The 72089-nt window shown below is 44.4% G+C and overlaps 1 protein-coding gene across 2 annotated transcripts; it reads right to left on the minus strand.

Moving 5' to 3' along the window:
• Nucleotides 1–11920: 11920 nt before the first annotated feature.
• NABP1 (nucleic acid binding protein 1) lies at nucleotides 11921–47533 on the minus strand. 2 transcript variants are annotated; one of them, XM_077448745.1, is made up of 6 exons: nucleotides 47197–47533; nucleotides 46919–47057; nucleotides 37632–37703; nucleotides 14244–14337; nucleotides 13340–13379; nucleotides 11921–12782 (listed from the first exon to the last, which is right to left on the minus strand). In XM_077448745.1, exons 1-6 carry the CDS (start codon nucleotides 47285–47287, stop codon nucleotides 12604–12606), a joined length of 615 nt encoding a protein of 204 aa, XP_077304871.1. In that variant the 5' UTR covers nucleotides 47288–47533; the 3' UTR covers nucleotides 11921–12603. The 2 variants fall into 2 exon arrangements, with proteins under 2 accessions (XP_077304871.1, XP_077304872.1); XM_077448746.1 differs by having other exon boundaries at nucleotides 13364–13379; nucleotides 47197–47532.
• Between the last annotated feature and the right edge of the window lie 24556 nt (nucleotides 47534–72089).

Consider the following 72089-nt stretch of genomic DNA (forward strand, 5'->3'; position numbering starts at 1 on the left):
ATGTGCTAAATAAGACATTCACCAGGAACGGCAGAAACTATAAAAAAAAAAAAAATCATAAATGAAAAAGTAGGTCCACAGGAGGAAAACCTGCATTAGACTATTAGAATTAAAATGACTGCAAAATAAGGTCAATGCAAGCACACTAACTATACACTTGAGCACATTTGAGATCAACAGTAAGCATAGCCTGTACATAACTGGCAAAATTTTGCTAATACATATTTATTTTTAAGATTAGCTCAGTCACTGTCAGAGAGAAGGAAAAGGGCAATATAGGTGTCCAACCTGTAAAGAATACTGAATGTTTGGGTGCTTTATATAAAGCGGTTGGTTATCCTTTTTAGGGGAATCTGTGCCAAGGAGACACATAAGGCTGCCATTGCCAACCTCCGTCTGAAAATGCCAGTCATGTTTATTGTCCAGTTTCAGACCTTTGACCAGTCAGTGGAATGAAGTCAGAACTCTAGGTTTCATTTAAAGGAAACACACACTGAAAGATATGCACCCTTGGGCATGTCCAGAAAAGTTTTGCCAGTATCCAATCACCTGATGGTACCAGCCTATAACCCAGGTACTATGAATATCTAGCCAGTGCCCTGTACTGTACAACCTGGATATGACATTTTCCAGGACCAGTGACAAAACATTGTAGGAGTTCTGCATTCACACTAAACTTCAAATCTGCATGCTTGCTATAGGCTGGTGACGCTATTAAAGCCAGGCAACTAGCATTTTCAGAAGGAGTTTTCGTCAAAATGCTTGCATGACAGCCTGAAGCCACTCTCAATAAGATGACAAAGGACTAACAAAGTTACACAGACATTCTCAAAGTACTGCTACAGTACTTTGTAGCACTCATGGCCTAAGCTGCCCTAAGTCTCTAGCCAGGGGTTTGTGATTGAGCCCATCATAAGAGTAAATGATTGCATCCAGCTTGATTGAGATAGGTGGCTCAAAATGGAAGCCACATTATATCCATGTGCACTACCTTTATTTCTTCATGAACATGAAGCAAAGCTTCAATCTGAAACAGTTTATTTTCAGTTTTCACATTCCTTGGAATGCTCCACATTTTGTATTTACAATCTGGGCTTAAAGGGTAACTCCACTTTCATGGGGAAGTAATGAGAAAATAACATAGCATTTACAAACGTGACGCAAGTCATTGGAAAGGTTATTTTTTTAATAGCAATTAATTACAATCTGTAGTGCTGTAAGTGTCTGTAAAATACAATATGGCTACCTGGAGGTGTTTGGTACACAGATTGTGTACAGAACGCCCCTAGAAATGCAATTTTCTGCTTGTGCGATTGGCTTACTGATTTTCCCAGAAGTCAGCACTAAGATGCAAAACAGATTTTGAACATCTCCTGCAACAAAAATAAAATTTTTGGTGTGATGTGCTCAAAGGGAAATCAAGTCTAAAGGGATGCAGCCCCAATAGCTTTCCTCAGATGCAGCAGCTGATAATTCTAAAACCGCTCCCATACAGACTTACCTACCCAGCACATGTACAAACATCAATTTCTTCAGATTAAGAAAAGTAGGAATCTGCAACAAAGGTTGGTTAAAATTCCTGCAATGTACAGGGCCTTACAAAAAGTATTAATACCCCTTCAAATGTTCCACATTTTGTCATGTTGCAACCAAAACTTAAATGTATTCTATTGGGATTTTATGTGATGGACCAACACAAAAGTGGCACATAATTGGGAAGTAGAAGGAAAATGATAAAATGGTTAATTTTTTTTTACAATTAAATATCTAAAAAGTGGCATGCATTTGGATTTAGCCCCTTTACAGATACCCCTACAATCTAGTGGAACCAATTGCTTTCAGAAGTCACCTAATGTGTAAATGGATTTCAGTATAAATACAGCTTTTCTGTGAAGCCCTTAGAAGTTTGTCAGAGGACCTTCATGAACAAACAGCATCATGAAGGCCAAGGAACACACCAGACAGGTTAGAGATAAAGTTGGAGAAGTTTAAAGCAGGGTTAGGTTGTAAAAAAATGATCCCAAGCTTTGAACATCAATGCAAACCTACCAAGACATGGCCTTCTACCAAAACCATCATGCCGGGCAAGTAAAGCATTAATCAGAGAAGCTGCCAAAAGGGCTATGGTAACTCTGAAGGAGCTGCAGATATACACAGCTCAGGTGGGAGAGTCTGTCCACATGACAACTATTAGTCATGCACTCCACAAATCTGGACTTTATGGAAGAGAGGCACAAAGAAAGTTATTGTCGAAAGAAAGCCATAGGAAAGTCCCATTTGCAATAACTATATATATATATATACACACACACACACACACACACACACACACACAGTTTGTGTCACATTTAGTGCAACACTTATGTTATACTTTGATCGCACTACATCCTGACAGGTTATTGTATAACGCACCCCCTCCTTAGAACAAACCCCAGATGTTGTTCAGGCCTTTAGAAAACTTGGTCATGTTTTTGAGAAAAAGGTCAAAGCATGGTGGGATATTGTTCCCTTTCAGCAATATATTTCAGCCAGATTAATACCTCGCCGCTTGAGATGGGATGTTCCCCCCAACGATGGGCTTCTCGATAGAGACTCCATGTTGGAATGGGAAGGTTTTTTCTTGGAAAAAGGTCTGGAACTGATGGATTTTTTGCTGAAACGAAAGCAAAGGAAAATGACTATTTTAGAAACTCAGATTAATGATATCAGGAGCTCTATTGAACCATTTAAAGATACTCCTGACTTCACCAGACTCTCTGTTGAATTGAGGGATAAGGTCACTAAATGGGATGTTGAGGTCCAAAATAAGAAAAAGAAAAAATTCTTGAGGGATTCTGATGATTTTAATGGGGGGAATGTGTTCAAATGGCAGAAGATGAATCAGTCTGAGGGAGATTGTCCTAATAATGTTCCTATTGAGGTTGATGTGATAACCTCCTTACCCCCTCCAGGCTCCCAAGCCATTCCCGCACCACAATACCCTCAAACTGGATCAATTGGTAATGGAAGTAACTCCCCTAGAGGAGGTACGTATGGGAGGGGTGCCCGTAATAATTGTGGGAAAAATAGGGGGAGAGGCAACAGCAATTTTAATAGGAATTGGGGTCCTAGGGATGGTCCTGGGAATGATTCCCAATACTATTATAGTTATCACTCCCCAAATAGACAGGGAGGTTATCAGCATGAACACATTGCCCATCAGGGGGCTTCGTATGGGGGTCCTGTGAGGTACCCTATACCTGTGTCCAACAGATTTGCGCCACTACAATATGGCTCAGCAAGTGAGGGAGGGGATTTTTTGGGTGCGCGGGGTGGACCAGGGGGGGGGCCCCTATGTGCAACCACCTATTCATCAACCCATCAACCCACCCTATGTACAACCACCCACCCATCAGGAGTGGTGGAAACAGCAACCCCACGGAACCCCACGGTCAGGCAGTCAGGTTCGAAAAAGAAAAGAGAGAGAGGAAGGAGAGGGGGTAGGAGAATTCAAAAAACAAAAACCCCAGTAGGAGCTGGTATCTATAACCTTAGTGGATGCACATTAAGTGACAATGAATTGAAGGTTTTAGATAGGGGTTTAAAATTTGCTCCCGTTCGAAATTTAAATAAATTTCATACTTATGTTAATATTCAGAAGTTCATTAGGAATCTGAATATGAAAAAGTATTTTTTGTCTAATCCGACTAAACAGGTTAGAACTTTTGAAACTCAACATTCTAATCTCCGTAACAAATCTACGTTTAACCCTCTCAATACTGATAACAAGTTCCTGGAGGTTTTTAAAAATGTTGTAACAAAGGATTTAGATACATTAAAAATACGTAAAGTGAAAGATCCCCAGTATATTAAACTGGGTGTGGAGTCTTTAAAAAATAGGGATGACATCATTATACGCCCCGCCGACAAGGGTGGTGGGTTGGTCATCCTAAATAAAAATTATTATATGTCCGAAATGAATCGACTTGTGAGTGACATAGATACTTATCAAGTGCTAAATAAAGATCCTATGTTACAATACAAGGATGAATTACATTGGCTAATAGAGGAAGGAAAAAATAAGAATGTTTTAAATAAAAAAGAGGGACTCTATCTTGATCCGCTGTTTTGTAGAACCCCCATTATATATAGCCTGCCGAAGATACATAAGGATTGTGTTAATCCTCCCGGCAGGCCTATAGTTAATGGCATTGATTCTATTTCATCTAGAGTGGGCCAATATATCGATACCTTTTTGCAGCCTTTAGTGTTGAAAACAAAGGCATTTCTTAAAGACACCAAACATATCATACAAATCCTTGAATCATTGGAATGTTCAGCTTCCTGTTTCCTTGTGACTGCTGATGTTGGCTCCTTATATACAATTATTGGGCACAATGATGCGCAGGCTTCAGTCCAGTGGGCTATGTCCACATTTTCTGATCTTTCTGAGTGCCATAAAAAATTCCTCCTTAAATGTTTAAAGTTTTGTTTGACCAAAAATTATTTTTGGTTTAATCATCAGTTCTATCTACAGATCAGGGGTGTAGCCATGGGGGCTAAGTTCGCTCCCAGTGTGGCCAATTTATTTATGGCCCACTGGGAGGAGGACGTTGTCTTTCGCAATCGTCCCCATGAATTAATCTGCTACAAAAGATTTATTGACGACCTGATTATGATATGGGACGGTGACCGAGCTAGTCTGGATAATTTCATTGGGACCATGAACACGAATGATAAGAACATCCAGCTTTCTTGGAACATTAGTCAGGAACGTATGGTATTCCTTGATTTGGAGATCAGTAATGATGTGGATGGGTTGTCTTTGAAGAATTATTTTAAACCTACCGATCGTAATTCATACATTCCTCTGGGGAGCTGCCACCATAAGTCTTGGCTGTGCAACATCCCCAGAGGACAGTATGTAAGATTGAGACGTAAATGTTCCCAAGTGGACGATTTTGTCCTTCAGGCTCAAATTCTATCCTCTAAATTTCAGGAAAAAGGCTATGACAGATCTAGTCTAGATCATGAAGTAGCTCGAGTCCAACAGTTAGATAGATCTCTCTTATTAGGAGATAGAATAAAAGAACCAGTAGATGGAGGTGCTAACTTTAGAATGGTTCTGGACTATAATGTCCAGTACAAGAAATTCGAAAAATTTGTTGCCAAAAACTGGTTTATACTGAAACAGGATCGGGTATTAGGACCTCTGTTACCCGCACGTCCCTCTTTTATATATAAAAAGGCTCCCTCGTTACGTGATCAGATAGCCCCCAGTGTCATTGATCCTCCTGTACAAACCGAAAGCAGGCTTTTTTCTTTTTTGTCCGGTTTTTATGCATGTGGTAGGTGTACTGCTTGCAAACACTCCAGATGTAATATAAAAAAGAGGAAATCCTTTGTTGCTACTAGTAATAACAGGGAGTACATGATTGATCAATTGATCACTTGCTCCACGGTAGGGGTGGTATATATGTTACAATGTGGATGTGGCCTCCAATATATTGGCAGGACGTCTAGGCCTCTCCATGTGAGGCTTGGTGAGCATGTGAATAATATTAAGAAGGGACTGAGGACACACAATGTGTCTCGTCATTTTAAATTGGTACATGCTCAGAATCCCAAGAGTTTGAGTTTCTGGGGGATAGAGAAGGTTACGAAACATTGGCGTGGAGGTAACTTCATACGTCAACTGAGCAGACGTGAGTCGCATTGGATACATGAAACAAAGGTTCTTGCCCCAAGTGGCTTGAACGTTGACTTTGATTTAAATTGCTTCATTTCGGATAGATAGTTTTGCTAATTTCACTTATGTATGTGTTATTTATTTGTATTTTTATTATTTATATTTATTTTTATTATATTTTCTATTTATATCTCATCTTCAGTCATTTATTTTGGCATTTATTTCTATTATGTAATTTATTTGTATTAAATTGTTGTTTCCATGCATGGATCGGTATTGCTTGCTGATGGCGTCAGCGGCATTGTGGTTTTATTTTTCGTTTTATTTTATTTTATGTTTTGCAGTGGTACAATGATGGGTTGAGATACATTTATGTGTCCCCGCATTTGTGCTATAATACTGCTTTTTTAAAGGTAATTAGGAATTCTTTTGTTATCTAATAAGCCCCATTTGAGGGCACCGGGTTGGTGCGTATGTAAGTTGCCATTGATGTGGCTCAATCCATATGCACTCCTCTGTGTTATTAGTTTTTATAACTCTTCCTCTCTCTCTGGTAATTATCTAAGTGTTAATTTGGCTTCCGGAGTCACGCTTGATGTGTGTTATCTCTGTGAAATTGCCTTGCGCACTATCTTCTTTTTCATTGGCTCAGTATACCAGCTTAAAAGCGGCCGTTCGACGTCACGCCGTCGCCGCTGATGAAGTCCCGCCTACTTTCGGGGACGCAACGCGTACGGACCACGTGACCTAAGCCGTGACGTCATCCGCAAGCTGCTATACTGATCCATGCATGGACGCTGTGATACATTTGTTTTCATGCCCAGCACTCAGCACTGGAGATCAGTGCACCAGAATGTGAGTGTATCTCTTTTACTTCTGTTTTAAATAAATTTGTGGAAACAGAGAGCACTAGATTTTGTTTTTTATGGAATCATATTAAATTGAGGATACTGAAAAGGATTCAATCTTTGAGCACTACCGCTATATCTACTGAATGCTGTGAGTTACCCATGATGGGAACATGCGTTTTCTGACCTGTCTGTTAAATCAGGGGTCCATATTTTGAGGTGAGAGTCCATCTTGCTTATTGGTGAAGGAATCACATCATCACTTATTTTTGTCGATTGAAGGCACATTGCACCAGCGGATCTTTTTTCTGACATCTCTACTTATTGTTCTTTAAATCTATGGACTTTTGTGTTTTGATGCACTAATAGAGTGTCACTTTTTCATTCACTTAGATTATTTATTTATGCGCTGTACTGTTACTTTTTTACTTTATATTGTATAAAAGCTGTCTTTGTAATATGACAATATCACAGAAATTTTATATGAATATTTATCTCTTTAACCTCTTGAGATCCGCGTTATAGCCGAATGACGGCTACAGCGCAGACCTCCTTTGCCGGGGACTATGTCTATTAACGTCGTCCCATGCACGAGCGGCCTGCGCGCCCCGCGCTCTGCGATAGGTGAGTCAATGAGACTCGCCTGATCACCAATCCGAGCAAGGGGTCGATCCCGACCCCTTACCACGTGATCAGCTGTCAGCCAATGACAGCTGATCATGTGACAAAACAGAGCCGGTAATCGGCTATTTTTCCTTCTCGCGCTGACAGCGCGAGGAGAAAAAAAAAAACGATCACCGGGGCCCGTGATCGGGACATCAGTCCCGATCACGGCCAGTGTATCAGTGCCCACCTGCCCCCTGCCAGTAACCCCCAGGGAATTAACAAAGTGCCACCCAGCAGTGCCATACATCAGTACCCACAGTGCCACCTATCAGTGCCCACAATCTGCCTCAACAACATTGCTGCACCTCAGTGCCACATATCCGTGCCCATCAGTGTCATCTACCAGTGCCCATCAGTGCCACCCATCAGTCCCATCTATCAGTGGTACCCATCAGTGCCCCTTAGTGCCACCCATCAGTGCCACCTTATCTGTGCCCATCAGTACTGCCTTATCTGTGCCTATCAGTGCCGCCCATCAGTGCCCACCAGTGCCGCCTCATCAGCGCATTTCAATGAAGGAGAAAAATGACCTGTTTGCAAAATTTTATAACAAACTATTAACATGATTTTTTTTTGTTTTGTTTGTTTAGCAAAAAAAAAAAACTCCCAACTGTAATTAAATACCACCAAAAGAAAGCTCTATTTGTGGGGAAAAAAAATGATAAAAATTTCATTTGGGTACAGTGTTGTATGGCCGCGCAATTGTCATTCAAAGTGCATCAGCGCTGAAAGCTGAAAATTGGTCTGGGCAGGAGGGGGGTTTAAGTGCCAAGTAAGAAAGTGGTTAAAAACCATAAGAGACATTAATCCATTATAAGTACATTGGAATTGTGCAAATGACCAGCATATATGAATTATTGACCAAATGAATTGCGAAAGTCCAATGTGAACCAGCAAAGCATGCCATTTCCAAACCATGTTAAGGTAATTGCTGCCACTACTTTTATTAAAAGTTTCAACTTTTGATGGGCTTCACTGTGGGAGTTTTTCTTTAATGTTTCTTTGAGTCTAATTGGAAGCCACTGCTGACATACTGACTGCTGCTCTCTGCTGGATGATCAGTTATTTATGCTTTGTCTGAGTTTTTAACTGTTATAATCCATGGTCCTGCTTATCTGGTAAGAGGTGCATGTCAAGGGGGGCTTCTGGTGGCAGGTCCCCTTTGCTGTTGCACATTGCACTTCTGTGGATGGACCGATTTATTCACCTTTGGAATGTTCACAATTATGGACTTTCACAATTTAAATTTGGTAAACAATTCATATATGCTAGTCATCTGCACATTGGCACTTTACTGGATTTACAGTATCTTACAAAAGTGAGTACACCCCTCACATTTTTCTACATATATTATACCTTTTCATACAACACTGAAGAAATTACACTTAGCGAGTTGTACAGCTTGTATAACAGTGTAAATTTGTTGTCCCCTCAAAATAACTCAACGCAGCCATTAATGTCTAAATGGCTGGCAACAAAAGTGAGAATACTCCTAAGTGAAAATGTCCAAATGAGGCCCAATTAGCCATTTTCCCTTCCCGGTGGCATGTGACTCGTTAGTGTTAAAAGGTCTCGGATATGAATGGGGAGCAGGTGTGTTAAATTTGTGTTATCGCTCTCACTTTCTCATACTGGTCACTGAAAGTGCAACATTGCACCTCATGGCAAATAACTGAGGATCTGAAAAAAATGAATTGTTGCTCTACATAGGGTGGACCTCCGCTTTAAGACAGATTGCCAAGACCCTGAAACTGATTTGGAGAACAGTGGCCAAGACCAGACAGCGGTTTAACAGGACAGGTTACACCCAGCAGCTCCGTGAAGTCTTCATGAAGGAGTGGAAGAGGACTCCAGTGGCAACTTGTGAAGCTCTGGTGAACTTCATGCCCAAGAGGGTTAAAGCAGGAGTCTGCCGTTTTTTTTTTTTTAAAAGCCAGCAGCTACCATTACTGCAGCTGCTGACTTTTAAAATAATGGCACTTACCCACCCAGCGCGCCTGCGATGTCGGCACCCGAAGCCGATCTCTCGATCGTCTCTTGGGTGCTGCCGCCGCCATCTTGAGTATGGGAATCAGGAAGTGGAGCCTTGCGGCTTCATTTCCTGGTTCCCTGCTGCGCATGCGCGAGTCGCACTGCACAATAAGGATGGTCCCCGCTGTCTCTGGGATCCGTGTGTTTCCCAGCAGGCAGCGGGGGACCTTCGGAAAGGGGCGTAGATTCTGCGGAAAGGGGCGTACCTTCTGCAGAATCTACGCCGGAAGTGGGTGCAGATACCTGTACGCGCCGGAGGGGGGGAGGGTTCCAATGAGCGGAAGCTCCACTTTAGGGTGGACCTCCGCTTTAAGACAGTGCTGGAAGATAATGTAAACAAGCATCTCCCCGTTCCACCTAGCAACAGTGTCACTGATCTCTGCTCCCTGTGATTGGAGCAGAGATCAGTGATGTGTCACACAGCCACACCCCCCGTTGGAAATACGCCCCAGGACACACTTAACGCCTACACTGCCACATAGTGGTTAACCCCTTCACTGCCATTTACACAGAAATGGTGCATTTGTATAGCACAGATTGCTTTATGACAATGATCCCAAAAATGTATCAAAGATGTCCGATGTGTCCACCATAATGTCGCAGTCACGATATAGATATGATAAAATCGGAGCATTTAAAAAAAATGAATACAAATGCCATAAACTATCCCCCATCTTGTAAATACTACAGCTTTTGTGCAAACCAATCAATCGCTTATTGCAATTTTTTAAAAACATGTGGCGGGTTTGAATAAATGTATGCCACACTTCAGATTTGTAAAACATTTTGAAACCCACTTATTTTCATTTATGTGCCATTTTGTGTTAGTCTATCACATAAAAGCCCAACAAAATAAATTTAAGTTTTTGGTTTGTAACATGACAAAATATGGAAAATTTCAAGAGGTATGAACACTTTTTCAAGGTACTGTACATTGATCACCCAGAGGGGAATGTTTTTTTTAACATAAGTAGAGTTTGTTTACACATAAACATTTTTGTCATTTTCATTGCCACTACTATTGTTGACCTCCCTCTGAAATTGTTAGTTGCCTAGCTTGGTGGCCTGAATAGGTGTACTCACCAAGTCCAAAATAGCCAGTAAAGTCAAAATTCCCCTTACCTGTATACTTTTAAGGCCCGTGCTCCAAAAAGAATTCAAGCTACACAATAACCAGGCAATCAGCAAAATGACAGCCAACATTATTTCAGTATACTTTATTGGAGAAAAGGCAAGTTGGTGGCACAATTCAACCCCCCCCCCCCCCCAGCTTGTACGGCAATGCCCCATAATTTTCCTCCTCTTTTTGGTCTAGTTCTTTAGGGTGGAAAGGGAACCATTGGTAAGCAGCAATATTTAAGCCTCACTATAGATTCTCTAGAAGACTGTGGTCTTGGCTAGGTCATTTGGGTTCTTTGATTTAACCATGTCAGTACAGCTTTGACTATGTTTAGGGTAATTTGTATCCTGCTACAACGTGAAACTTCTCAAGTCTCTTGCACATTTAAACAGGGTTTTCTCCACAACTGTCCCATACTTTGCTTCATCTATTTTGCTTTAAGGCCTCATTCCCCAAGCAACTCAAAAAGTCACTTTTACAGGTGTTTGACTTTTTCCCTGTGTCTAATAGCCCTCTATATGAGCCTGTGTGTCCATGCACACACAGGAGTTTATAGGCCGGAATATAAAAGCACTTATCGGCACATTCAGGAGAAGAGCATTTGGGCAGAAAAAAAACCCACCACATTCATGCGTTAATGCATTCTAGTAGCCAGAATATTCTGGCCAATAGAATGAATTGATGTCAAATGTACATGAAAAATGCAGCATTATGCACATTTTTTCAGCTGTACCTTTGCTCCAGGCATGATGCCTAGAACTTGGATTGGTTTTCCAGCCATGGCTAATTAAAAGCAGATCTTTAATAGAATATTACACTTAGTGGGGTCTCAGGGTGATGAGAAGTGTTGGTTTCCCCAACACAGCACTTTGATTAAAAAAAATGTAAATAAAACTATGTGGCATCTTCAACATAACAGTTAAACTCTAAATTGGATTTGATTTTCTGCAAAGGGTTATTCATTACTCTTCCGAAAAGCTCAGATTTGTTAATCCGAGCCTCCGTTTTACTTACCTGACCCTGATCTTTCTCCAGCCAGGAACAAGCACACCAGCACTAGCTGGTGTCTCGTTTCCTGATTCGATAGATTGACAGCAGCAGGAGCCAATGGCTGCAATGCTATCAAATCTAATGATGCGGCACCAAGTCCTGCATTCCGTGTAAATGGAAAGATGACTCGGAAGCACGCCTGCATGGGTGTCCACCAAGGAGAGCGCTTCTCCAACGTGGACTCTCGATGCAGGGAGGGAGCCACCAGCGCCGCTGAGGGATCCCAAAACAGGTGGATAGGGCCACTCTGTGCAAAATAAACTGCACAGTGGAGGTAAGTATGCCATGTTTGTTTTTAAAACAAGTGTTTACAACCCCTTTAAGCATACAGATTATAGCTGCTTGAAGACTATCACCTCATCTAAGATGTGGAATGTTGAAGAGCTTTTAGTGTTTCCTTTGGCCTATTGGTTGCTTCCATTACTAATGCCCTCCTTATCCAATCAGTTTTGATGAGCAAACTTCTCTAGACAGAAGGGCAGCAGTTTTATTGTCCCTTAGTTTAAAAAAAAAAAGGGAGAGAAAATATTCAGCATCTGGGATTATTTGTGTCTTTAATCAAGCTACAACTTGCATGTTTTGATAGCACCAGGAAAAACAATGAGCGGTTTTAGCTACATTTTAAAAATCTGGGGCTTTAAGAAACCACTGTTTTTTGAGATTGTAGGACACAACTGGATAATCAACTATTATAGTCTATAGTATAGACCCGTTTTTAATCAAATACAAAAAGGTCAAAACATTGCAAAGTAAAAATCAAAGGGATTAATACTTGCATAAAAAAGTCAATTTATATGGGAGTGTACATAAAGCTAATGCAGAGCCCTAGTTTTTTTTTCAAGCAGAAATTTAATTTTCAAAATAACCTGGACAGCAATTAGCAGATCTCTCGTCTTACAAAAGGCAAGGTTCATATGGGCAGAAGAAACCCATCCTTTTCTGACAGGAAGGAGGCAGCCCAAAAACTGAATGTGTGTGTTGTGATAGGGACCACTTTATATGAACTATTTAAATTTCAGGGATCGAAAGAAATCAAACTATTATTTGGCCCACTAAAGTATTGCATATAAATCCACCCTCAAGCTTTATAACTCAAAATGTGTTTTCAAAATGTTTCAAGCATCTAGGAGACAACTTCACATTTAACCACAAATAAAAGTGCAGTAAGCATTCAAGTACAGTCTTGTATGGAGTTCAAGATTTTCAGGAACATGTGCATGTCATCTTTTGGCTCTTCTTGGGTCTCTTCCATTACTTATGGTGGCAACTGCTGGTTGTGTTGAAGCAGCTGATGGAGTCCCTGTGTGCGGATTTCCAGGCCCACGTTCATTTACACGGCCACCAGTGATATGATTGGGAAAAGAATTATTGCATCCTGGTAAAAACAGTGAGCCATTACCTGAAATGAAAGGAAAGTTTTTCCAGCATGAGACCCCATTCGTTATATACCCCCCCCCCACACTACTTTCAATTGACTGAGCTGTATGGCGGACCCCAAAAAAACAAAGTAGAATTACAGACAAAATGTATTTTTCTCATTTTGAATAGAGTAAGAGGGTTGCAATTCTAAATATTTTTTTCCAGCTTTGTCCGATTGGAGACATTTCCCTTCACTTCCTGTACCATAGCCAAATAACAAGTGAGGAAATTCCTGCAAATTAAAAGAATCTCTTCAGGACCCCCAGGTCACCAGAATTAGTGTCCCCAATTGGAAGATTCCCCTCTTACTTTTCTAGGAAGAACCCAAAATAATAAAAATTGTATTTTATTTTACTTTCATTGACAATAGTAAACAGAATAGCGAGGGTGAATCACTCAAATAGGGGCAGAGACAGCAATAAAAACTGACAGGTGTTTCAATCCATCTCCACTCTATCCAAAACTAAGGAAAAAAGTTTTGCCCTTAGTTGTACTTTAGCCACCACTGCCATTTTCAGCCAACATACTTTATCCTACCTGTGTTTTGTGGAATGTGATTACCTTGATCTCCATGCACCTGAAGAAAACAAAATTAGACCCATTAACATTCTGTATAAAATGAATGCCTTAAAAAATGTCAAGCCTAATTACATGGACATTTGCAGTAGCATAACGTGGATCCTAAAACAGTTTAGGTTCACATGCCCCTGCCACACTGCATGGCCAGGATGGTGACTGCAGAGAGAGTTCAGACAATTGCACTAGCAATATTTATAGATTTCTGGTCTTTCCAAGGGAACCTAATTCTCAACTATATAAAAGATGAAGTCATCAGAACTCCAAGATCTTGATTTCAACAACGAAAAAAAAAAATCAGTATGCATGCCTGCCTTAGTTCTACAAAGCACCATCAGTGTAATCACTGCAAGCACCTTGTTGAAACTGGACAAGCACTGTAAAATGTGCAGCTCAAAACAAGACTTAGTATGTTTTTAAACCATGTTGCAAGTTTACCTGGGTTAAGCCAATGAATGGTCCACTTTCAAGTCGCCATCATTTAGTAATATTGTATCTATTTTGCCTTGTGTACACGGTTGTAAATTCCAACAGAAAAAGTCTAATTGGATTATATTATCGGAAAATCCAATCGTGTATGGGCTCTGACTTTTTCCGTCGGAAATTCAGACGGAAAAAATTTGAGAGCAGGACCAAAAAAAAAAAAAAAAAAAATAGCGAGACCAAGGCTATTGGCTACTAGCCTCAATGTAGTCCCGTTGTAATGATCGAATGGATTTTCCGACAACTTTGTCCAACCGTGTGTATGCAACACCAGTTTAGGACAAAATCTGTAGGAAAAAATCCGTGTGTACAAGGCATTAAATGTTCACTGAACACAATATTTCCAACATAGGGAAAAAACAAAAGACAAAAAAACACTTACATTCTTGATTTGATTTGTCTTTGGTGGTGGCTGGCCACCAATGTCTGGATTTGGGTCACTGAAGTTTGGCAACTCTGAATATACCATACAAAATCTAAAAAGGAAAAAAAAAAAAAATAGATGGATTAAAAAAATTTAACAAAGATGATCTGCCACCTCAAAATGTAGTTTACAGCCACAGAGGCAAGAGGAAACCAAGCTTTAAGGCTATAAAGCCTAGCACATGCATGGCTTTTTAAATTTCTAAAAAAACACATTAAAAAATATGACTGGCAGAATTTCAATGCAGTAAACGGCCAAAATGAGAAACTCACCATTGTTCTTTAAACATTAGTCAAAAACATTATGCAATTTACAAAATGCAAAAGAGGCTGTTCAGTGTGCAAAGAATTGTCACTTTGGAGCCTAACTCCAGCTTTCTGTCCAAAATAGTTCAAACTACTACCTTCACTAACAGATGTGCCTGTTGTGCTGTCAGAGCTGTATAAGCTACATACAGTATACAGAGCAGTGTTCAGACAGCAGGATGGGTACTTCCTATATCGCTCGCAGAACAAAACCGAGTCAGTCTGAGCACTGCCCAGCCATTCAGAAAAAGTGCTTTATTTTCTGAACACAATGTTTCTTCTGATTGGCAGAGGTGGAGAGGCATGCAAGCTTAAGGCCCCTTTCACACTGACGTCCCGTTCAGGCCCGCCTGTCAGTTTTTCAGGCGGACCTGAACGGGTGCTCCATAGAGCTCTATGGAGCGTCGGATGTCAGTGGTGACAAGTCCGCTAACATCCGACCCGCTCCGATCCGAAAAAGTGTAACGGAGGAAAAAGCTATTTTTCCATCCGTCTGCGGATCGGATCGGGTGACGACGGGCACTGCGGTCCGTCGTCATCCGATCTCCCATAGGGGAGAGCGGCGCTGTGACAGGTCCGTCCCTGCACAGTGTGCAGAGACCGACCTGTCATCTCCCTGCTCAGCGGGGATCGGCGGAGTGATCCCCCGCTGAGCAAACGGATATCCACGGGGCGGATCAGAACTGATCCGCCCCATGTGAAAGAACCCCAAGTCACATTCTCTACTTCAGCCAATTAGAGAAAGCTTTATTCTCATTCAGAAAATACAAGGCTTCCTGTGAATGGCTGAGACTGACTGCTTTTGTTCCAGGAATGGAAAGAGAAGCCCCCACCCTGCTGCCAAAACATAGCACCATATACTGTTATGTTGCTGGTGCTACATACAGTTTATATCAGGTGACCCTCCAGCTGTTGTGAAACTACAAGTCCCATGAGGAATTGCAAGGCTGACAGTTACAAGCATGACGGGACTTGTAGTTTTACAACAGCTGGAGGGCCACCAGTTTGAGACCCCTGGTTTATATAGTGCGTACAGCAGGCATATTGTTTAGTAAAAAGGTAATATTCCAAAGTGAGCTTTCACTTTGCTGACTGAACAGTAAAAATGCACACCATGTATTCAGTTTTTTTTTTTTTAAAACAATGGAGTACAGATTTGACGACAATTGTAAAGTTTAAACTGTAAATGTAATATCTTCTATACATTGATAGTAGCCATCATTTTAATATCTAGCAAGACTTGCTATAGGAAGCATTTGCTTACAATCGAATTATCAAAAAATAAAAATGTAACTGAACTTGGGCTTTAAGGGCATGGAAGGGTTACCTATCAATTACCTGTTACCTAGAAAATCATGATGGGAAATCTCCCTCGTGGCAAAATAGGCATCAATATCTTAAAGCAGACCTTCAGTCATTTTTTCATCTTTCCATCTATTAAATCTTCTGCCCTTGTAGTTTTAACTTTGGATAGTGAAACTTTCTGCCAGTAATTATCTTTTACAGCCCACTTCCTGTTTCTTGTCTGGTAAAAAGCCTAGGACATCATGCACAGTTGTCTAACTCATGAGCGTTTGCCAGGAAGGGAGGGTGTGTGAGTCATAAAGTGGGCCAATGAGAGCTGCAGGGCTGGAGGTGTATGTAAATCCAGGAGGTGAACAGGCAGCAGCTTCAGCTGCCATTAAAATGGATGCAGCCAGACTCAGTGGAGCACGATTTCTGCAGCATATCTGGCAAGTACAGAATCACGGTGTATATATATATATATATATATATATATATATATATATAATACACACACAGGTCCTTCTCAAAAAATTAGCATATTGTGATAAAGTTCATTATTTTCTGTAATGTACTGATAAACATTAGACTTTCATATATTTTAGATTCATTACACACAACTGAAGTAGTTCAAGCCTTTTCTTGTTTTAATATTGATGATTTTGGCATACAGCTCATGAAAACCCCAAATTCCTATCTCAAAAAATTAGCATATCATGAAAAGTTTCTCTAAACAAGCTATTAACCTAATCATCTGAATCAACTAATTAACTCTAAACACCTGCAAAAGATTCCTGAGGCTTTTAAAAACTCCCAGCCTGGTTCATTACTCAAAACCGCAATCATGGGTAAGACTGCCGACCTGACTGCTGTCCAGAAGGCCATCATTGACACCCTCAAGCAAGAGGGTAAGACACAGAAAGAAATTTCTGAACGAATAGGCTGTTCCCAGAGTGCTGTATCAAGGCACCTCAGTGGGAAGTCTGTGGGAAGGAAAAAGTGTGGCAGAAAACGCTGCACAACGAGAAGAGGTGACCGGACCCTGAAGAAGATTGTGGAGAAGGACTGATTCCAGACCTTGGAGGACCTGCGGAAGCAGTGGACTGAGTCTGGAGTAGAAACATCCAGAGCCACCGTGAACAGGCGTGTGCAGGAAATGGGCTACAGGTGCCGCATTCCCCAGGTCAAGCCACTTTTGAACCAGAAACAGCGGCAGAAGCGCCTGACCTGGGCTACAGAGAAGCAGCACTGGACTGTTGCTCAGTGGTCCAAAGTACTTTTTTCGTATGAAAGCAAATTTTGCATGTCATTCGGAAATCAAGGTGCCAGAGTCTGGAGGAAGACTGGGGAGAGGGAAATGCCAAAATGCCTGAGGTCCAGTGTCAAGTACCCACAGTCAGTGATGGTCTGGGGTGCCATGTCAGCTGCTGGTGTTGGTCCTCTGTGTTTTATCAAGGGCAGGGTCAATGCAGCTAGCTATCAGGAGATTTTGGAGCACTTCATGCTTCCATCTGCTGAAAAGCTTTATGGAGATGAAGATTTAATTTTTCAGCACGACCTGGCACCTGCTCACAGTGCCAAAACCACTGGTAAATGGTTTACTGACCATGGTATTACTGTGCTCAATTGGCCTGCCAACTCTCCTGACCTGAACCCCATAGAGAATCTGTGGGATATTGGGAAGAGAAAGTTGAGAGACGCAAGACCCAACACTCTGGATGAGCTTAAGGCCGCTATCGAAGCATCCTGGGCCTCCATAACACCTCAGCAGTGCCACAGGCTGGTTGCCTCCATGCCACGCCGCATTGAAGCAGTCATTTCTGCAAAAGGATTCCCGACCAAGTATTGAGTGCATAACTGAACATAATTATTTGAAGGTTGACTTTTTTTGTATTAAAAACACTTTTCTTTTATTGGTCGGATGAAATATGCTAATTTTTTGAGATAGGATTTTTGGGTTTTCAGGAGCTGTATGCCAAAATCATCAATATTAAAACAAGAAAAGGCTTGAACTACTTCAGTTGTGTGTAATGAATCTAAAATATATGAAAGTCTAATGTTTATCAGTACATTACAGAAAATAATGAACTTTATCACAATATGCTAATTTTTTGAGAAGGACCTGTGTATATATATATATATATAAAATATGCAAAGTGGTTGGAGGGAAGCTTCAGAATGGCAAAGAGGTTTTGATTACAAATTATGTGAGCAGACTGCAGTCCCTCTGAAGCTTCAAAACACTACTCACTATTGTTTGCTGCCAGTGGGAATACATTTTTCCACGCTGGGCCCTATCCCTTCTACAACTTTATCAACAACTTAGGCTGTAATGTGCAAATACCTTTCCACTACTGTGAAAAATGCACAAAAATTCTAAACATAGGAGACTGAGTGGGGACTGTGCCAAAAACAGGACTGTTTCACTTTGTGCACATTTCAGAAACATGGCACAACTTCTAGGGCAAGAATTATCCTTAGAGGATGTAGGACCAATCTTGCCTTTTGAAGAATCTAATTTTTATATGCTGGTTGGGCTGTACTATGGTTTGAAAAACAGAAACCCAAGCTTAATTTAAAATCATTGGCAGGATACAGGTCACATGACTCAACCCTGAACACATGGTTTGGGATTTAAAAAATATGGCCACACCCCTATCCACAGGTATGTTACACGTCTGGTAGCCAGGCCATCCAAATCAAGACTGCAGGGACTACGTGTGTAGAAGCAGTCACTGTAAATCTAGTGTTTCCATCTCAGGTGTTCATTGAAAAGAACATGGGCTAGAAAAAGTATTCAATATGTATATGTGGAGATCAAAACTTAACTTGGCCCATTGTTTTCTGACTTGATAAATTGTGTTTTATTTGAATACGATCCTTCCTCAGTGTTTAAGAAAAAGCAACTATGTATACAAGACTGGAAATAAAAATGTACATACACACATTCTCCATAATATGAAAAACTTAGCATGCACATCACTTAGGTTTAGGTAAAGTATCTGAACTTTGCAAAGTGATTGAACAAGGACAGGCCTAGCATGACATTTGTTACCTTTTCACAGCCCTAGAGGGGGGTCCCTCCGATCAGGGTAGTGTGTGGAAGCTCGCATTGCGGCTGCCTGCACCGTACCTGGCCTGTGAATAAATAGAGGACTTCAATTTTTCAAAATGTCAGTCCTTTAACATTACGTCATAACAATACGGTGCATTATACAAACGTGTGCAAAACAAAAATTCACACACAAAAGAAAGTCTAGATGCCACCTAAAATAAATGTTTTGAATGCAGGGAAAAACGACATCTACTTCCTACTGAAAAAACTGCCATCCTTGACAAAGCACATGCATGCGAAATGCTGTGAATGTGTATGTTTTTTTTCTTGCGTTACCATTACTCCGGGGTTCTTATCCACAGTAGCCCAGAGCAATCCTCCATGTATTCCACCCACAGACCCACATGATATTTTAGATTTAGCGCTCAGTACTCAAATGTTTTTAATCTACTTCCCTTTTCAAGCACAATGACACTGTGGTATGCAAACTGGACACGCTAAATTCTATGGAAAAGAACTAGAAATCCAAAGACACTGTGTTCAAGCTGAATTAGGTTTCAAATTGAACTTCAGGCAGATATAAAAGACACAGATTAAAGTATGTGAAGGCATATCCCCAAAAGTACATTGAAATAAATATTCATGTTTTAACAAATGCATCTACTTATCCTGAAAACGTATTTCTCGTTCCTTCATCAGGGCTTCCTTTAGGTGTATTTCCATATAGTAGTGGATGTGTGTGACTATTCCATGGCTGGGTATGCAAGGACACCACAATTATTTAGGTACCATGCGTTCCAGAAATTATATTTCTGCGGTCTATGGTAGCACCGACTGGAACCACTTTTCTTTTGTCCAACAGATGCTAGAATAAAGACTGACTGTTCTCTAGCCAATCACAGCTGCAGCTAGAACCATGGTGGAACACAAAAGAAACCTCCGGCACAGATGATACACACAAGGATAGAACATTAGCTGGTCAGGGGGGCATGACAAACAGATTTTGGTAGATACACACTGTATGCTTCTTCCATTGAGAATTGCACACAGACACAAACTCGCAACAGACCTGCTTCTGTGCTTAGTGTGGTCAGAATGAAAGCTTAGAAAGGGAACTGGCCTGATCACCGGGTATTTCTATAAAAATGAAGCCATAAAAACATGAAGGCTACATTTTCATAACACTACAGTAAAGAATATATACCTATATATTTCATATTTTTGTAACACTTTAACGCAGCTATACAGTCAATAAATCATTAAGGGCTGCTTCACACCAGAGTCGTGCTACAATGCATGGCTGCTGATGTGTGTCGGGTTCTCTTTTTATTTAACTTTGACGTGTCAAAATTGCATTTTATTAATCTTTATGGCAAACCGCACATCGTGATGTGGTGTAGTGCATCATAAAACAAAAATAGTCCTACTATACCACCGCCACAGCAGGGTGTCATGAGTAAGACAAGTTTCATGGGCAAGGCTGTGCAGCTCCACACACCTGGTGTGAATAAGTTCTAGATGTATTTTCAAACATAAGCAATGTTAGTACATGAATGAACGCCATTAGCCTCTTGCAGTCTATTCTACAGCAGAGCTCTTAGGAGAGAGACGCAACACAAGAAGCCAATTAGGTGTGCAGCAGTGCAAGGAGCTTGCAGATAGAAAAAAAGCAGATTTGACAGCATGGCCATCTCATCGGTCTACTACTTTTCACTTCACGGTCCAGTCACAGAGTGGAAAGGAGACCTTAATGTGTTACTAAACCCACAACAGTAAAATCCGTCTGTATATGCAGTAAAGCACGATTGTTAAACTCGCTGCGGAACCCAAAAGGTTCTCTGCATTGTGTATAAAGACAAGGCAAAGTGAAGCGGCTCCTTGTGCAATAGTTTTATGAAGTGATTAAACGACAACTAAAAATAGGATGCACTCACAAAAGGAGTGTATAAATCAGAGCATTCCTGTGGATAACTGCGGCAAACATATGGAAAGTAATCCTCCGGACAGTGGGAGAGCAGGGACTGAAGAGAGAAGGGATCCAGCTTGTAGCAGCAGGCAAACTACACACAAACTGCTCCTTCCGGCCAGAGAGTCCTAATCCTCGGTGGGGCTGGTCCTGCCTTCACTATGACAACGCGTTTCAGAGAGTGTGACCTCCTTCAGGTTTGCCTACTGTTCTCCCAGAGGTCTTTGTGTATTTTGTTGGTATTATGTACAGATTTTATATGTAAGAAACCTTTGCGGAATATATCAAAAATATATACGATATATATATATATATATATATATTAGGGGTGCGCATCTTCACTGGTCTCACGATTAGATTACGATTGGCAATGCATCACGATTACTGACATGCTCCCACTTCAGCTTGGGCCTCCTAGGAGGCCCTTCCTCTCTGCAATCTTCTGGGACACATCACAGGTCCCAGAAGATTGCCCGGCTGTGGGACAGGTGAATGTGATTATTAAAAGTCAGCATCTACACTTTCTAGCTGCTGACTTTTAAAAAACAAAAAAAATGTGTGGAACTACGATTTACTGAGTGCACTAATCTGGTGCACTACAGGAATTCACACACACCCGGCTGCTGGGAGGTCAGGGGGGGGATTATAATCCAAATCCACAACTGACAAACAGCCCTGTGAAGTTCCCTGTACTGTCTCTGATGACATTTACCCGGCCCCCCTCGTTTGTACCTTCCAGCACACTAGGAGTTAACAGTGGAATGTGCAAACGAGGGGGGGGGGGGGGGGGTCGGGTAAATGTCATCACAGAGCACGTGTAGGAGCCGGTGTGTGTAGAGTACAAACATACTTGTACTCTACATACTTCTGCTAAAAATTACCTGTGTGGTGATATAAATGCAATTATAATCTATTAAGTGCCCACTGCTGTATGTGCATTCTAAAATATATGCAGCTTTTCATACCTTGTTTCTTATGCCGCGTACACACGATCAAACAATCGGGTGGAAAAGTCCGGCAAACTCAAGTCCGCCGGACAACCACCCCCCGTATGTAGCCTCCGGCATACTTTTTTGACCCGAAAGTACGGCGGACTTAGAAAGTAGTTTTGCACTCCAATCTTCCCGTCGGACTCGCATTTCGGCGGACAATCCGGCCGTGCGTATGCCAGTCCGCCGTACTTTTGAAATGAACGGACTTTCCCGGCGGGTCTCCAGGTAGGCGGGGCCCGCGAAAGGAGACGTCGCTGGCCCCGCCACCTTGTATGGACTTAAAGGGGAACCCCAACGCTGAAAATCAGACCCTTGTCCGAGCACGCTACCCAGCCGGCCAGGAAAGAGGGGGGGACGAGCGAGCGCCCCCCCTCCTGAGCCGTACGAGGCCGCGTGCCCTCAACATGCACCTTGTCCCCATGTTGAGGACAAGGGCCTCTTCCCGACAACCCTGGCCTTTGGTTGTCGGGGTCTGAGGGCGGGGGGCTTATCGGAATCCGGCCCCCCACCCTATGTGAATGAGTATGGGGTACAATGTACCCCTACCCATTCACCTGTGAAAAAAAGTAAAAAAAAAAAAAAACACAGGGTAAAAATAGTTTATTGCACAGCTCCGGGGGTCTTCCGTCTTCGGGGGTCTTCTCGCCGGATTCCTTCGCTATCTTCTGCTAGCTCTTTTGCTAGCGGAGGAGCCCGGCTTTCTTCTTCACCGCCGCCCTCTTCTTCCGACTTCGGGGGTCTTGTCCCCCTCTTCGGTTTGAAAACAGAAGGCGACGACAGAAGACCGGGCCACTGCCTGTAAAAGAGCTATAAGAAGGCGCGGTGGCCCGGCAGAAGAACCGAAGAGGGGGACAAGACCCCCGAAGTCGGAAGAAGAGGCCGGCGGCGAGGAAGAAAGCCGAGCTCCTCCGCTAGTAAAAGAGCTAGAAGAAGATAGCGGAGGAGTCTGGCAAGAAGACCCCCGAAGACGGAAGACCCCCGGAGCTGTGCAATAAACTATTTTTACCCTGTGTTTTTTTGTACTTTTTTTCACAGGTGAATGGGTAGGGGTACATTGTACCCCATACTCATTCACATAGGGTGGGGGGCCGGTATCCGGGGCCCCCTTATTAAAGGGGGCTCCCGGATTCTGATAAGCCCCCCGCAGACCCCGACAACCAACAGCCAGGGTTGTCGGGAAGAGGCCCTTGTCCTCAACATGGGGACAAGGTGCTTTGGGGTGGGGGGGTGCGCGGCCCCCCCTTCCCCAAGGCACCCCCCATGTTGAGGGCACGTGGCCTGGTACGGCTCAGGAGGGGGGGCACTCGCTCGTCCCACTTTCCTGGCCGGCCGGGTAGCGTGCTTGGACAAGGGTCTGATGTGGACCTGGGGAGAACCCCCACGCAGATTTTTTTCGCCGTTGGGGTTCCCTTTTAAATCCATACCAGGTGGCGGGGCCAGAGACGTCTCCTTCGCAGGCCCCGCCTACCTGGAGACCCGCTCGAAATGAGCGGACTTTCCTCCGCGTGTGTGGGTGAGTCCGTTCATTTCAAAAGTAGGGCGGATAGTACGCCGTATTAGTCCGCTAAAAAAGTGCCGTGTGTGGGCAAGTAGCCCGTTCAGAAAGACAGACAGTCTGGTGGGAAGTCCGCCAGACTAAGTCCGTCGGATAGTCCGCTACGTGTGTACGCGGCATTAGTGTGTGTGTGTGTAACTGTATAAGCCGCTCATGTGACTGCTCTCCTCGTTCTGGCCCGCCGCTCTCTTGTCTCTCAGGCTCACGTCTCTCGTCAGGTCAGTAGGAGTTCTCAGCCCCGCCCGACTGTAGCTATCAGATTAGAAGAGAGGCAGGCGGGGCTCACGTCAGGAGAGACATGAGAGGAGAGGGGCTGGCCGGACTGAGCAGTCGCATGAGCGGTGTTATACAGTTATATACACGCTATAGAAGCGAGGTTTAAAAGCTGCATATATTTAAAAAAAAACAAAAAAACAGAGGTGACCACTTAATTGATGATCATTGTATTTATAAGCAGGTATTTTGATAAAAACGCTCGGTTTGCTCATCCGGGAGGGGCAAGTCGGGATGACGTCAGACAGATTTTTCGGGTCACATGCATCGATGTTGCATCGGGGACGCCTGAATCGCGATGCATCGATTAAATTCCCCACCCCTAATATATATGGATATAATAAGCTTACAAAAAAAATTAAAAGATAAAACGTGGTTAGTAACATTTCAAATTAATCTTATGGACTCCATGTCTGAAAATAAGTTTACATACACGTGACCATCAAGGGATTTTTTTTTGTTATAATGTGCAAATAGTAAAAATCCTTGTAAAAGATGGCGAGCATATTATAGGATAAGTTTAATACAAATAGAGGGAAGGGACTTTGATGGTATATGTGTAGCCTATATTTGGAGCTATCCCCACTACACCATACACATAAGGGACAATTCTTGTCAAATACCACCCCTTTTCACCACATGATTGGTGCAACTGCAACATGTGAAAATAAACCATCAGTCCAATATAGTGAAACGAGGGGTGTTGAGAATGTATGGGTCAATACGAGACTGGAGGGGAACATATGCATCAGGGGTCAGATGGTACTAATCTCCAGTTCCTTTTTTAATCCTCCTGGACTCATGGAGTTTAAAGTGGGTATCCAGAAGGTTTCTGACATAATTGGGAGAATCTGACCTTCTAAAAGGCATATGGAAATGGCTTTAATACCAAACCGCTCTAGGCCGTTGGTAGACTCGTGATGGTGCATGCTAAAATGACAGCACACTGGTTATACCCTCAATGAACCTCCTGGGATAGCCCCACATACAGAATACACTTATACCATCAGAGTCCCTTCCCTCCATTTAAACCTGTCCTATAATGATATGCAAAACATATTTTACAAGGATTTTTAATATCTGCACAATATACTGTGAAGGTGAAATCTAATCTAACAAAAAAACTACGAAAAAAAATAAATAAAAAACTTTACAATCACATGTGTGTAAACATTTTCAAACATGGAGTCCATCTCTTTTTTGCAATGTTATTCTAGCCGTCCATATACATAGAACATCTTGTATATATTTTGATATTAAAAAAATAAGATTTTTTTAATATATTTTCATATAGCAAGCAAAAGTTTCTTACATATAAAATCTATACATAATACCAAGTAAATACACACGTGCATAGAATGATTTTTAAACCTATATTTTTTAGGTTTAATAATTACATTTAGGTTCCGATATCCTATATTAGGACCTACTGCGTAGGGATGGGCGAACGGTTCAACCTGAGCACAAGTTCAGCGAACAACGAACATTATGCTGTGTTCACTGAAAATCCAAAAGCTGCGGAACCCTGTTAAAGTCTATGGGACACTAACATGAAAAACCAAAAATGCTCATTTTAAAAAGGCGTATATGCAAGTTAGTCATAAAAAGTGTTTGGGGACCCGGGTCCTGCCCCAGGGGACATCAATGCAAAAAAAGTTTTAAAAACTTCCGTTTTGTCGAGAGCAGTGATTTTAAGAATGCTTAAAGTGAAACAAAAATGAAATATTCCTTTAACTATCATGCTTGAGGGGTGTCTATAGTATGCCTGTAAAGTGGCACAGTTTTCCCGCGTTTAGAACAGTACCACAGCAAAAAAAAAAAAATTTTAAATTGCGTAGGGGTCCCCCCAGAATCCAAACCAGGCCCTTTAGGGCTGGTATGGATTTTAAGGGGAACTTAAAGGGGGTTCACTGTCATGTGAATTGAAGCCCACCCCCCCCCCCATAGTTAGAATCACTCCCTAGGACACACGCAACCGCTTCCTTGCCCCCTAGTGGTTAAACCCTGCCCTGCCAGTGTAATTTACACAGTAATCAGTGCATTTCTATAGCACTGATCGCTGTATGGTTCCCAAAATAGTATCATAAAACTATTCCCCATTTTGTAGATGCTATCACTTTTGCGCAAACCAATATACACTTAGAGATTTTTTTTTACCAATACCATATAGAATACATATCGGCCTAAACTCAGGACTTTATATATTTTTGGGCGTTACAGCAAAAAGTAAAAAATATTGCTTTTCTTCTTCAAAATGTCACTTTGTAGCACAAAAAAAATAAAATAAAAAAGTTGATCAAATACCACCAAAAGAAAGCGTTGTGTGGAGGGGGTCAATTTTGTTTGGGCGCAACGTCGCACGACCGTGTAACTGTCAGTTAAAGTGACGCAGTGCCGAATCACAAAAAGTGCTCTGGTCAGGAAGGAGGTAAAATCTTTCGGGGCTGAAGCGGTTAAAAATCACTGCTCTCGAAAAAAAACTGACATTTTTAAAAATATTTTGCATTGATACATGTCCCCTGGGACAGGACCCGGGTACCCAAACACTTTATGGCAATAACTTGCATATAAGCCTTTAAAATTATCACTTGATTTTACATGTTAGTGTCCTATAGACTGTTTATTACTGTGTAGTCAGAAGTCAGCCACCCAATGGTTAAGGGGACTATGTAATGAAAATGGTTTTTGATATCTACTGCTTGTTGAATCATGCCTGTTAGTCCATTGATGGATGCCGTTGAGTTAATAATCCCAGGGCCACCCACACCATAATAAAAAGGACCTCTGGGAGAGCAGTGGGCAGACCTGAAGGAGGCCATGTTCTCTGAAACGCACTGTCATAGAAACCACCACAGCGTCTCTTGTCTGCTGGCACGTAGAGCAACACGATGTTGCTCTACGTGCCAGCTGACAAGAGATGGCCAAAATGAGAACCATGATTTTTTTTTGCTTAGATGATTATCATGATTCTCGCGGAGCAATATATTTTACAAAAAAAAAAATTTGGCTAACTTTACGGTTTTGTTTTTTTAAATTCATTAAAGTTTATTTTTCTTAAAAGACCACTGCACAAATGCAGTGTGACACAATATTGCAACAACCACCATTTTATTCTCTAGGGCAGGGGTCTCAAAGTACTGGCCCGTGGATCAGGTTACAAACAGCCCACAGGCAGGGACTACCCTAGGTGGGTGGCAGTGGCCAGGAGTTTTCACTGTCCTCTCCCCTGCGTGCTGCTGCAGCCCAGAGCAGAGTGGAGGGAGGATCCGCCCATCGACCCTGTCCACCTGTTTTGTCGAGAAATGCCCCCATCGAATATTTTCCGGGTTGAAGGGCGCATGCGCCGTAAGCATTACAACAGTTTATTTTACCAGCAGCTGTTGTGAGGCAAGACGGCGCAGGCACACAATAGCCGACAGGATTTTTCTTTTGTCAGATTGTGCCAAACGCCGCCCCTAAGTGCCCATAAATCCGCCCGCAAGAAATGTAGAAATCCACCCATCACAAAGTTTTATTTTGCAGCACTGGACATGCAATTACGCCCCAAAGTGCCCATAAATCCACCAATGTGTAGAAAACCACCCCTCATGGACATGAACTCGCCGGGGAGCGCAGGGCACAATCTGACAAAAAAAATAAAATTCTGTTGGCTATTGTGCGCCTGCGCCCTCTCAACAGCTGATGGTAAAATCAACTGTTATGATGTTATGTACAGGGCATGCGTTGCGCATGCGCCCTTCAGCCCATGCACTATTCAATGGGAGGCATTTCTTGGCAGAATACCTGGACAAATAGCGTATGCGTGCAAGTAATATCACAACAGCTGATTTTATGATCAGCTGTTGTGCACAGGCACCATCTCGCCGACACAATAGCCGAATGAAGACATTTTTCAGTCAGATTGTGCCAAGGCACGTTCATGTAGGTGAGGGGCGGAAATTAACATGAGGGCAGATGCATTTATTAAAGGCCGGTGCTGCCCTAACATGGAGGCGGATGTTTTCAAGGATGGCCACTGCTGCAAAGATGGGGCAGAATTTTACATGTTTAGCTAGCCAAACAGGCCCTCCAGGAAGAATAGCAGATAAAGATTTGTTTAGCAGATTTTTTTGGGCATCGTTAAAAGTTCCACCCCCATCTTTGCAGCACTGGCCATCATTGAAAACAAAGTAATTTTCTAGCAAAAAATAGGATTTTTCTTCATCATACTTGCCTGTAAAATCCTTTTGAGGACATCGTGGGACACAGTCAGGCTAATATTCCTTATCTGCTGGGTTATACTTAATCAGGTAAATGGACACTGGTAGACCAACGGTCTTCAGACAGGAAGTGATCCCCTATATAACCCTTCCCATACAGGAACTACTTTAGTTTTATAGCAAGCACCAAATCCTCAAGAGGGGAGGGATCTCTGTGTCCCATGATGTAATCAAAAGTATTTTACAGGCAAGTACGACAATAAAATCCTACTCTTACATAGTCAGGTTGAAAAAAAAAAAGACAAGTCCATCCAGTTCAACCATAAAAAAATAAAAACAAAAAAAATACATACACACATACTCTTGATATATCATGGGACACAGTCAGGCTAATATTCATTACCTGCTGGGATGTCCCAGAGCAATAGCCGTGAGAGAAGAGACACCCTGCCAAACAGCCATCAGAACTTAAACGGCAGTCCGCAGTACACTACTGTCGAAAGCCGAATCCTCGGTTGCTCAAACATCCACTTGATAACATTTTGTGAACATATGCACTGAAGACCAGGTAGCAGCCTTACAAATCTGAGCCACAGATACCTGATGGCCAAAAGCCCAGGGAGATCCAACATCCATGGTAGAAAAAGTTCTCACCCTAAAGGGAGGAGCTTTGTTTCAAGCCATAGGCCTGAATGACCAAATTATGGACCAAATTGGCAATGGAAGCTTTGGAAGCTGCCTGCCCCTTGGGTCCTTTTGGTAAAACAAGGGAGTCCAAGCCTCGGATCTCCACAGATCTAGACAAACCTTGACTGCCAGGACAACATCTCTTCCGCTGAACGAGGCTGAGAGAAAAGGCAAAATAATGTCCTGATTTAAATGAAAGACCGACACCACTTTTGGCAAAAAGGATGGAACAGGTCTTAAAACGACTCATGATGAAGGATCAAGTATGGTTCCCTGCATGAATGGGCCCCCAACTCAGACACCCTTTTAGCCGAGGTGATAGCCATCAGGAAGGCTAGCTTGCGTGACAGCAAGTCTAATGGAATTTCCTTAATAGGTTCAAATGGCTGGTTAACAAACAAGAAGAGTCATTGGCACACAAACGAATAATCCCTTTGTTAAGAACGGTTATCCATATAATAAGACACCCTTTGTGTCGCTTAGCACATTTGGACTGGAAGTGTTTGGGCATTAATGTATATCAATGTGAGAACATAAGTCCCCATGTTCCAGCTGATTGGTGGCAGTGCAGCTTCTCTATTACCTTAAAGTCACAAACAAAAGACTCCAGGGGTGATTCATCACAAAACATCTGTCAGTTTATATTCTTTATGATTGATGGATTTTATGCTTTTAAGATCCCAGGAGGATCAGATGTCTGTCGTATTTTTTATATGTAATGATCTTTATGTGTTTTTTCATACCATATCACAAGTTTCTTTGCTGCGCTGTTTCTTGATTGTATATCAAATGGTTGGTTCTATAACAGATAGCACCAAGTTCAAGCTCCAAGGACACATATGTGACCCAATTTGGGGGGGGGGGGGGTAAGCGAGTGGCCCCTTGCATAAAAGGTTCAGATCTGTGAATACAAGGCTAAAAGGCCTTTGAAATAATACTGATAGGGCCAAAATTTGACCTCTGTACTTAAAGCCAATTTGATTTCCACAGCTGACTGTAGAAAAGAATTCTACCAATCACAAATTTCCGAGGATGCCATTTTCTGGCTTCACACAAAGCAATACAAGTCTTCCAGACCTTATGGTAAATCTTCCTAGTGACAACTTTTCTAGCATTCACTTGAGTAGACACCACTGATCCCGAGATGCCATGGACCTTTAACACCCTGGCTTCAATAGCCAATGCCGTCAAATTTAGAGACTGTAAATTAGGGTGGAATATAGGACCTTGAGACAGTAGATCGGGGCGATGTGGAAGCATCCATGGCCTGTCTATTGTCAGTCTCACAATCTCCGAGAACCAGGGCCTTCTGGGCCAGGCTGCTGCCACCAGAATGACTGGAACCCCTCTCCGAATTCTACTAATGCGGAAATGGAGGGATCGGAGGGAAAGACTAAACCAGGCAGTACTGGCTCCATGGAACTATCAGCATCTGCTCCAATTGCCAGAGGATCTCTTGCTCAAGACAAACTGCTGAAGCTGGTTGAACATGAATGCCAGTAGGTTGACCTCTGGCCATCCCCAATGTTGGCAAATTTCCTGGAACACCTCTGGGTGTAGGGACCATTCCTGCGGAAAGATCTGCTGGCAGCTGAGATAAATTAGCTTCCAGTTCTCTACTCCCAGGATATAGACTGCCGATATAATTGCCACATGTCCCTCTGCTCAGACTAGTATGTGGTTCACCTCCTTCAGAGCTGAATGACTCCTGGTAACGCATTGGTAGTTTATATAGGCCACTGCCGTGGCATTGTCGGCCTGAACCCTGATGGGGCAGTCCTGAAGCTTCACCGCCCAGGACCATAGGACCAGACTTGCTGCCCATAATTCTAGGACATTGATGAGCAGGGTCTGCTCTGTCCCTGACCATTTCCCCTGAGCTGTGAGCCAGTCTAGGATCCCAGTCTGAGAGACTGGCATCTGTAGTCAGTACTCCAAGTTACCGGGAGAAAGGATTTTCCCCTTTTGCAGGTTCTGATCCTGCAACCACCAGTTTGGGCTTAAGCATGCCTGAGGAAAATAAGCACATTGAATAATCCAGGGCTTATCTTGTTGGCTTGGAGCAGACAAAAAGTAGTCTTGTTGTAAGGGCCTGGAATGCAACTGGGCATAGGGCACTGCCTCGGAGGATACCATCCTCTCTAGAAGACTCATACAGAGCCGAATGGAGGGTTGTCTGGTGCTCCTTCTCTGATGCACCTGATCCTTCCGGGTGGCAAGAATACTCTTGTTTGGATCAGACCTAAATATTTTAGACTAAGCTGGTCTCAAGGCTGACATTTATGATCAAGCCTAAGCTTTTCAAATACCGCACTGTGTATATTATGCTTTGTTCTACAGCCTGTACGGAGTGATCTTTGAGCAGGAGGTCCTCCAGATACCCGAGCACCAGGATCCCTTGGGCCCTTAACCTCCCTGGCGGTGAGCCAGTCTGTAGGATTACAGTACTGTGAGTTGTGTATTTTAACTTATTTGAATTTGGCGCCGATCTCCGCTCCCCTGCGCCGCAACGTCGCAGGGAACGGAGCTCGGCGGCACTCGGGCACTGTGTGAATCGCGCGGAGGACGGCTCGATCACACAGCGCGGAGGACATCGCTGGATCCAGGGGACAAGGTAAGTAACAGCTCCCTGTATCCAGCGATGCGATCCTGAGTCTGGTTCGGGGTTACCGCTTATGATGGTAAAATCCCAACCCGAGCCAGACTCAGGATCGCATCGCTGGATACAGGGAGCTGTTACTTACCTTGTCCCCTGGATCCAGCGATGTCCTGTGTGATCGAGCCGTCCTCAGCGCGATTCACACAGTGCCCGAGTGCCGCCGAGCTCCGTTCCTTGCGACGTTGCGGCACAGGGGAGCGGAGATCGGCGCCAAATTCAAATAAGTTAAAATACACAACTCACAGTACTGTAATCCTACAGTACTGTATAAAAAAGACACACCCCTTTGTCCCTAGTGGTCTGCAGTGCCCTGCATGCACTTTTAAATTATACGTTTTTTTTCTGCCTGGAATTTAGAGATTGTCCATAGCAACCAAAAACTGTCCCTTTATGTCAAAAGTGATTTTAGACCAACTAGAAAACAGCGATAAATTAGAATCACTTGCAGAATTGTGCGATAGCGATTTGTGGGGAAATTCGTCATCAAACACTAAATCTAATGACAGCGACAATTCTGCAAATGAGCAAATTTCAGTGTTTTTGGATTTGATTACATTATTGAATAAATATTTATTATATTATAAACGTCATCATACCCGGGATGTCTGCTAGACTCTTATTTGAACAGATTTAAAAGTTATTACTAAGAATTACAGGACTACAATATAAAACGCCAAATTTCCATGCAAAATTGTACCGCTTTCAGCACCTAAAACCAGAATGAATCATACCGCCAGGGAGGTTAAAAGACCCATACTGGTGCTAGGACCTTTGTGAACATCCAGGAAGCTGTAGCAAGCCCAAAGGGTATAGCCACAAACTGAAAATTATGTTCCTCTACTGCAAAACGTAGGGACCTTTGATGAGGCTGAAAGATAGGTATGTGTAAATACGCATCCTTTATATCCTTAGTGCTGGGTTTAGAAGAATTTTGGACCCAGGGCCTCTTGTGGCCCTGGCCTTGCCCCTGTTGGTGGGGAAACCGTCCTGACACCGAGACATTTGAGGAAGCAGTCTGGGTTTTTTAAACGAAGGACGTCTGGTGCTTTTCTTCACAGGAAGTAGAGAACTCTTCCTTCTGGAAATCTTTTGGATATATTTGTCCAAGTGACCACCGCATAAATGTTCCCCATGAAAAGGGAAACCTGCCAATAACTTCTTATAAGGAAGCTTGGCTGACCAGTTCTTAAGCCATAAAAGTCTGTGCATATGTACAGGTAAGAGAGCCTGACAAGAAACATGCTGTACTGAATTTTTTAAACCATCAACGGCAAAACAGCACTCGAATATGTCTTTCAGGCAGATCATCCTCCTGGTTAGGCTTATCAGGCCATTTGACCTGATCCTTTACAGACTGGCACATACCAATTGCTGCAAGACCTGGCTGAATAGCTGAACTGGCCAAAGAAAAAGGAAGCCTTTAATAATAACTCCAATTTATTGTCAACAGGGTCTTTCAAGCCCTGTGCGTTATCTACCTTGTTTAAGAGACTGATGCAGCTGACATGCTACTTTTTTTAACAAACTTTTCATCCATGGGATAAGCGTACGCCACCTGTTCCAACTCTGTGTGTAAAGGGAAAGTCTGACCTGAAGAGGCCTCCGAGATCCCAAAGAGGACATCTGCAAGAGGCAACTTAAAGGCAGAACAAACAATTTCTGTCAGTCAGGATCAAAAGCCTCTACGACAGAGGCAGACATTGACTGGATATCTTGTCCATATTGCTCGGAAGCACTCATCTGCTAGGCACTCCACCGAATCCTGAGCTTTAAGCTTACCCCCCAACCCATTCCTGCTCCAGTCTAAGACTCCGGGGAGGAGGATCTGTCACACTTTCTGCCACCCTGCAGGGTGGAGGCAATCATGCCAGCAATCCTGTGCTCTAACCCAGCTAGGTATAAGGACAGTTCATCCTTAGTGATAAATTGTGAAGCAGCAGCACTGACTGCAGGTGCAGCGGCTCAGATTGTCCTGAAGCCTCTGGTCCTTCAGGGGATACAACACTAGGGATACGACTAGGATCAGAAACTACTGACATAGGTGTGCCCTTCCCTACCAAGCAACACCTGGTGAATCACGTGACCCAGGTAATAAAAAATTAATCACTGCAAGTGTCTGTTCAGAGCCGGCTCTTTGTCCCACAGCTGCCTTCTGGAAGCACCTTATGGCTTGGCCTACACAGCCTAAAAATAAGCTGGGTGCGCGCCAGAGCATTCTATGCGTGCAGTCCCAGCAAATGGGTGTGACTGTATTCACATATGACAAATCTTCGTGTGCCCAGATAAAGACTACGGCACATGTGCGGCAAAGCTGCACCCGCCATGGCCGCCAAACTGCTCAGCCCAGCGGCACTCTTGCTAACACACGTACACCATGGCGAACCAAGGTGAAATGGCACACCATCGTGTGCCATAATACAGGTAAAAAAAACAGACGGACACAAGCAAAAAGATACTTTGCAAACACCCACAGCTAGCCCAAACATCCCCCATATGGTCACCGCACACAGGTGTCTAGCTTTTAGCTAGATTGACCGATTGTTACAATCACTGGGACATCCCGCAATAAGATAAAGGTGTTTCACTTACCTGTCCAGGCACAGGGCCACTTAGAAACTAAGGGCCCAATCTTCACCCTTCATGGCAGGTTCCTGTCACTTGGACCTTCAAGGACTGCGTAACCTCACGTTTAGGGTTGACTCCCTTGGACCTGTACAGCACCCTGCAGGAACTGCCTTAGCACTGTAGTATCCAGGATTTCCACTCTGCAGGGTCCAGTGCCCAAAGGCCACCTTACAGGCAAAACCTTGCAGGATCTCGAGTCCTCTTTGCAAGGCTCAGGTACCATCCAAGCATAAAAGCCTGTGTCAAATGGATCGCTCAATCCCTTGATTCATTTTGGAACCATTAGTGGGACTAGAGACCTGGAGCTCAGAGAGCTCAAACAAACCGTCCCATTCACCTTGCAGACGCCAGTAAAAAAATAAAGTACATCCTGTATGGAAACCTTTGGTCTACCAGTGTCCATTCACCTGATGATGAAGTATAACACAGCAGGTAATGAATTGCCTGTGTCCCATGATGTAGGAAAAAGAAATACTGATGTTAACTTGTAAGCTACAAAATGGGCAGCACAGTGGTGTAGCGGGTAGCACTCTCGCCTAGCAGTAAAAAGGGTCGCTGGTTCGAATCCCAACCACGACACTACCTGCCTGGAGTTTGCATGTTCTCCCTGTGCCTGCGTGGGTTTCCTCCGGGTACCCTGGTTTCCTCCCACACTCCAAAGACATGCTGGTAGGTTAATTGGCACTAGTATATGAATGTGACTTGAGGACCTGGGATTGCCGGTTTGAGAGTAGGGACCAATGTGAGTGTGTGATGTATGTATATTCCCCCAGAGTCCCTAATCTACTCAACCAGCACAGCCACTGAGCTTAAACTGATTTGATGTGATTGCAAGCCATACAATCTGCTGTCCGTGGCTTCAACTGTGTCCCAGTTTCAAGTGACCAAATTATCAAACTGAGCTGAACTAAATCAATACCCTCGGACAGCTTATAATTTCCACTGTCTAGTTTGAAGTGGTTCTAAAGTCTAAATTCCCCACATCACGGTAAAAAAGGTTTGGGTAGCAGAATTACCCTGTTGTGGTTGACAATGGAAGGCTTCAGAACTGCCCACAAGGCAGAAAAATACTGTATAAGGTCATAAATGTAATTATCTCAATAATAAACAGAGGGAATCCTAATAAAACCTATCCCAATAAAATTCAGGTTTTGTCACAGCTGATCTTTTCAGAAAAATGTCCTCAGTGGTATTCAGGCTGATATTTCAATACTTTTAAGTAGCATGATCGAACACAAGTACACAGATTTGAAGAATTGAAAAAGTCAGAAGTCATCACCTGCTGCATATGGTTAGTGACTCAAAATATAATCCAGAGGAACAGTATAACCACCTTACAAATAGCATTCTCCAAAGTCTGACAAATTTCCCTTCATTAACATGCATGTTTGGTTCCAACACCATAATGCAAGCTCTAATTCATTTAATTTAAATGTTACATTTCATTACCATTCATCAATAACTTTTGCAAAAGTAATCTAAAAACGTGGAGCCATTCTAAAACATGGCATTTACATTGCCTGCTACATTTGGCCATACACCAAGATTTTAAGGCGCAATTTAATCACATTTTGATTGGGAAAACAAAAAGCAAGACAACTGACCAATGGTTGGCAGTAGGTTACCACAACTGGTTAATTTGTGATTAAAAGCAGATTTGGGCCTCATTCACACTGGCACTGTCAAGCCTGCATATATGCATTTAGAGCTTACTGACAAAAGAGGGAAGCTTTTTGATAATAGTCATTAGGTAATTATAGTTTTGCATGTAGTCACCTACATACAGAGTCTTCCCTAGTGGTTGATATTCACATTGCTCATAGGTATGCATTTATATTTAGGATGTACTGATGCTTGCTTTAATGAAGATTTTGAAGTCTGGTTGACTGTTTCTAAGTTGGCCGTTTTTGTGGCTGAGAGGGGTCCATCGCTTCTAATCTCTAGGTTTTCATCTCGGTTCCAGTCTTGGGGACTAAAAACATGTAAGTGGAGTTGAAGGACCGTAATTGGTCCATAAATGTATTTAGTTTAAACTAAGGGTATAGTGATAAAGGAATTTACACACTTGTGTGGGGCATATTCCTAATGATTGTTCTTTCTCTCCCTTTTTAATTTAAGGTTCTCCAGATTTAGGTTCACAGACTTGTGGTTCTGAAGAAGCTGTCAGCGAAATGTGTTAACCACTTTGTCTTAGATCTATATTGTTACTGGAATTGATGCATTCTGCAAGAACATCCCTCGTTTGTTTTTTTAATGTTTATACTAGATATGTTTTCTAATAAATTTGTTAAAATTATATTGCATACGAGTTCCTCACTGGTATCGATATAATCCGTCATTCTGGTTTTTGTTTTACGTGATATCTGGGATGAGGTACCCCCATAGCCTTCTTTTATATATTTGATACATTTAGAGTCAGCAACCCAGTCCTCAGGGCCCACTAACAGGCCAGCTTTTATGTATTACATTGGGGAGATGCAGACTAGAATACTAAAATCACTGAGCAGCAAATGATATCACCTGTGATGTATTTCAGTTATCTTGCAAACCTGGCCTGTTAGTGGGTCCTGAGGACAGGGTTGATGACCACTGATTTAGAGGACATTTCTAAAGGCATATAAATGCATGCAACGATTTTTCAAAGTTACTAGCCACACTAAGCATTAACTGGCACTTTAGGTGCTGTCAGTTTAGCAGTGTTTAGAGAAAAATAGAATTCTGTGCATTCCCGGTCTGGGGCGTTTTTAGACACTCTAAATGCATTGTAAACACAGCTAAACTTTTCATCTAAATGCAGAAAAAGTGATCTGAGAAGCACAAAAGTTGCTTCTACTTCCCAGATCACTTCTCTATTTAGAAAAGCTAAGCACAGGAGTGCTGGTGTGAATGAGGTCTATATGTGGCTGAAAAACCAATGTTTAATGGCCATCATTACTGTTCATTAAGTCTTTTTTAGACCAGATTCTAAAATCACAACAATGTAAAGTACAACACACATAATCAGAATAAACTAAGATGCATTTTTTACCAGGTGCAAGTCGCAGATTCACTGTATTAAAGGGGCTGTAAAGTCAGGTGTTTTTGTGACCTTTCTAGTGACCTGTGTGCAGCAGCCCTCCTCATACTTACCCCAAGTCCCATCTGTCCACGAATGCCTCAGCCGTCTGGGCCATCTTTCTCCCCTGATTGGCTGAGACAACAGCGGTGTCATTGGCTGATTTTGACAGCAGCGGGAGCCAATCAGGAGAGAGGGCGCAAAGCAGAATGGAAGCTGTGTCTGAATGGATACACGGAGCTGTGGCTCGACTGCCCCTATAGCAAGCGGCTTGCTATGGGGGCACTCAAGAGGGAGGGGCCAGGAGCTACAGCCAGGGACATAAGAGAAGGATCTGGGCTGCCCTGTGCAAAACCACTGCACAGAGGCGGAAAGTATGTTTATTTTAATAGAACAGAAAAACAAGACTTTACAATCACTAAGTATTTTTTGTAACAATTATAGTATTTAATCTGTCAATGAAAAGTTAGAGCATAAACTTATGAAGCCATTTTTGCGACAAGTTTGTTACACAAGACATTTCCTTTGTATCATTAAAACACCACCTGCTTTAATAGGCCTCTTTACAAAGCTCAACTGAAGCTTCAATTTATAAACAAGTCAAAGCAGAGACTCATGCATGTTAGTTGCAAAGGTTTTCTTTAATCAGATGTAGTACCAATCTTGGCGTACAATAAAACAAAGTACTTACTCTCCTATCTTTTGAAGCTCGCCTCCTCTTCCGCTGTACAGTGTTAGACATCCTTTCCACAAAGAAGCATACCTTAAATGAGATGATTGCACTAGATTACATAAATATACAACTTTGAATTTGAAACCTAAATAGAACATGCTGGAAAATCTTAAGTTAAAAATCTGCCTTTGTAGTGCGTACACCCCTAGTAAAAGTGTCCAAACTGGGCCATGGAGGCCTGTTCTGAGTGAAACCTGTCCTGTTAAATGGCTGTATGGTCTTGGACACCTTGCTGCACCTGTTTCAGGATCTTGGAAAACATCTTATAGCAAAGGACATCTTTATATAGAGCAACAATTCTTTTTTTCAGATCCTCCGAGTTCTTTGCCACGAAGTGCCATGTTGAACGACCAGTAAGAGAGAGCGATACTAAATTTCACACACCTGCTCCCCATTCATACCTGAGACCTAGTAACACTAACGAGTCACATGACACCAGGGAGGGAAAATGACTAAATGGGCCCAATTTGGACGTTTTTACTTAGGGGTGTACTCACTTTTCTTGCCAGTGGTTTAGACATTAATGGCTGTGTGTTAAGTTAATTTGAGGGGACAGCAATTTTACACTATTATACAAGATGCACACTCACTACTTTACATTGTAGCAAAGTATAATGTCTTCAGTTTTTTTCACATGAAAAGAAAATATTTCCAAAAATGTGAGGGTGTACTCGCTTTTGTAGAATATATATATATATATATATGTATATATATATATATGTGTGTATGTATGTATGTATGTATGTATGTATGTATGTATGTATGTATGTATGTATGTATGTATGTATGTATGTATATATATATATATATATATATATATATATATATATAAATCATGCAAGCCTTTATCCAGTCATCTAGGACAGCACAGAAGAGTATAAGTGGGGAAATCTAAGAGGGACCACTGACTGACAAGCCTTCTCTGCAGAGATATTCCATTACTATTAACTAGAAATAATGGAACCACAGCGTACAAATGGGAGACAAGCAACTGACCAATTTTTAAGCATTTATCGCCGAGTGCAGCAATACAAGATAGTCAAAATGATCTTCGTCCTGGAAGGACAGGCAAGTATTATTCATTTTGCAGACAGAGTCAAATGAGGGCCATTTTGAACAAAAAACAAAATGTTATTGAAAAGAACACAAGAAAAAAACATTACATGGTATATGTTACACATGCATGACATTTAAGTGCATATAAAAGATAGTGTCAGGAGCCTTAATTCTCACAATATAAAAGTGTTGTCATTTTGAAAGACAATATTGACATGCAGCTATGTAGATGGAACATTTCAATGGCTTAGTGTTCATTCAACAAAACACAAAATTAAAGTAAAAATAGAAAATAAAACTTGAATTATTAAACCAACGACATATCGCCCGGTGTTCAGATCCGTCAAACGTGTAAATTAATCACAACATATTACACAGCTTGCTCAACCTTATAAGATGGCACTAGCTTCTTTATGTGTCCAATTATCCCAACAGCAGCCTAACCAGAGCCAGCTGTGGTGGTGACACTTCTGGGGAGTTTAACCAATTCTGCCATATACTGGAGAATTTCTTTGGTGATGTTCTGTGTTGTGTGTTTTTTTTTTCCCCACATGAGTGTAGCATTGACCATTTGGATCCATTGTGCCTCCCTTGGGATGCGTGACGATAGCCAGGAAGCTGATTGTCCGTTTGTGGCTAAGTATAAGAGTCTTGTGAGGGCAACGTATACCGAGGGAAGGTACAGGTCTTCAATCCATGCTACCTAGTAAACACACCAGTGGCTCCAGTTCAAGCTGAACTTGAAAAACACTATTCTAGTGACAACAAAATTCCTGAACCTCACCAGAGCATGTGAATGAGGTCACCTGAGTGGGCTAGACATTTGGGACATATGGCGGAGTCACTTCTGCCACATTTATGCAGTTGTACCAGGGTACGATTATACCCTGTGTAGTATGAACAGGTGGGATAAATGCCAACACCAAAACCACTGGGTGCACTCCCAGAATCTGGTTCCACTGCTCACCATCGATGGGGGCAAACATCTCACTCCCACCCCTCTCAACATGGTAGCAGGTCTGGGGCCTGCATATGTGATAGTAGGTGGACAGATTCTGGAAATGATTCCCTTATTTTCTGGGTCAGAGTATATAGATTCAAGGAACGTACAGTCTTCTAGTTGCATATTAGCGTGTCTACTCTGATGTAGAATGGAGTGTTACTGTAGTTGTAAATATTGGAAGTGGTGGCCTCTGAGTGCAGGGAATTCCATCAATTGATAAAATCGTTTTAAAACATGGCCGTTGAGTATTTGGGCAAGGTATCCAACCCCAGCCCTTTCCCAAATTGACCGGCTGGGTACCCTGGTCAGTTCAGTGTAAAAACTGTTCTGCCAGATAGGGGTCTGTCGGAGATAACCTGTCAGTCCCAATGTGGTTTTGACCCTTTTCCAGATTTTCATCAATGACCAAACTGTAGGGCAGGTGGAGGGAACTCTAGGGAAACCCAGGGCAGAGTAGTCCGCGTCAGGGCCCAGAAGAAGACCTCTGGAGGGGTCTGATCCTGTCCCGAGGTCCCAACCTGTGAAATGTTGCATCTGTGCCGCCAGGTAATACATTTGAGGATGCAGGACCGCCATCCCACCCTGATGTTTAGGTAGTTGTAGCATGGCTAGTTCAATTCTCGCCACTCCACCTCTGCAAATGAGAGCTCTAAATTGTGAATCAAAGCGCCAAAGCCACTATTGTGGTATCCATATCGGGGCATTGTGTAAAATATATGTAAAAGCTGTGGTGTCCAGATAATTTTTAGGAGATTAACGCGGTCAGTCACTGACAGCGGCAATCTACTCCAACTAGCCTGCTTTTGCTGACATTTTTGTAGTATAGGTTTTAGATTTAGGACTATGTAGTCTTGTGTGTCCCCAGTCACCACTATTCCTAAGTATTTAAAGGATGATACCACTTGTATGTGGGATACATCCTCCAGCAAGGGTGCCAGTAACAGATTTAGCAGCAACAGAGCCGACTTATGCCAGTTTATGTTAAAGCCCGATAATTGTACAAACTGATCAATTAAGTGCATTACTGCTCTCAGAGAGCATATAAGGAAACCTTTTCCTCCCCCCTAACCTCCGGAAGCCTGTAATGTCAGGGGAGGTCCGAACCATAGCCGCCAGAGGTTCCAGTGCAAGGGCAAATAGCAGGGGCGACAACAGACACCCCTGCCGTGTATAAAAGCTGCACCCATGAGATGATGTTATTTCTCAGACCAAATTGTCAGAAAACCTCCTACAGATACTTCCACTCCATGCTGTTAAAAGCTTTGGCAGCATCGAGAGAGAAGTTGGCTCTGTTGCCCGGGTTACCCACTTGAGTTTGTGCGTTAAGGAACAATCTTGGGATATTCAGTGTCATAGATCTAGCCAGAATGAGGCCAGACAGAATGGACCAGTCCTGCCACCACTCCCGAAAGTCTAGTGGCCAATACACGTGCCAATAGTTTTACATCTGCATTACGCAGAGATATAGGCCCATAGGAATTCGGTTGTTGTAGTGGTTTTGGTATCGCTATGATAGCCTCGTAATGAGGGCCAATTTAGCTCTGTGAGTTGGGTTAATGCATGTTATGCTGCAGATCCATTCAAAACTAAAAGATGGTATTTGTAGTGTATACATTCACAGGAAAATGAAAGACGCAGCCATGCGGATGGAGCCTCACATGGCCACAACCTTTTTGAATTTTGACAGCAGGTGCAGGGAGATCTCCGGCCCACTGTCACACTGAGTTTGGGGGAAAGACTACAGAAGCTGGAACATATTCCATCTTCTACCCTAAATACAGTTAGAACATGTAACATGTTCTGAAAGGTGATTGTCAGGATTAATTTTTTATTTTTTTTAAACATATACTTCCCTCCACTGTGCAGCTTGTTTTGCACAGATTGGCCCCATTCCTAGTCTTCTGGGGTCCCTCCAGCACTCCATATAAATGTGTTTCACATATTTATTGTGAAGAAAACGTCACACAAGTCATAATAAACTGACATTTTAAGACCTTGCATGGTTCCTTCCTCAAGGCAACAGTGAATTCACCATTTTCAAAACTTGTCCAAAGAACAATTTACAGAGATAATCTCAGACAAGTGCAATGTCAAAAATAGGACACAAATGGCATAAAAATTATAGGCGTTTAAAACCATTCTCTAATCATTTAAAATGGAAAAAAAATTACTTTAGACATGCCAGCTGTGCCGTGCATGGGTAATACATAGCTTTACTTTAAAATTCAAATAGGTGGTGTTCCTAAATTTACTGTAAGGGCTCATTCATACAGACACAAAGGGCTCTAAACTGCAAAAGGTGTATTTGTGCCCAGAAGTCACAGGTGTTGTGTACAGCAACCAGGGGAAAAAAAGAGAAAAAAAAAACTACAGCTGCACGCTGGTAACAGCACATCTAAGCATTTACTACTCGTGTGATTACCCGAAAACAGCAGCAGCCAGTCATTGATTTGTAAAGACGTCTATATGCAACTGACTCCCGGGAACAATACTACGTTTTGCAGTGTATGGCCCTCTGTACTCATGTGAATGAAATCCTAGTAGGACATTTAGGTCACTGAGCACCATCACAAAAATTGACTTTTCAAAGTATAAATTTCATATTTTTTATCTCTGTAGTATGCTTACATCAACTTCCTGCATTTGCTCCAGCAGTGGCTGCATTGCATTTAGTGCAGGATCTTGTTGATTACAAACAGACCATACCTACATGATCAGCATTACCAATCACATAGGGGTTGATTTACTAAGATCCCCTTTCACTGAAGGCATTTTGCTGATGCTATAGCGTTAAAAATAACACCTGCAATCCACCCCCCAAACAGCTTCTCCATTGTCTCCAGTGTGCAGTGAGCTGGCAGGGCATCAGGAAAAGTCCTGGCAGCAGCTTCTTTGGAGCGGTGTGTTTACTGCTCCTCCACCGCTGCTCCCCATTGAAATGAATGGGGCAGCACGGCTATATCGCCAGCAAAACGCCGCTATTGCGGGCGGTTATAACCCTTTCTCGGCCGCTAGCAGGCGTAAAAAGCACCCCGCTAGTGGTCGAAATGCGCCGGTAAAACGTTGCTAAAAATAGCTGCATTTTACCGCCAATGCTAGGGGTGGCACAGTGTGAAAGGGGTCTAAAACTGGAGAGCACAGAACCTGGTGCAGCTGCACGTGAAAGCCAGCTTCTAACCTCAGATTGTTCAATTAAGCTTTGGCAAGAAAACCTGGAAGCTGACCAGTTTCTATGCAGAAGTGAGGCTGATTTTGCACTCTCCAGCTTTAGTAAATAAACCCCTTAAAGTCTTCATTGAAAGCACAAGTGACAGGTCCACAAGACAAGAGAAAAACTTAGGCTATGAGGAAAGAGCATTGTTACCCTATAACATATGCCTGCACAAGGATAGTCATGGCAGGATGAACAGACATTTTAGAAAAGCTACAGAATTATGGGCTTTGAAAATTCAACTTGCAATTGGCTCCTGAAATGAAAACAACATGTTACAGGACAAGTTTTATTTTTAGTGAACTTGTCCTTTAGTAAATACCCCACCCCACTGAGTGCCAAGTTAATCCTTTACTGAGCAACCCTGCCCATTTGAAGATGTTCCTGTTGGTTCTTCCTCTTAGTGTACACATGGAACAAGTCCATATAGGTGAGCTGTTCTCTAGCCATCCTGTGAAATACAGCTCACTCACTGTGCCATGGCACCTGGTGGCACCCAATGATGTGCCACCAGGTTAACCCTCCTGCCACTTTCTGTAAGGTGATGCCTCCTGAGAGCTAGGACACTGGTAGCTCAGTAGGCTGCTGGACCATTTTACATGTCATTGCCAGCTTTTTAGACTGGAAAATAGGTAGGAGGGTCACAAAGTGCTTTTTGATGTGAAGATCCACTGTAAGTGTACTTCAGTCTAGTCGCAAAACAAGTCAGAAAAAAAAGTCTCCATCCATTTACATTTTTGGACCTAAACAAGACAGATCTGAGGTAGTCTGGTGTGTGTCCATTTACATTCATGTGCCTATCGACCTAACATGGATCCGTTAAAGCAGTAGTAAATTCTGCTTTATGGCTTGCACCTACAGGTAAGCTTGTAATAAGGCTTTACTGTAGGTACAGTGAATATCTCCCGTACCGCTTAGGAGATATTCACATTTATAATAAGTGACATCACTGGCACATGTGCACTGAGCTCTGAATGGATGGCACACTGAAGAATGCGTCCATTGAAATCGCTGTGCGCAACCATGACTCTGGCTGTCATTGTGCCCAGCCAAACAGCCAGAGAGCACGAACCCAGAAGACGACTGAGTGAAGCTGGAAGCATGCAAACTAGCACATGACTTAAACTGCCCTGTCCACAGATCCCCTGATTGGAACAGATACAGCCCCCATTAAAGGGACTTAAAATGGCATTCTGCACTCAGTGGGTTTGGAGGGGGGGCATATTAAAGAACAAGCTCACTTACAGTAAGCTTATCCTTTAAATCCTTCACACTTTAAAGTATAACAAACGATTCACCCTCTTTATTTGTCCTGTTTACCATTGTCATTGAAAGTAAAAGAAAATCCCACATTTTTGGTTGTCCCCAGAATAGTAATAGAAGGGAAAATTTCCAATGGGGACACTAGTTCTGGTGACCTAGGGGTCCCCAAGAGATTTCTTTAATTTGCAGAGATTTACTCACTTCCTGTTTTGGCTATGGGACAGAAAGTGAAGGGAAATCTCAACAATGGGACACAGATGGCAAAAAATAAACCAACATGGGTGGATTATTATAAAACTCCTTTACTGTAGCCAAAATAGAAAAGTTTTACCTATGGTTCAATGCCAGGAGGCAGTGCAGAGTCCATGTGACCACTGTGATTGGCTCACATTACCAAGAGGCCATCCTGTTGGCTCCCGATCAGAAGACTTTCCAGAGAGCTGTTGGAGACCACTGCTGGCAACATGCTGCGAGCACACAAACCTTGGGCCGCCATCAACACATGTGTTGCAGCTGAGCTTTAAAGGACAGTTTTCCTGTCACCACATATATGTATTGAGCAGTCACCAACAGAAAAACCCGCATCTGCCTGTTATACGTAGTCACCTGAGCCCAGCTTTCACCAATGTACTATGTATATGACATACCTGGCCAATGCCTCTGAAAGCTTGAAAATAGACACTACTCAAACGATCTCCACTTGCTTCTGGGCATCGTGCCACACACCTGCTCTCCTACATTCCGTACATAGGTGGTCATCTGTTGCTGAATGAATGTAAAGTGTTCTCCGATTTGTCAAAGTGGGACGATGCCATCATACTTTCCACATTTTCCAATCAAAGAATGCTTTGCATTCACTCAGAGGGTGCAAAGCATCCCCTGCATGGTGCCTATGCCAAGTGGTCAACCTGTGTTCACAATGCAGGAGAGCAGCCGCTCAGTGCAGGATCTGGAAGAAAGTGGAGATCACTGGAGTAACTGTCTACTTTAGGGCCCATATACACTTGTGCGAATGGGCATGACAAGTCGCAGCCCACTGCTTGCAAAGGTACATGTTCAGATTGGTGCGACTTAGTTTCAGAGATTTTGAAAAGGTGCCTGCTCTACTTTGGGCCAATTGTTTAAAGTCGGATCAAAGTTGCACCAAAAACCATATCAAAGTCATGCCCCAAAGTTGTACTGGAAATCATGCGACTTTGGAAACATGCTAATGTGAATGGAGCCTTAGTGATTTCTAGCAGCATCGATCAGGTATGGTATATACATAGTTACACTGGGCCAATGTCTCCAAGTAGAAAATGCCGATGCCTGGAATTTTTCTTTCAGACCTTGTTCACATCTAGGTGTCCCAGATCACAGGCAGAATTGCCACAATTCTGCCCGCAATCCTGAATCACAGCACACCCATGTGATCCCACATCTCTTCCAACGGCACCCTAATTGTGATTGTCGCACGACAAACCATGCAAACATTACTGCGGTACGCCTGTCACCCAAAAGTTCTTTCAGGGAACAGGTGTACTGCGATTGTTTGTGAAATTTTACTGTGATTACATGGCAAAATTAGGCTGCGATTGGGGGCACCATTGGAAAGGATGGGGATCACAAGGACGTCCCGCAATTTGCCATTAGGGATCGTGGGCAGAATAGTGCCAATTCCGCCTGCTATCAGGGATGCCTTAGATGTGAAGGTAGTCTAAGTCCATTTACGCCAGATGCGGTGGATCTATGGTGGGCAGCTACTCCAGCGCAGTCCCACTGCATGGGACAAAATGCATAATTTCCGCTGTGCCTTATACCACTGCGTTGCTGCGCAAAAAAAAATAAAAAAATAAGTGTGCAGTACTCTTTCAGTGTAGCACAGGCCATCGCACTCTGGTTGATAGAAAGCTATGAACTGTGACATTTCAATTAAGTTGTAAAAATTAAAGTAAAGGGAACAGCATAGTGCGCCGGTATTGGTGCATAAGGATGAGCTGAGGTGTGTTCGCAAACAGTAGGTGCAGAGGCTGCCAGAAAGTCGGCATTGGGGAGCTCTAATCACAAGCAGCGAGGCATTTCCTGATCTCTGCAGCCGCACATCAGGACAATGTCTCACTGCCTTTTATTAGCGCTGTGCAGTGCCAACTTCCTGGTGGGCTCTGCGCATGCTATTTGCAAACACACCTGACCTCTATCCTTATTGGTGCATCAACAATACGCTGGTCTAGCTGGAGCACGCACCACCTACTGCATTGCAATGGTGCATCAGGTGTGAATGAGCCCTAAGGTTGCTTTCACACCGAGGCGCTGTGCAGGTGCTAAAAATAGCGCCTGCAAAGCGCCCTGAAACAGCCGCTGCTGTGTCTCCACTGTGAAAGTCCTCAGGGTTTCAAGCGGTGCGCTTTCAGGTGGGTAAAAAAAAGTCCTGCAAAACGCATCTTTGGAGCGATGTAGGAGCAGTGTATTTACCACTTCTAAACGCCCTTTCCCATTGAAAACAATGGGGCAGTGCAATGCGGTTTTCACTTTTTTTGATGCAAGCGGGGGTTAAAACTGCCCTGCTCGCGGCCACATAGCGCCGCTTTACCGCCAGGGCAAGCAACGCCCCAGTGTGAAAGTAGCCTCAGTGTTTGGTTGTAGATGTGGACCATACCACTACCCATCCTGTGGATAATACCAAGTGTAAGTAAATCGGTGCGCGCACCTTGCAGCACACATATGAGCACATACCCTCTGGTTAACCGAATTATGTCTCCGGGCTGAATAAGGCTTCCAATTTCATCCCACACGGAGACTGTGATGCTCCCCGTTTTATCTGCCACCTTGCACGACCTCACTTCATGACCATCTTTAGTTTTTGTGACTCTTCCTGTATGGAGGTGGGAGAGGAAAACACAAGTTTAGTCATGACAAGGACACCAGAGCCCTGGACTGGGCACAGCATGTGATGAGAGGGGTCTCCACTCGCTGCTTTCGGATCACCTACCGTCCTCAGGGGGGACACTTACCGATCTCCAGCACTATAAAGACGACATTTAAGTTTTTCTGCCCGGTCTTTATGTCTTTTATAGACACCAACGAGTCGTTTAGTAAGTTCATGGTGGTGAGAGAGGAGCGCCGGGCATTACTGGTCCCAATCCGCGCTCTACCCTCGTGTGTGTGTGTGGAGAGTGAGGAGGACGGAGCCCGGGGGCTCCAATATCACAAGGCGCCGCTTACTAGGACAAGGCGGCTACAGTACAGTGTGTGGGAAGTCACGGCTCTATCACTGGACACTTGGCTTTATACGGCACTTCATGCAACAAATCTTCCTCCTCCGTACACTACACAATGTGTGCGAGCATGTGCAGGGTCACCGATATATATAACAATAGAATATACCATTATCCAAGCTCCATGGGGAGCACCTAGTGCCATTCAAGTGACGTTAACCCCTAAATTACAGATTATTTCAGAATAGTTATCAATTTATTTGAGATGGCACTGTACACCTAACTGTTTGAGGGACCACCGCTACGAAGTAAAACGTAAAACTGCAATAGTAACGTCTGAATCCCCCGAGGATGTAAATGGTATAGCCTCTTGAATCAGCTCGTTCTTTTCTAACGAGTGTACAGAAAAATATGACGGTGATTGGGTGGCCGGAGAAGATGGAGGCGTGGCTCAGGCTTCTTTTGTCCTCTCTGACTTTACCACGTTCAGTGATGACCCGGAGCGGAGGGCGGCTGGTTGTGTGTAGTGTTGGGTGTATAATATTGTCATAGGAGGTGAATAATAGCGTGGTGTGCATCTTATGCCCTGCCACTGAGTAATAGATAATAATGATAGACAGTACAAGGAAACCCTGCCCTTATTTTCCCAGCACCCTGTGTAGTCACAGCTCTGTACTTCTTGACAGCAGCACACTTCTACCTCTTTAGTGTGGAAAACATAGGCCTCGTTCACAGTAGAAGCATGGAAACTTTATATGTGTGGTAAGGCCTCTCACACTGGCAGCGTGGAACCTTTATGTATGTGTGGTAAGGCCTCATTCACACAGGTCTACTGTTCCACATAGCGTGCAATGCACCATTTCACCCACACAGGAAGCATAGGTGTTCCACACAGTCTTCAAATCGCTGACAGGAGGAGGACTATGGATTTCCAGTGTTCATCCTTGTGAGACCTCTGCAGTGTACTGAGCCATACATTAGGCCTACACCAATATTTTCTGGGGTGGGTTTTCAGATCTGTGCAGCTGTTAAATTGAACAGGGTGCCTGGAACACCTGTGCGTTCCATGTGGGCAGAGGTAGCTCTTTACCTAGGCAGTCACCTCACACCTCATGAGGGCCCCATTATATTACCCCAGTGAGGGACAGCGAACCTTAACACTGCTGTGCTCAGAAAAGAGTGTAGATGCTGACTTGTAATAAACACATACTTACCTGTCCCAGGATCAACCGATGTAGTCACCTGAAACATCGCTTCTCTCTCTTTCCTCTTCCCCGGCACCACCATTTCAACTGTGGGCACCCAGCTGTGATGGCTTGTGGCTTCCCAGCCGGCAGGGCCGGACTGGGAATAAAATCCAGCCCTGGAAAAAATTTCATACCAGCCCCACAGCATTATTATACCAGCGCAACAGCATAACGTCATTATTTTATGTTCATAAAAGGGAAAACAACACATTTTAAAGCACATTTGAAGAGTGTATTCTATATAGATAAGACAGATATGAAATCACATAGGGATTTATATGTACGTATGTACAAATTCCAGTTAAAAGTGGTCAATCATCAAGGGGGACCCCAGGAACTCAGAACATGGGGGGGGGGGGAGACCACCTTCTGCAGAAAGAATACACTAAGGTAAGGGGGGGTGGGTTACTGATATAAGGGGGAAACCCTTTATATCAGTGCCATTATCGTATTCACTCCCCCCCTTACATCAGTGACCCCCCTTCAGACTGGCCTGGTGGTGCTGTCACTGACGACATCTCAGGTGCACCGTGCAGGGCTCAGTCAGTCAGTTCCAGCTTGGTTGGCTCTGGTTTTATCCTATGGTCTCCTCTTCACAGTCCACACAAGTCTGACTTCTCCCATGACCCCCATCCTGACTCCTCTCCAGACTCCCTCAGAGACTACAGACATGATACAGGAGATGGTCAGAGACTGCAGACATAATACCGGAGATGGTCAGACTGCAGACATGATACAAGAGCTCAACACAGCCTCACCAGTGCCCATCAAATGCAGCCTCACTGTGCCCATCAATGCTGCCTCACTGTGCTCATCAAATGCAGCCTCACTGTGCTCATCAAATGCAGCCTCACTGTGCTTTTCAAATGCAGCCTCACTGTGCCCATCATTGCAGCCTCACTGTGCCCATCAAATGCAGCCTCACTGTGCCCACCATTGCAGCCTCACTGTGCCCATCATTGCAGCCTCACTGTGCCCATCAAATGCAGCCTCACTGTGCCCACCATTGCAGCCTCACTGTGCCCACCATTGCAGCCTCACTGTGCCCATAATTGCAGCCTCACTGTGCCCATCATTGCAGCCTCGCTGTGCCGTGAATGCAGTCTCGCTGTGCCCATCATGTCAGCCTCTCCTGTGCCGCATGTCCCAGTCTGCAGTCCCTGTCTGTGGGAAGGTGTGCTGTTGATGCTCTGTACAGTACCTTGCATGTCAGCAGGATATCCATGACGGCCAGCAGCAGGCAGAGCCTGTTCTCGTTTTGGATGGGGATGGTGCTCCTTTCAGAGGATCTGTTTGCTGTGAGATGGAGTGGTCCTTGGCCACCTGTACCTTCAGCCATCCTTATTTTTCATCCCCAGTCAGCCTGTCCCCTGGTCCTGGGGAAGTGGAGAGCACTGTGTGGAAGCTGGAGAGAAGGGGGAGCAGAGAGTACTGGTGGGGTTGGAGAGCACATGGGTGGGGGCAAAGAGCAGGGTGAGTGGAGATCACAGGGGTGGGGAGTGCTGGGGGGACTTGAGAGCAATGGTGGGGGCCAAAAAGAACAGAGGTGGAGAGCACGGAAGGCTGAGAGTACTGGGGGGGCTAAGAGTGTGGGGTAGTGAAGAGCACTGGGGGGGAGCTTGAGAGTACTGGGGGGCCGAAAAAGAGGGCTGGAGAGCACTGGGGGGTACAAAGAGCAGGGTGGAGTGGAGAGCAATTGGGGGAGCTTGAGAGCACCTGTAGGGGGCAGAAAGAACAGGCGTGGAAAGCACGGGGGACTGGCGAGCACTATGGAGGATGGAGAGCACTGGCGGGGTTGGAGAGCACATGGGTGGGAGCAAAATGCAGGGAGAGTAGAGAGTACAGGGGTGGGGAGCAGTGAGTGCTGGGGGGGAACTTGAGAGCAATGGTGGGGGCCAAAAAGAACAGGGGTGGAGAGCACGGGAGGCTGAGAGCACTGGGGGGCTAAGAGTGTGGGGTGGTGAAGAGCACTGGGGGGAGCTTGAGACTACTGGGGGGAAGAAAAACAAGGCTGGAGAGCAATGGGGGGTACAAAGAGCAGGGAGGAGTGGAGAGAAATGGGGGGAGCTTGAGAGCACCAGTGGGGGCCAGAAAGAACAGGGGTGGAAAGCACAGGGACTGGAGAGCGCTATGGGGGGCGGAGAGGACTGGCAGAGTTGGAAAGCACATGGGTGGGGGCAAAATGCAGGGGGGAGTGGAGAGTACAGGGGTAGGGAGCGGAGAGTGCTGGGGGGGAGCTTGAGAGAGCACTGGAGGGGGAGCCAAAAAGAACAGGGTTGGAGTGCTGGGTGCAGAAAGAACAGGGGTGGGGAGCATGGGGGGCTGGAGAGCACTGTGGGGGGGGTGGAGACCACTGTGGGGGGGTGGAGACCACTGTGGGGGCTAGAGAGCACTGTGGGGGCTAGAGAGCACTGTGGGGGGGGGTGGAGATCACTGTGGGAGGGTGGAGAGCACTGTGGGAGGGTGGAGAGCACTGTGGGGGGGGGGGGGGTTGAGAGCACTGTGGGGGGCTGGAGAGCACTGAGGGGGTAGAGAGCACTGTGGGAGGCTGGAGAGAAGTGTGGGGGTTGGAGAGCACTGTGGCGGCTGGAGAGCACTGTGGGGGGTGGACAGCACTGTGGGGGGTGGACAGCACTGTGGGGGCTGAAGAGCGCTGTGGGGGTGGACAGCACTGTGGGGGGGGGGGCTGGAGAGCACTGTGGGGGGCTGGAGATTACTGTGGGGGCTGGAGAGCACTGTGGGGGGGCTGAAGAGCATTGTGGGGGGGCTGAAGAGCATTGTGGGGGGGGTGGAGAGTACTGCGGGGGGTGGAGAGCACTGTGGGGGGTGGAGAGCACTGTGGGGGGGGCTGGAGAGTACTGTGGGGGGCTGGAGAGTACTGTGGGGGGGTGGAGAGCACTGTGGGGGGGGTGGAGAACACTGTGGGGGGGGGGTGGAGAGCACTGTGGGGGGGCTGGAGAGTACTGTGGGGGGCTGGAGAGTACTGTGGGGGGTGGACAGGGCTGGAGAGTACTGTGGGGGAGTGGAGAGCACTGTGGGGGGGCTGAAGAGTACTGTGGGGGGTGGAGAGCACTGTGGGGGGGGGGGGGTGGAGAGCACTGTGGGGGGGCTGGAGAGTACTGTGGGCGGGGCTGGAGAGCACTGTGGGGGGGCTGGAGAGTACTGTGGGGGGTGGACAGGGCTGGAGAGTACTGTGGGGGTGGACAGCACTGTGGGGGGGCTGGAGAGCACTGTGGGGGGCTGGAGAGTACTGTGGGGGGGGCTAGAGAGCACTGTGGGGGGGTGGCTGGAGAGTGTGGTGAGGGAGGAGAGCAGGAGGGGGGGCAGGGAGCACAAGGATAACTGGAGGGGGCAGTAAAAGAAGTTGGATTGGATAGGAGGAGAGGCAGTGGCTGCATGGAGGAATATAGAGAGCTCATCTCCTCTATATGTCCTGCTTCTCCTCCTATCCAGGCACACAGGGCGGCATCTCTTACTGTGTATCACAGAGCTGGCTGGCTGTGTTTGGCGGCCGTGCTATAACACAGCCCCGCCCCCCTAGACCTGCTTGTGTGATAGTAGAGAGAATCAATACTCCGCCTATCACACAGCAGGTCTAGGGGGCGGGCCGTGTTATAGCACGGCCACCGAACACAGCCAGCCAGCTCTGTGATACACAGAAGGAGAGAAGAGAGGAGCAGTGCAGCCGAAAACGGCCCCAGGGCAGGCGGCCTACCGGCCCTGCCAGCCGGGTGCGCATTGCACATGTGGGAATCGCACTGCACTTCCTGAATGATCAGGCAGTCTTCTGGGACCTGTGATTTGTCCCAGAAGACTGAAGGGAGGGAGAGGAGAAATTCCATAAGAGTGGGTACCTGTCAAAACTAGGTTCCCACTCCCCCCTCCAATAAAAATGACATGCCAAATGTGGCGGCTGGGGGAGTGCTTAAAGGAGAATTTCCCCTTTTGGGTGGAGTTCTGCTTTAACCACTTTCAGACCGGACCATTTTGCTGGTAAATGACCAGAGGTCTTTTTACACTTTGGCACTGCGCTGCTTTAACTGGTAATTGCGCGGTCATGCAATGTTGTACCCAAACAAAATTTGCGTCCTTTTCTTCCCACAAATAGAGCTTTCTTTTGATGGTATTTGATTGCCTCTGCGATTTTTATTTTTTGCGATATAAACGTAAAAAGACCGCAAATTTTGAAAAAAAATGATATTTTCTACTTTTTGTTATTAGAAAAATCCAATAAACTCAATTTTAGTCATACATTTAGGCCAAAATGTATTCAGCCACATGTCTTTGGTAAAAAAAAAGTCAATAATTGTATATTTATTGGTTTGCGCAAAAGTTGTCACATCTACAAACTAAGGTACGTTTTCTGGAATTTACGCAGCTTTTAGTTTACGACTGCCTATCTCATTTCTTGAGGTGCTAAAATGGCAGGGCAGTACAAAACCCCCCCAAATGACCCCATTTTGGAAAGTAGACCCCCTAAGGAAACTGATAAGAGGCATGTTGAGCCCATTGAATATTTTATTTTTTTGCCTCAAGCGATTGAATAATGACAAAAAAAAAAATTTTTTTTTTTTTTTACACAAAGTTGTCACTAAATGATATATTGCTCACACATGCTATGGGCGTATGTGAAATGACACCCCAAAATAAATTCTGCTGCTTCTCCTGAGTACGGGGATACCACATATGTGGGACTTTTTGGGAGCCTAGCTGCGTACGGGGCCCCGAAAACCAAGCACCGCCTTCAGGCTTTCTAAGGGCGTAAATTTTTGAGTTCACTTCTCACTACCTATTACAGTTTTGAAGGCCATAAAATGCCAAGATGGCACAAAACCCCCACAAATGACCCCATTTTAGAAAGTAGACACCCCAAGCTATTTGCTGAGAGGCATGTTGAGTTCATGGAATATTTTATATTTTGCCACAAGTTGCGGGAAAATGACAAACTTTTTTTTTTTTTTTTAACAAAGTTGTCACTAAATGATATATTGCTCATGCATGCCATGGGCATATGTGAAATGACACCCCAAAATAAATTCTGCTGCTTCTCCTGAGTACGGGGATACCACATATGTGGGACTTTTTGGGAGCCTAGCCGCGTACGGGGCCCCGAAAACCAAGCACCGCCTTCAGGCTTTCTAAGGGCGTAAATTTTTGAGTTCACTTCTCACTACCTATTACAGTTTTGAAGGCCATAAAATGCCAAGATGGCACAAAACCCCCACAAATGACCCCATTTTAGAAAGTAGACACCCCAAGCTATTTGCTGAGAGGCATGTTGAGTCCATGGAATATTTTATATTTTGCCACAAGTTGCGGGAAAATGACAAACTTTTTTTTTTTTTTTTTTTTCACAAAGTTGTCACTAAATGATATATTGCTCACGCATGCCATGGGCATATGTGAAATGACACCCCAAAATAAATTCTGCTGCTTCTCCTGAGTACGGGGATACCACATATGTGGGACTTTTTGGGAGCCTAGCCGCGTACGGGGCCCCGAAAACCAAGCACCGCCTTCAGGCTTTCTAAGGGCGTTACAGTTTTGAAGGCCATAAAATGCCAAGATGGCACAAACCCCCCCCAAATGACCCCATTTTGGAAAGTAGACACCCCTAAATTTAGGGGTACACTAGTGAGACTAGGTAATAAATGGCGGGTGCCCTGAAACTATAAAAAAATAACTAACCAACCAGCGTCACCTGTAACAGTTATATGGTGATCACTGGTGAAAGGGTTAACTAGGGGGCAATTAGGGGGCTTTATGCGGTAGTATATGGGGGTCCCTGGCGCTATAAAAAGCTGCAGCGAACCTAAATACCTACCTACCTGCCTAACTAGCGTCACCTGTGACACTAATACAGCGATCAGAAAAACGATCGCTTATTAGGCTGGGTTCACACTGGAGCGATGCGGGAACGCCACGAATGCGCGGCGGGTTCCCGCATCGCATGCCTCCCGGCGGCAGTTCACACTGCCCTATGCGAACTGCTGGGAGTGTCAGTGAAATGTTACTGACACCCCCAGATCAGTTCGCATATCGCAGTGCGATCTGCAAACTCGGATCGCATGGTGTGAACACCCATGCGATCCGATTCTGCTGCGGGCCAAAAAAAGGGTCCCGTGCGAATTTGCGGCGGGTGTGGCGGGTGCGGCGGGTGCGGCGAATGGCTGAACTCGAATCGCACAGAGATCGGATGTGATTTGCACTGCAGTGCGGTGCGAATCACATCCGTTCTCATAAACCGCTGCAATGTGAACCCAGCCTTAGTGACACTGGCGACGGGGGGTGATCACGGGGTTAAACCTTTATTGGGGGGGTTAGGGGGGTACCTTAGAACTAAAGGGGGCTAACCCTAACTGCCCTAACAGTTATTAGTCACAAATGACACCCGCCGGGTGATCAGGGGGTTAAACCTTTATTAGGTAATAAATGGCGGGTGCCCTGAAACTATAAAAAAATAACTAACCAACCAGCGTCACCTGTAACAGTTATATGGTGATCACTGGTGAAAGGGTTAACTAGGGGGCAATCAGGGGGCTTTATGCGGTAGTATATGGGGGTCCCTGGCGCTATAAAAAGCTGCGGCGAACCTAAATACCTACCTGCCTAACTAGCGTCACCTGTGACACTAATACGGCGATCAGAAAAATGATCGCTTATTAGGCTGGGTTCACACTGGAGCGATGCGGAAACGCCGCAAATCCGCGGCGGGTTCCCGCATCGCATGCCTCCCGGCGGCAGTTCACACTGCCCTATGCGAACTGCTGGGAGTGTCAGTGAAATGTTACTGACACCCCCAGATCAGTTCGCATATCGCAGTGCGATCTGCAAACTCGGATCGCATGGTGTGAACACCCATGCGATCCGATTCTGCTGCGGGCCAAAAAAAGGGTCCCGTGCGAATTTGCGGCGGGTGCGGCGGGTGCGGCGGGTGCGGCGAATGGCTGAACTCGAATCGCACAGAGATCGGATGTGATTTGCACTGCAGTGCGGTGCGAATCACATTCGTTCTCATAAACCGCTGCAATGTGAACCCAGCCTTAGTGACACTGGCGACGGGGGGTGATCACGGGGTTAAACCTTTATTGGGGGGGTTAGGGGGGTACATTAGAACTAAAGGGGGCTAACTCTAACTGCCCTAACAGTTATTACAGTCACAAATGACACCAATGCAAAAAAAAATAAAAAAATAAAAAAAATGACATTGGTGTCACTGTGACTGGGGGGCAGGGGTAATTGGGGGGGTGATCGGGGGTAAAGGGGGGGTGTGAGTGTGCCTGGCATGTTCTACTGTGTGTGTAGAGTGTTGGTGCAACTCACTGATCCGCTCTCCTCCGTGTCGGAACGAAAAATACCGACACGGAGGAGAGAATACATCACTTCCTCTCCTGTGTTTACATTACAGGAGAGGAAGTGATGTCACCGGGGATTTCTATTCGTCGGGAGCGATCGCGAGGGGGTGGCCATGAATGAATGGCCGCCCCCTCGTCCCGGATCGCTCCCGGACGAAAACCGACCGCCGCAGGCACCGGGCGGGGGCCCGATCGGGCCCCCGACCCGCGGGAGGCAAGGGACGTACATGTATGTCCTTATGCCTGCCCGTGCCATTCTACCGACGTACATCGGCGTGCGGCGGTCGGCAACTGGTTAAAGCGGGGTTCCACCGCCTCTTTTTTTTTTTTTGCTGTTAATTGCATGAAGTACGTTTTTCTAATTGGTTAACTTACTTTTTGTTTTTTCTAATCCTGCTGCCGTTTTTCAGTATTCTGGAGACTTTATAAAAACGTCTCCTGACGTTTTCTATTTTACCTGTGGGCATGTGAAGCCCACAGGCACTGTCTTCCGGAACACTGTGCTAATGTCCCAGCATTCACCACCCGTATAATCTCTGATCTGACGCCTGGGCGCCGCACAGTTTTCTGGGAAATTGAAAAAACAATCCCAGGAGCCAGTGCGGCCGACAGGAAGCGCTGACCTGCCGCTGAAGCCCCGCCCATATCCGCAGCAGCACCGCCCCTTTCCGGAATCTCCAGGAGCAGGAGATAAAAAAAAAAAAAGACAAGATGACAGCAGCAAGCTAAGGGGGATATCCAGCAATTAGAGAACAAGATAATCCCATAGGCATAGGAGTAGGAATTCGGGTGGAGCTCCACTTTAACAACCAATGAATATCTGTTAAGAATGCGGTGGGCATCCGGCTTCTCGGCTCATTCCTTAACAGATTAGTCATCCTCAACCCTACCCCAGAGTTTTGAGGAAGAGTCCATTGTCCCCATCAACATAGGGACAAGGTGCTTTGGGGGGCAGAGTGCCCCCTGCCCCAAAGCACTCCCCCAAGTTAAAGTGGTTGTAAACCCACTTTGGAAAAAAATAAAATAATCTAACACCTGTTAGTCAAAGGTATAATGAGCTAGTATGCATAGCATACTAGCTCATTATGTAATACTCACCTGAGATCAAAGCCCTTGCTATGGTGCCCATACACCGGTCCGGTGATTGGCCGCAATGACGTCACTCCCACGCATGCGTGCAGGAACCACCTGTAATGGCACGTACGTGCCATTGCTTCAGTGCGCATGTGCCGACGATGTCAGCACATGCAAATACAGGGGATATCTCCTAAACCGTGCAGGTTTAGGAGATATCCTGGGTAGCTACAGGTAAGCCATATTATAGGCTTACCTATAGCAAAAAGTGGTCTGTAGGGGTTGATAACCACCTTAAGGTCATGTGGCATGGTATGATTCGGGGGGGGGGGGACTTGTTCACCACCACCCCTCCTCCCCCTTTCCTGGCCTGCCAGACAGCAAGCTTGAATAAGGGTCTGGTATGGATTTTGGGGGGGGATGCATGCCATTTTTATTTATTTTTTTGGTGTGGGGGTTCCCCTCTAAATCTATTCCAGACCTAAGGTCTGCTTGAATTGAATGTTATTAAAAAATTATTTTCCTTTTCAATCTGCAGCTCTGTAATTTTCTGTAAAAGGCAATGCAATATGGCAACCTGGAGGTGTTCTGTACATATGGTGTACAGAACACCCCCCAGATAGGTAATTTCCTGCTTCTGTGATTGGCTTACTGATTTTCCCAAAAGTCTGCACTAAGATACAAATCAGATTTTTGGCATCCCCTGCAACAAAAATGTAATTTTCGGTAAAATACTCGCAAAGGGAAGTCACATCTAAAGGGATGCAGTCCCTGCCACTTTCCTCATTAGAATCCTGCAGATGCAGCAGCTGATTGACAATTATAAACCACTCCCATGCAGATACACCTGGGACATGGACACAAACATACAAACACACAGCTATTTCTTCAAGATAACAAAAGGTAGGAATCTGCAGCAGAGTTTTTTAAAATCCCTTTAAAACCCCCAGAGGGGATCTTTTTTTCTCAACAAAATTGGAGTTACTGTTTAACCACTTGCCGGCCAGCCCCTATATGTATACGGCGGCAGGTGGGCTATCCTGGGCAAATCGCCCTAGCTGTAGGGCAGCAGGCGCAGTTGCCGGTGCATGCCCACGGGTCAGGCAGACTCAATGTCCACTAGCAACCCACGATCATCTAGTACAGAGGCAGAACTGGGATCTGGCAGTGTAAACAAGCAGATCCCTAAACTGACAGGAGACATGACAGAGATCTACTGTTCCCAGTGAACGGGAACAGTGATCTCTGTCAGGTCCCTGCTAGAAACCCCCCCCCCCCCAGTTAGAACACACCTAGGGAACACACGTAACCCCTTGATCGCCCCCTAGTGTTAACCCCTTGCCTGCCAGTGTCATTCTTACATTGATCAGTGCATTTTTATAGCTCTCATCGATGTAATAATGTCACTGGTCCCCAAAAAGTGTCAATTGGAGTCAGATTTGTCCGCCACAATGTCGCAGTCCCGCAAAAAAATGAATAAATAAATTTGCAGTTCGCTAGTACTAATACTAGTAAAAACAATTAAGTCCCTAAATCTATATCATAGTTTGTAGACACAATAACCGTTGTGCAAACCAAACAATATATATATGCCTATTGTGATTTATTAATTTTTTTACCAAAAATATGTAGAAGAATATAAATCGACCCAAACTGATGAATAAATTAGTTTTTTTTTTTTTCAAAATTGTCGCTCTTTGTTTATAACACAAAAAATAAAAAAAACACAGAGGTGATCAAATACCACCAAAAGAAAGCTCTATTTGTGGGAATAAAAGGACATCAATTTTGTTTGGGTAAAACGTCACATGACAGCGCAATTGTCAGTTAAAGCGATATAGTGCCGTATCGCAAAAAATGGCCTGGTCATTAAGGGGACAAGTTCTTCCAGTCCTTAAGTAGTTAAAGGGGCAATAAATACCAGGAGTGCATTATGTACAGAGTGCAGTTTCAGGGGGGGCCTATGCACAGAGTGCAGGGTTAAAGACTGCGCTACATACAGAGGGCAGGGTTTAGGGGTGGCTTCTGTGTTTACAAGTGACAGTGTTGAGCGGGGAAAAAAGCCAGAGGTGGTGGAACCCCATTCTGCTACATTCTATCTAAAAATAATTAATGAAATAGCCAGGAGGGTCGAATTCGGCCCGCAGGCTTTGTGATTGACACATGGTGTAGCATTTGTTGAGCTTGCTGCCCCCCAATCACTACATGTCAGGTCAACTTTGCCTTGTGTGCGAAGCATTGTGGCCACACCATGTAAACACCCCTATCTGCTACTTAATGCAGCTAAAGGGGGGACTGTTGGCGGGCAGTAAAAACATGGTTCAACAGCGCATTTTTGCCACCCTCCAAATGCAAGTATAAACAAGGCCTAAAGGCAGTGCTTTTTGTTTTGTTTTGGACAGAGTGGAGAGGGATTGGGACACTTGGTGGGTTTTTATCGTGGTCTGTTCCCCTGATTTAATCTTTCTATTTATCCTGTTTACCATTATCACAGTCCTACATTTTGAGATGTCACCAGAACAGGGCTCATTTATCACTAATCAGTCTGATGTTGGCTTTGGATACTGAACCTCTGTTGTGTGCAGGGTATCTATATTTGTGCTCCCAGTAGCAGTGTAGGATCCATTCATCTAACCTGGTATGTCAGAGGGGCTGAGGTTGTTCTCAGAGTCAAGACAGAAGAACAGAGAACGCAATCTACCAAGCAGCTCATGTGAGTGTAGCGTTAAGACCCCTTTCACCATGGAGAGTTAAAAAGCGATCGAAAAGCACCTCTGCCAAATTGCTTTGGCCACGCTGCCCATTGATTTCAATAGCAGGTACGATTTAGGAGCCCACCGCTCCCGAACCACCCCAAAGACACTGCTTGCATCACCCTGCTGTCCTGCAAGCGCACCGCCCTGGTGTGAAAGCACTCGGTCTTTCACACTGGAGAAGCTTGGGAGGCAGTTTACAGGTGCTATTTTTAGCGCTAAAATGACTGTAAAGCTCCTTTAGTGTGAGAAGGGTCTTAATAAAATTTAAAGAAACTTTGTTCATGCTCTTTTGTCGCACTTAAAAGGTGCATTTTATCGCAGCAAAAGTGCACCAGTGTGAACAGGGCCTAAAACATTGGTGTGCTATAGGCCCCTTTCACACGGGACGGATCCATAATGATCTGCTTGCTCAGCGGGGATCGCTCCGTTTATCCCCGCTGAGCCGGCAGATGACAGGGCGGTCCCTGCACCCTGTCAGATCTCCGCTCTCCTCTATGGGGGATCAGATGAACACGGACCGTCTGTCCGTGTTCATCCGATCAGCTCTACAGATGGATAGAAAAATAGTATTTTTCTCCGTCTGCAGAATCGGACCATAGCGGAGACGGACAATATCGCTTGTCCGCGGATGTTCATCTGCAGACAGCCGCTATCCCATAGGGATGCATGTATGTCCGTATTTCATCCGAAAACGGATGGATGAAATACGGACATACGTTCCGCATGTGTGAAAGGGGCCATAGTCATCAGCAGCTGCTTGGATAACACGATTAGCTCCTAAAGTTGGTTACTCTGTAGCTAACTCCAAAGCTGCAAAATGTTCATCACTTAGCAAGTGAGCTACAAATAGCATGGGACTTTGCAACAGAGATCTGTCTTTGCAATTCATTTATCCTAGCAACGAAAGTGCTAAAATAGACTATTCCATAGCTGATGCAGCTAGCTGTTACAAAATCCCTCGTGAGACATGGGCCTTTATCACTGCTTTAAAAAAAAAAAAGTACAGTCAACGGCACAGTATTTGTACAGCTATATTGCTACACAGGGGTTACAAAAACAAAATGTTAGTTGGGAGTTAGGGCATATTCACAGTTAGGGTTGCCATCTGTCTGGGATTCACCCAAACAGTCCAGGTTTTAGATCCGGTATTCGGGTTTCAGTCCACCTGTCAGTGGCAGCCCTGCAGCACCAGTCCTCCTATCCCCCTCTCCCCTCCCACCAGCTTGCAGTGTTTTTTATTATATTGGTTGAGAGGGGGTGCTTTAACTGGGGTACAGACTGGCCTGGGGGGATTATACGTGGGGAAAGACGGACCTGAGGGGGATGTACTGGGGGATAGACGGACCTGGGGAGGGATGTATTGGGGGACAGATGGACCTGGGGGGTGTACTGGGGGACAGAGGAACCTGGGGGGGGGGGGAGTACTGGGGTAAAGACTAACCTTGTTTGAATTAACTACGTTCCTTAAACTCCTCCCATTATTAACACAATTTGGCCACATCCACTGTCCCTCACAGGATGCTACATGGGCTGCAATACTACTCTTCTTGGGGTGCTCCAGGTCTTTTACCATTCTATAGTGCTAAATACAAAAAAAAAGTTGCTGCTAAAGTGTTTGGCTTTGGCTTGATGAAAAGGTGGCAACCCTATTCACACTACCTGCAGAAAAAAAAGGTTCTGTTTTTTTTCTGTGGATAATGATTGCAGCTGCTAGCCGAGGGCGAGCGTGCCTTGCTTTTTTTATAAGGCAGGGTACGGTTTACCTTTTTTATAAAAAAAACTTTATTGAATGTGACGTGATATTCCATTCATTTCTATGTACAACCACTCAACTGAGCTGAGCGACTACACAAAAAAATGCAGGCTCCTATAGAGACCTGCTGAGAAGTGAGAAAAACTGCAACAGTGTTGCAGTTTTTTTCGCACCGCTCCACCACGCAGATGACAGTTGTGGGGAAATGTGAATGGGGAGCACAGAAAACCATTGTTTTATGTGTGCCTTTGCAGAGAGCTACCTTTTTCTTTTGCAGAAAGACGCAACTGCCTGCTATAGTGTGACCTAGCCCTCAGGCCCTTTTAACATGGGGTGGATTCAATTGGAATCAGCTTGGGATCTGTGGAGTTGATCCCCTACTAATCAGAGCAGAGTGGGTGGATGACACATTTGTCTGCTCAGTATCTGCATAGCAGACGCAGACAGCTCCTGTTCTGCTGTATGGGTGGACCTATCAGAATGTCCATCTGAAAGGGACTTTATCCATATTATGAAGGCGGTAGTAAACTCATGCACATTAAAAGAAAAAAACTCCCTGCAAGGTGACAGCACATTAGGAAAGACTTACCTTAAATCAAAACCCTTCAGTGGTGCTCTGTCACCGCTGCAGAGGCTTCCATCTCCACCCGGTCTTCCTCCTGGGTTCACAGGCTGCAGCTGATTGAATGGCATCACAGGCTGGAGCAACACTGAATACCTTCTAAGCGGTGCATGTTTAGGAGATGTTCCTTGTAACCACAGATAAGCTTTATTATAAGTATACCATGTTTAATTTTTCAAGGTAATATTAGTGGACAGGTGATCTTATCAGTGGTCAGGGACTGACATTGTTTGATCATCTTCATTGGTTAACAGGCTGATTCAGCATTTGCCAGTTTACCTGTTTCCTTTGACATTGTATTTTGAACATATGGCCAAGCTTCTACTATAGGCGCTAGTTGAGGAAATCCAGTTATGCATGCCGTGTAAAAACTGTACATTAGAAGGATTGTTCAGTGATTCTAATAATTGACTGCTGAGTGAGGTTAAACAAATCTGCTTTCATTTTATGGAGGAAGTAAACAAAACCTTAGACACAAGAGTGACTGTGGATACAGTATATTTAGATATTGCAAATGCGTTTATTGGCTTAGAAAATTCAGCCTGTAATTGGGTACAAAAACTGGAGTAATAAAGAGTAGTAGTTAATGATTCATACTTGGAATGGTTTGAGGTTATTAGTGGTGTACCCCAAGGTATAGTGTTGGGACCCTTACTTTTTAGCCTATGTATATAGAGTTTGGGATGAAAAGTATAATTTCAGTATTTGCAGATGACACCAAACAATGTAATGGAATGACGTCCTCACAGGATGTCACTAACTTACAGGCAGACCTAAATGCACTGCTTGATTTAAAAAAAAAAAAACATTGTGACAAATTAAGTTTAGCCCAGGTTCACACTGACCTGCGGGAATTAAGCACTCACACGATTTCACTCCCACATGTCAGTCCCGTTTTTGACTGCAATTTCAGAGACATGTAAATTGCAGCCGGAAATCGCAAAAAGTAGTACAGAAACTACTTTTTGAAATCGGTGCAGTGCTGCAGATGCGGCGTCACACCGATTAGGACAGTGCCATTGACGGCAATTCCCTCCGATTTGACATGTCAAATCGCATGTCAAAATGCTCCAGTATGAACCAGGGCTTAATGTTGATCAATGTAAAGTTATGCACTTGGTAACTATAAACATACATGTATTATGCATTCAAGGGAGAGTGCAACTGGGGGAGTCAGTGGCAGAGAAGGATCTAGGTGTTCTGGTAGATTATAGGCTTAACCTCCCTGGCGGTACGATTATTTCGGATTTTAGGTGCTAAAAGCGGTACCATTATTTTGCATGAAAATTTGGCGTTTTATATTGTAGTCCTGCAATTCTTAGGAATAACTCTCTTAAATCTGTCCAAACCAGAGTCTAGCAGACATCCCGGGTATGATAAAGTTTGAAAAATTAAATCATAAATTATAATATAATAAATAATTATAAATAATTGTACCAAATAATAATATAACAATAATAAAAATTATTCAATAATGTAATCAAATCAAAAACACTGAAATTTGCTCAGTTGCAGAATTGTCACTGTCATTACTTTTCAGTATTTGATGACGGATCTCCCCACAAATCGCTATCGCTCAATTCTGCGAGTGATTCTAATTTATTATCGCTGTTTTCTAGCTGGTCTAAAATCATTTTTGATGTACAGTGACAGTTTTGGTTGCTATGGGCAATCTCCAGTTTCCAGGCATAAAGAACAGTTTTTATTATATAAAACTGCATGCAGGACACTGGGCAGACCACTAGGGACAAAGGGGATGTGAAATATTTACATACAGCAATGTAATCTGTAAGATTACATTATACTGTATGTTTACTGTTTGTTTCACTTTTTGAATTTGGCGCCGATCTCCGTGCCCGTGCGTCGCAACGCTCGCAGGGCACGGAGATCGGCGATGTAATGCATCGAGCGAGACACGGCTCGCTCGTACAGCGGGGAGACAACGCTGGATCCGAGGGAGAAGGTAAGTAATCCTCCTCCTGGATCCAGCGATGCAGTCCCGAGTCTGACTCGGGGATACCGCTCTTGGTATAAAAAATCCACCCCGAGTCAGACTCGGGAATACCGTCAGGGGGGTTAATAATAGCATGCAATTCCAAGCTGCAGTTTCTAAGGCCTCATTTACCTGGGGCCCAAGTGACAGTAAGACCCCTTTCACACCACACTGCCCTTTGCGTCGGCAGTAAAACACCGCTATTTTTAGCAGCGTTTTACCGCCGGATTTGCGGCGCATTTCGGCCGCTAGCGGGGCGCTTTTACCCCCGCTAGCGGCCACGAAAGGGTTAAAACGGCCGGCAATACGCAGCAATAGCGGCGTTTTGCCGGCGGCATTACAGCGCTGCCCCATTGATTTCAGAAAAAAAGTCCTGCCAGCAGCTTCTTTGGAGCGGTGAAGGAGCGGTGTGTTTACCGCTCCTTCACCGCTCCAAAGAAGCTGCTGGCAGGACTTTTTTTCTGACGTCCTGCCAGCGCACCGCTGTAGTGTAAAAGCCCTGGGGGCTTTCACACTACACACAATGGTGCAGCTTCTTTAGGGCGGATTGCAGGCGCTATTTCTAACGCTATAGCGCCTGCAAAATGCAATGGTGTGAAAGGGGTGTTAAAACAGGCAGTTGAACTGGGATTTTTACCACCACCAACCTAAAGGAGAATATGCAGCCATTCAGAGGAGTACAAAAGCCATGACCCCAGCAAAATAATGATACTTCTTGTAACATTTGGCTGGCAGTGTCACCTCTGGATAAGACCAATTCAAGTGAGTGGAGCTTCACCATAACTGTGTGTAATGCATGTGGTTGTGGCGCAAAGGTGTAGGCTTTTTAGGGTTAAAACAAGTGGTGGAAAACCATCATAATGCCTCCTAGCCGAATAACAACCAATCTCCATAAAGAGTGATGTTGGGTAGAGCACAGATGTGGCCCACTGTAATTTCCTCTTAAGCCACTAGATGTCCCCATAGCCAGGAGTCTGGGAAGATTCAGGAGTCAGTAGGGTTAAAGCGGAGCTCCATGCTCCCAATCAACATTGATTATTTTAATCCTTATGCTGCTAGCATTAGTAAATAGATAGGAAATTATATCATATTTACTTGTTTTACATTTTTTTTATTTTTTTAAATTTCTTCAGTTACTTTCTGGTTTCTTGCCAAGGCAAATGATGTCATATATCCCACGAGTCATCAGGAGGGGTGGAGGGGGAGGAGGGGTTTTCTCAGTTAAACACACTCTCCTGCCTGCATGCTTGAGCTAAGGGCAGATAGATTCTGGGAAGTAAATGCTCCATGAATCATATGTCCTTCCCACAGCCAGAAATGCTAGGAGGTGTTTTTCTCAGCAAAATAAAGTATAGCGATGGATGGATGGTGGAGTTTGCTTTGAATATTAAACATGAATTAAATAGTGTTTTTGGCTTGCGGTGTCCAGATGCAGTGATGAGCCGCTTTTAAAGGGGTTGTAAAGGCTCGTGATTTTTCACCCTAATGCATCCTATGCATTAAGGTGAAAAAAACCTGGTAGTCACCGTCCCCCTAGCCCCCCCCCCCCCCGTTTAACTTACCTAAGCTCCGAATTTCCGTTGGCGCGTCCCTGCAATCCCTCTCTCCATGGGTTCCCAGCTCTTGATTGGATAGATTAATAGCAGTGCAGCCATTGGCTCCCACAGCTGTCAATCAAATCCAATGACACGGGGCATCGGGAGGCGAGGTCGAGTCCTGCATTCATGTCTGTAGATGCAAATGCTGGATGCAAGGTAACCCCTTCAGGAGAGGGCTTCTCTAATGCGGGGAGGAGCCGCGAGAGCGGCTGAAAGACCCCAGAAATGGATGTGGAGGGCCACTTTGTGCAAAACGAGCTGCACAGTGGAGGTAACTATTACATGTTTGTTATTTTAAAAAAAATTTAAAACGATCCTTTAGTATCACTTTAAGTGTCGGTTCTGCCCCTATTAGGGGAATGGCACTCTGAACAAGAATATATTAGAAAGGTAGAGCGCTTCCTGAGTTAAAGTACGACTAATAGCAAAACTTTTTTTTTTTTTTTTTGTTAGAGTAAGGCCGCGTACACACGGGCGGACTGTATGGCCTACTTAGTCCGTCGAAACACATTTCAGCGGACAGTTCGCTGGTGTGTGGGCTTCAGCTGACTTTTTCAGCGTGCAGTCTGGCGTACTAAGTATTTCGGATTTTTCGAAATTCTGTCCGTCATACTTTGGTTTCAGCGGACAATCCGCTCGTGAGTAGGCTAGTTCAACGGACTAAGAATGGCGCATGCTCAGAAAGGATTTACACGGCGGAAGGTTGCATTGCTGTGTATTGGACTTCCTATTTCTAGTCCCGTCGTACGTACTGTACACGTCATCGCGCAAGCTTTCGACGGACTGTTTGTGCATCCGTGTGTGGTCAAGTCCGTTCATTCGAAAGTAGGACGGACTGTCCGTCGGATTGTATTACGGACTAAGTAGGCCATACAGTCCGCCCGTGTGTACGCGGCCTAAGGCTGGATTCATACCTATGCATTTTTAGTGCTTTTTGCATTTTTCAGATTTGCACTGCAGTCCATTTACCATGGTTTCCTATGGAACACGTTCTGTACTGCAAATCTGCAAAATGCAAAAAGCACTAAAAATGCATAGGTGTGAATCCAGCCTAAGGATGGATTAGAACCTATCAGGTTTCATTGCTGTCTGTGCTTTATTTTTCCTGTTTACCATTAATAGTGAAAGTAAAAGAAAATCACAAATTTTGGGTTGTTCCCAGAAAACTAATAGAGGGTAAGGATGAGCTCAGGCGTGTTCGCACACTCCATGTGCAGAGCCTGCCAAGAAGTCGGTGCTGCGCTGATCACAGGCAGTGAGACATTGCCCTGATGCGCAGCTGCAGAGATCAGGCAATGTCTCACTGCCTGTGATTAGCACAGCGATGCGCCGACTTCCTGGCGGGCTCTGCACATGGATTGTGCGAACACGCCAGAGCTCATCCCTAATAGAGGGGCAATCTTCCAATGGCGACACTAGTTCTGGTGACCTGGGGGATTAAGGGATTCCCTTCATTTGCATTTCCTCTCCCTTATTGTTTTGGAAAAAATTGCCTACAGTTCTACTTTAAGTTTGATACACGATGGCCAAAAATCAGTCAGTTCTGCAGGAACCGGCTGATCAGCACTTGCAGACAATGGCTGCTGTCAGAATTCAATAGAACAGCAGGGGGCATCGCTTGTATTGGAACGGGCATCTCTTAGTTGTTTTTTGTGCAACGCATTGGTTGAAAAAAATAAAACAAAATGGTCAGTGTGTACCCAGCTTTAGTTTCCACAAGGAGAGTGATTATTGCTCTTCCCTCTGGATGCAAAGGCACGGACCAGCATGTAAGCAAGGAACCTACATCATGTAGCTTTCACTTAGAGGGGAAGCCTGGAGTGATGGAAGAACTTACAGCATTCTTGGGACTACTCGCATCCCCTTGTTTTGGGATGCTGGTCTCTAGGACACCCCCCTACTGTGAATAGCGGGCCTCTTGTTTCTCCTTTAATGCCACATCTCTCCAAACTATACTGGACTCTTTGCAGTAAGTCTGCTCTTTTTCAAAAGAAACATTTATTCTTGAGGATATACCAGTTACAGGGATGAAACAAACCATTCATCACTGACTGGGGTGCTTAAAATGATCAGCTTTTATTTATTTATGTTTTCCAAAGGAAAAAAAAACAGTTTGCTATAACTGATTTATAAAGTGTGAGCTGGGCTTTGGCTTTAATTTGTTAGTATCTAAATCTGCTAATACATTTAACACCCCCCCCCCCCCAAACTGACAATGCTCCTATCCAAAGGTGACCCTGTGCTCCTTCATCCAGAGTGGAGGCACTCTAATACTGGAAATGTGTTGCTGGCCAGGTCACCAGGTGACCGCAGAGGAAAAAAAAGAAAACGAATGCAGCCATCATATCTAATGATCAGTAAGTTGCAATATATTACATTTTTGATTTTGTATTTAATACTGTTTTAAAGCTGAATTTCAGCAATGATATGTTTTGGATACTTACAATGGGCCATCTTGGCACAACGTAAGTATGCATGTGTGTTACCTGAGTGGCTTCTGCATAAGCTGTAAATTACTGTAGTAGTCTGGGCTACTGTAAAACACAGGCATGTGTAAAACAGGTACATGTAATTTTACTAGCAGTAACCAATGTCACCAGGACGTAGTGACATTAACTAAAACATTTTATTTTCCAAGTATGTGTTCTTGATTCAGAAAAAGTAACTTCTAGTGGTCTCAGCCTCCTATACGTACATTTTTTTTTTCTTTTGCTATGATCCAATTGGATCACCACATCCAACTGGTGGTTACGTTCATTCTCCCTGGTCCCACTGTAAGTAAGAGCATTGTCACTCTCTTAATCTTACTTTCACAATGGACTAGGGACTATAAACTATGGAATGTGTAGTGTGCAACATGCATTGCTCATGTAGTGATACCCCGATTGGAGCTGCTTTGTTCAGTCTGTTACTCTGCCTCTCAACCCTAATAATAGCCTCAGCCCCCTTTGGCACACCTGGCAATAGTGTAAGTGCAATGACCAATCAGAAACACATGTTATGATAAACATCTTTACTGCAATATTTCTGTGGAAGAATAACAGACAGTAACAGTATATATTCAATTAATCAACGAGCGAACAATAATTGAGATAAGGAGCAATATAGCTCTCAGTCCTATATTCAAGCTGCTCTCAGGGGATTCCAAACCTGAGAATGTGTAGAGTAGAGTAGAGTGGAGTGGAGGCACACTTAAATGGCAAAAAAAAGCACAATGTGAGTGAGAATTGGATTGGTTACCATTACTCAGATTAGCTGAGTCCAGGCAGGAGGAGACCAGAGGGATGACTCCCTTTGTATCAGGCTTCTCTCTAATGTCCCCTGACACCACAGGCCCAACTTTAAACACTATATACAAGTCACCAGGTAATGGCTTAACTCCTAATGCCGCGTACACACGACTGGACTTTCCAGCAGACTAGGTTAGATGGAATCATTCCGTCGGATAGTCCGATTGTGTATGGAATAGTCCAATCATTTTTCTTTAAAAAAATCTGATGGAAATAGAACATGTTTCAAATCTGTCCGACGGATTCAATTCTTATAGGGAAAACCATTCATCTGTATGCTGGTCCGACGGACCAGATACGACGCAAGGGCAGCTATTGGCTACTGGCTATTGAACTTCCTTTTCTAGTCCCGTCGTATGTCATCACATTCAAAATGAACGGACTTTAGTCCGTTTGTGTGTGGGCAAGTCCGTTCGTTCAGAAGTCCGTCGGGAAGAACTTCGGACCTTTTCTGCCAGAAAGTCCAGTCGTGTGTACACAGCATAAGATAAACTGTCCCACACACCCAATGCATATGCAGAGCCCTAAATATGTGTGTGCGGATCCGTATAGCATTAGCAGCTTCAGAAATAGGCAGGATGTTCCTCAGCAAGGTGAGAGGAAAATGATGTCTGTATACAGTGTTCCAGAAATGGATAACCTTATCCCTGTGGTACTACAAGTGTCAGCAAGATGACTACCAGCAACGGTATCTGTATACAGTGTTCATACTCCTTCTATGGTGCAGTGTCTCTGTTCCCTGCAGATGGGCAAAATGCCCTCTCACCAAATCCTGTGATCGAGGTCCTGGTACAGCAGGCTTTCTTTATGACCTGACTAGTCGCCTCACACTGGAACATTTCACTGTCAGTGCAGGTGCGCCTCGATATGCACCTGGAATCCCCCCCTCTCAGGAAGGATGTCCCGACTGGCGGCAGAGGCCTGAATTGCACGGGGAGATCATCTGAGTGACAGCATCTCACCTATAGGTCAGATCTCCCTCACTGACTCATGGTGACTGACTTTTCCTCAGGACACAAAATGGAGTTCTCGGCTCCTTTTTGTGCAGAGTATCCAGGGCTTTATAGTTTCTGCCTGTATACCAGTCTATGGGGCCATTTTTTGTATGTGAACTGCATGTTCCAGAATCCATTTCAGCTGCTTCCTGCAATTTAGTAGAATCTCTCTAATTGGCTTACATTAATCAGTGAAACAGGGAGAGGGGGGGGGGGAGCCCATGCAGACACTGACAGGTGCTTTCTCCCTAACTCAAGCTGGAAAGCCTGTATACATTGCTCTGGGCCAGCTTTACGGGGTTGTGGGAATTACAGGCATCCCCTACACTCGTTTCAAACAAATGGAAGTGAGGGGGAAGGAGAGGTTCAGGAGCTCACAGAGGATGTTACAGGGGCAGGAAAACACAATAAGAGACTATATAAAAAATATAAAAATACATGGCCTTTGATTAGTAAATGTGTATGGATCATTTTTGAAAAAGTCACTTTAAAAAGAAGAAAAATGAAAAATTTGGGTAGTCCCTAGAACAAGAATAGAAGAAGAATCTTCAACTGGGGACACTTGTTCTGGTGACAACTGTCTAGTCTAGTAAAGCCTAGTACACATGGGCCAAATGAGACATCGGCCGGTTCAATAAAAACCATCTGACTTTGACCCATGTGTATGGCAGCCGGTCCGTCAGAAGCCGGCTGTTTGGCCAACTTCTGTCAGACGTGCACGCTGGAAAACCAGCAGTCGACTGGCTCCTGATCAGCTAAGAGCGCCGACTGGAGTGTTCTGCCGGGGGGCGTTTCTCTGTCAGATCACAATATCTGAGTTAAAAAAACAAAAAAAACAAACAAATGGTGTATACTAGGCTTAAGAGAGGATTTCCCAAACATTTCCTTTCACTTCCTGTGGGGCCTACAGAACAGGAAATGAAGGGAAACCTTTAATATTGGACCATTGCCATTTAAAGCTATCCATTGCCCACTCTATCCAAAGTGGGTGAATTAAAAAAACACTTCACTCCACATAAAAAGAACACAAAGATTTAGATGGAGGAATAAAATTATCTAGAGGTATTTATACCCATATTTAATGTATCCTTTCTTTCTTAAATGATAGAATGTATTTTCTGATAAGGATTAAGACTCCTCTGCTTTTTACTCATATTGTGCCTTCTCCTGGGGATTTCAGAGTAATGGAATACATTGAAAATTCCACGATTGCTCAGCTTTCCTGTAAGTGACATTTCAAATTTGATTATGTAATATTGTGTAATGGTGGAAATCCCATCACTTATCTTTCTGTAACTGACTCAAGAAATGCATTGAATGTGCCCAGGCCCCATCAGTACAATCTGCATGAAAGGCCAAAATTATATCTTATTGTTATGGTTAATGTGTTGATAGACGGGGTAATTAGGGTAACATGGAAAAGGTGCATTATGTAAAATGCACTCTTTTAGAATGTATTGCAGTTTTAACCCTTTCGCCGTGATTAGCGACTTATAGTGGGACTGTGATAGTACAGTGGGCAACCTGACACTAAGGGGTTTATCTACTAAAGCAGAAGAGTTCAAAATCAAGCTCACTTCTGCATAGATACCAATCAGCTTCCAGCTTTTATTGCCAAAGCTTAAAGTGAAACTAAAGTCTTGTTTTTTTTGTTTTCTTTGCTGTGTCTCAGCCAATCAGGAGAAAGAGTCCCGGATGGCCTAGGCACTCGTGCAAATCGCTGGATAGAGATGGGGCTCAGGTAAGAAGTAGCGGGGCTGCTGCACACAGAAGGTTTTTTTATTTTAATGCATAGAACGCAAGATTAAAAAAACCTTCTGCCTTTACAACCACAAGCAAAATGTCAGGAGACATTTGGCGGTACAACAAATATGACATTCTGCCCATTTGTATGTCTGTCTGTCCAGCAGAAGCGGGCCATTCGGCCGGCTTCTTTCAGAGGAGCATGGAAAACCAGGAGCCGACCGACTCCACATCAGTGCTCTCAGCCAATGGCAGAGAGCACT

This window comes from Lithobates pipiens, unplaced genomic scaffold, assembly GCF_037356315.1.
Source record: "Lithobates pipiens isolate NorthernLeopardFrog02 unplaced genomic scaffold, aLitPip1_a1.2 Scaffold_22, whole genome shotgun sequence".
In the NCBI taxonomy this organism is placed as follows: domain Eukaryota; kingdom Metazoa; phylum Chordata; class Amphibia; order Anura; family Ranidae; genus Lithobates; species Lithobates pipiens.

Bases quoted from the DNA above. Each gene is read 5' to 3' on its own strand.
- NABP1 (XM_077448745.1), bottom strand. From the start codon at position 47,287: ATGAACTTACTAAACGACTCGTTGGTGTCTATAAAAGACATAAAGACC. The intron at 37,704-46,918 runs GTATGTGCTCAT...ATCTCATTTAAG, and splicing joins ATAATTCGGTTAACCAGAGG to GTATGCTTCTTTGTGGAAAG. The intron at 14,338-37,631 runs GTAAGTACTTTG...TTTCCTTTTTAG, and splicing joins GAGCTTCAAAAGATAGGAGA to ATTTTGTATGGTATATTCAG.